Source organism: Diabrotica undecimpunctata, chromosome 3 (assembly GCF_040954645.1).
Source record: "Diabrotica undecimpunctata isolate CICGRU chromosome 3, icDiaUnde3, whole genome shotgun sequence".
NCBI lineage: Eukaryota > Metazoa > Arthropoda > Insecta > Coleoptera > Chrysomelidae > Diabrotica > Diabrotica undecimpunctata.
The window spans coordinates 27,976,549-28,048,637 of NC_092805.1; positions in this window are offsets into that span (position 1 = coordinate 27,976,549).

Genomic DNA, 72,089 nt, shown 5'->3' on the forward strand with positions numbered 1-72,089 from the left:
CATTTCGTACAAAACATTGAATTAAATGTAAATAGAATAAAAGCAATATACTTTATGATGATTTAATTATAAGAAATATGTAAGAAAATTGTATAGGGATCTTTAAAAATTAAGATAATGTATATATTAACTATAATTTGTATCAAGCGCTACGCGCGTGTACCTTTTCGCTGCGAACCAATGTTGCAGCCCAGAGGACGCTACTAAAATATCGATATCTTCTCCAAAAATATACCTACAAATATTTTCTTAAGCTCAAAATATTTATTTTAAGTTCTTCTATCGTTACTGTTAATTTAAGTATACATGTTTATTGCACAAATTTTTTTAAAACCACATGACAAAACAATTCAAACGTGTTTCAGTAGGTGTGGTTTTTTAGAAAACGATAGTAAAGGAGAAAAAATTGTGAAAAGTCTGGAGCTACAAGACCTGGAAGATGATGTTCCATTGTCAACCTTTTGTGAAAGTCATGAAGTTAAATATTTTTTGAACTACCTACAGATTGATGCAGCCCTGTTGAAGGAAAATCCTAAAGTAAACTTAGCTAGTGTTAGTAATTTTAAATAAAATCAAGACGTGATCAATGTTTCCGACAATGAGAGTAGCGAACTAGAACTTACTTTTTATATATAAAGGTGATTTAACAGTAAAACAAACAATATCTAATGTAATTCTATATGTGTGTTATTTGTGTATGTATATGCTTCTGCAAATATACTCAGTGACATTAGAAGTGTTACACCCAGAAGGAGTAATTTCTTGAACTTAATTTTTTGGCAACAGAATGACTATATTTAAAACATGCTATGATAACAATACCAACGGTTTATCTCTTCTACTTTTTGTAAAAATAAAGTTTTATCTTCTAAATTTTTTTGTGAGAGACCGACCTGTGAAAACCGGTTCGTATAGAAATTTTTAGTTATTGTTCCCCGTCGTGTCGCGAAATTGGCCGTCGTGTTAATTGTACGGCAAAGACGGCTATGCGTGTCTGTCGTGTGTGGACAAACTAAGGCAGAGGAATACGAAGAAGACCAACTGGTCAACCAAGGCGTACCACAGAGCGTCAAGATAGGCGCTTTAGATTACTGGCTCTGCGAGACCGTTTTGCTACTGCGCGTCAAATTGCTGACCAATGGTTTGGAGTAGTAGGTAGACCTGTTAGTATGCGTACACTATACCGTCGTATTCGAGCCTTTGGACTGGTTTCATTCCTCCCATGACTAGTGCTTCCTTAGACTGCGGACCACGGTCATCAACGTTCGAATTAATGCAGAGAACGGCAGCATTGGGAAGCAGAATGGCGTAATGTAGCATTCAGCGATGAATCACGATTCTGTTTAGGAATGCATAATGGTCGTAGGATGGTAAGACGCCGCCGTGGAGAACGACGAGATATCGGGTTTGCTGGTGAGAGGCATGTATACAGGACAGTTGGAGTAATGGTTTGGGGGGCTATTGCCCATGGTAACCGATCACCATTTGTGTTTATTCGAGGCAATATCACAGCTGCGCGTTATGTTGAAGACATCTTACAAACCAGTTTACTGCCTAATCTGGACGGCCGTCGAGACGTCCTTTTTTAGCAACACAGCATGCGTCCCCATATTGCTCATCAAACTATGAAGTTTTTCCAAGAAGCTGGCGTTAATGTGTTGCCACGGCCATCTCATGTTCCGGAGTTAAATCCTATCGAACATGTATGGGATATGATGTGAAGGAGACTGTCCACTTTGCACCATCCTGCACTCTGGCACAGTTAATACATGAAGTTTAAGTTGCTTGGAACGAGGAGCCACAAGCAGACATTGAACATCTCATTTTTTCCATGCCTAGACGTATACAGGAGTGTATTCAGCTACGGGGTCGCCAAACACATTATAAATTTTTTTTTGATTACTTGTTAATAAAAATTCTTGACAACGTTATCGTTTCATTCTTCATGTAAATCTACCATGTTGCCAAAAAATTAAGTTCAAGAAATTATTCCTTCTGGGTGTAACACTTCTAATGTCACTGAGTATATGTACGAAAATGTATAATTAAAGATCAAGCAAATCGAAGATTTTACGAAGACTAATGACAATAATTAATTCTAAGGAAGAAATAGAGATTACAATGGGATAAGATGACGAAAAATTCAATAAAATGAAAAAGTACTTTACAATAGTAACTTTAGTTTACAACTTAAAATAAGAATATTAAGCTTACATTTGTTATCCGTAATATACTAAAGGCATGAACTTAAAAGAAATGACTAAGTGATCGACTTAAAGCATTTAAAATGTGGACCTAGAAAAAATATTAGGAATAAGTTGTGTATGTGATAAGTATGTATTGGTATAAATTATATGTAATACAGGTTAGAATTGGCAAAAAGCACATTTCTTGGCTGAATAATCAAAAAGTAGGTTATAAATGTAGTTCCGGTAAACTGTTCAGAGTTGCAGTCCTAAAGTCAAAATTACTGCCAACCCCATTAAAGGAGGTGGTACCTAAGGAATAAAATTAAGGCCTGTGATGCTCTATGGGACAAATTCAATTGACAAGTAAATCAGTTGATATTAATGTAAAGGAAACCTGATATAGTAAAAAAATAAAGGCAATCAGGCTAAGTTAAATATGTTATCATCATTACTCAGCCTTTTGCTTCTACGGCTGGACATATGCCTCCCTAATTTTTGTCTATTGTGCTCTGTCTTGAGCACTTTTCGTCCAATTTCTTCACATATTTTGGAGATCATTAGTCCAACGAGTAGGAGGTACTTTCTCTACTTCTTTTGTCTAACCTTTGCCTCCACTCAAGCAATCTCTTCGTCCACCTTTCAGCACTGATTCGGACGATTTGTCCTGTTTCATTTCAGTGTGGCAATTCGGGAAATTACATTGGTAACTCCTGTTCTTCGTCTTAAATCTTCATTTTTAACTCGGTCAAGAAGCGATATACTCAGCATTGACCTTTTTATTTTTCTGTTAGCTATTTGCAGCGTTTTAGAAGTTGTAGCTGTCTGATTGTCAAAGTTTTGGCACCATAGGTTAGCACAGGCAACACACATTGGTCAAATATTTTACGTTTTAAAGACATTGGTATATCGCTTTTAAAGATGTCTTTGAGTTTTTCATAGATAGCCCATGCTAGGTTTATTCTTCTTCGTAGTTCGCATGTTTGGTTGTCTCTTGTGATCTTTATTTCATGTTCAAGGTATATGTATTTTCCACCAGCTCTACTTCGTTGTCTCTTCGTTGCCAGACAACGAAGTAGAGCATACTGTACCAAAAAAAAATGAACAGAACGAACAAGAAAGACCCTTTTTCTTCGTTCTATCTTCGCTGTATGTGGCATTGATGGGGATCTGGTAAAATTATAAGTCAGAAGATAGAGAATAATGGCTGCCCTTACTATAAAAAAACCTGCGCCTACTATAGGATGTAATCTCGCAGATTATTAGTAGTAACAGCTGTTCTTCTTTTACAAAAATATAATTGTAAGTACACGCAAAAATGGTAATAGATGTTTTCAATATAATAAAACGAAGTAAAAAAAATCTAAACCTTTTTTCGTAACTAAACCCAATATATAAATAGAATTTAATCAACAAATTGCCGGAGTATCACCAAAAAAACGCTCCTTGCAGCTTCTATCACTTCCTTGGCCTCCATCTTATAATTAACTATATAATTTATTTTTTCAGAGGCACCCTCGCAACTTCCCGCGGGTTTGAATCTAATTGGTCAATTACTTTACCGCTCACTAGAGTTGAGCGAATCGTTCCTTTTAGGGAATTGTTTCTTTTGATGAATCATTTTCTGGTATAATATCCGATCGTTTAGCTGCAATTTCAAGCTATTATTTTTAGTTTAATTTATTATGATTCTTTGTGTTAAATCTAAAGTAGTGGTTTGATTTATATTTTATATGCATAATTTTTTAGTAAATTATCTATTCGATTTAAGTTGATATATATTGGTTTCTGCAATTTGGTTAATAGATAATTTTCTACTGATATAAAAGTATACAAAATTATATATTTTTGATAAATTGATGAAGGGATTTATTATATACCATATAGTGTTGCTTTAAAGTTTAAGTTTGCAAACTTTGTTACTTTATGTTCCTTAAGGAAATAATATTTGTCATATAATTCAACCTATTATTAACGTTTGATCTAACGTGGTAGAAGTAGAAGAAGAAGTAAATTAAACTTTAGGCGAACCACATATCTAAACAAATTAATTAATTTTCTTTCAATAGAGAATTCCATTGATACTAAAAGTTACCAATGGTGATGTAATTCGGCGCTAGAGTAAACAAAAGAATTACTTAGCATAATTAAATCGAGAAAATACGATACTTGGGTCATGTGTTGAGAAGTGAAAGATTTGAATCACTTCAAATCATATTAAAAGGTAAAGTGCAGGTAAAAGATCAGTTGGAAGACGCCAGAACTCGTGGCTAAAAGACCTGAGGACGTGGTTTGTTGGCTTATCCACAGAAATCTTTCGTTCAGCAGTTTCCAAAGCTGCAATTTCCATTTGAATCGCCAACTTTCGAAAAGAGACTTTTGAACTTTGACAGTTGGTAGAGCTGATATCTCGTTAAAGCTTAATACATCAAAACGGCTGTCTTTTTGTCAATATGTTTAGCTAAATCATCATGGATGGATATTGCGTACAACATGTGTAATAGTTTTATTAAAATTGGTGGTCTCTTCAGGTACCGTTCCACGTGATTCACCCATTTTTTACAGTCGCCCTAATCGTTTTGCCGAGAGAACTATTTGCGCTGTGGCACATAAATTTATGTCCACTGGTTCGGTAAACAATTAACCAACATCCTTATGTCGATGAAACGCAAGATATGCCAAAAGGGTTGGGGGCTGTCTGTGACAGTGTGCAGCAAAATCCGAGGCAGTTAATGCCACGTCGCTTACAAGATCTCTTCTTCTTCTTCTTCTTGTAGTGCCTATCCGTTTCGGATGTTGGCGATCATCATGGTAATCTCAATTTTGCAAACTGCGACTCTGAAAAGATTTGTGGTTGTTATGTTAAACCACATACGTAGATTTTTCAGCCAGGATATTCTTCACCCTTTTGATCCTCGTTTTCCTTCTACTTTTCCTTGAAGAATTGATAATTACAGCAACCCATATATTTTGCTGTTTCTCATAACGTGACTGAGGTATTCAATTTTGGTGAGTTTTCAACGTGAGTTCGCTGAAAATGATCTGGAGAAGTTAGACTCTGACCACAGTTTTTATCGAAAAATCATTTTCAGCGGTAAGGGACATTTTTGGATACATAGGTAAACATCAACAAGCAGAGTTATCGAATTTAGAACAAGTCCTGTCCAGATAGCTCCGGGGGCGTCCAATTCATCACGAAAAAGCCGCTGTTTGGTGTTGATTTTGAAATGACGACACCATAAGTCCATATTTCTTTGAGAATGGTATTGGCAAGTCCATCACCGTCCACGTTTAATGATGTATATCGATAACTTTTTTGGCGTAATAAAGGATATGGATACCAACGACTTGCGGCTTTAACAGCACGGCGGTAGATGCCATACTCTTTTTTGTAGGATTTTAAAATTTTTTGGGGATTCTTAGGAAAAATAGATATTTTTGATGCGCGCCCCCCACTAAATCCGCGGCTGATATTTGAGCGATGATGTATTTCATACATAGTAGCATCAATAGTCTTTTCAAATTAATAAAGAAATTTAATGATAATTCACACACACTTTGTTGCATTTAAAAAAGACAGAAAGCGCTTTAAAGACTTTTTATTATTTTTTTCCATGATATTTTCCTTATCTCCACTCAGAAGTCATGAGGTTTTAATAAAAGTTATGTCCTAAAAAGAACCTTTTTATGGGAGGCGCAGGACTATTTTATTGGTGTGTACCCGCCTTATGTCACTTGTTATTTATGACATTAAAAACATGCAGTTTCTTCCTATATTTTAAATTTTCTGAGATTTCCTGAGGTCGAGCAAAATCACACAGTTGGAAGTATCCAGTAACCATATCTGCCAATATACTTTAGAACAAACTAAAGTTTGCTGTCAATGGTAATTAAATTTTTTCTTCATATCTATTTGTGATATAGAACCTCCTTTATCCTAAGAACCTATAAAAGCTTTATTCCTTGTTACCAGTTTTTTAACTACTTCTTAATTTCAGTATTTTGGCCATCTTTTACTCTCCAGTCATCAGAGACGAAAATGCCACTAAACATCTAAAAATAATACAAACCAGCTGAATTTTGCTGAGAATATTAATTCTAGGTTTTTCAAAAAGATGCAAAAAGTTTTACCATTCCTACCGCCAGGCTTCGCCCCAAAAGGGAAATGGAAAAATTGATTTATTAAGTATGTTTACGCCGTAGCAAAAACTGTTTCAAATAAAAATATGTAGCTAAGATAATTCTGAACAAAAATTTTTATAAGCAGTTTTTCTAGAGAATAAACAGTTCTTTCAGAAATTCCGCTTAAAGCTACCAATTACGCGATTTTGAATGCCAATTATGCGCGTGAAATCAATTTTAAATAAAATTTGTATTAACTCGATGGTATATATATATATATATATATATATATATATATATATATATATATATATATATATATATATATATATATAGCCATTCGAGCTGATTCCACTCAAACTAAAAAGTCCAACTAATGTCTCCAAAAACTTCCCACTTTCAGTGGTTTTACCTGCTTTGGTAAAAACAACATTAAAGAAGCAGTAACAGAAGCTCTAGGAAAACGCAAAGTCATACTGAACAAAAGAAACAACAACAATACACCATGGTTCAGAAAAAAAAATAAAAGAGAAATGTAAAGAGAAACGAGAGGCCTACACGAAGTACAAAATAACAAATACTCCAGAATCTCGAGACATCTATAGAAGAATACGAAATATAACAAAGAAGTTGGTAGTAAGAACAAAAAATTAACACTAGGAACAGTTTAAAAAAAAGGATGAAAAGCGACTTTTACGTTACACAAAAACAAATTGTCAGATTCATAAGAAACCAACAGAAAGAAATGGCAGAATTAGAGGAAAACAATAACATACCAGCAAACGAATGGAAAAAGTATCTGACAGAACTGTTTAAATCAAACATAAAGACACGAAATAAAAATTAGTTTTTAACACGCATTTAAAAAAACGAAAATTTACGCATATAAACTCGTACCACTAAAGTTAAACAAAAAGTTCTTACGAGGGAACCGGAAGATGTAGAAAAATTCTCATCCGAAATTTAAAGATTACAAAGTGGATTTATGATTTTCATCATAAATTAAAGATTATTTAAACCGACTTTTAAGGTTACTACTGAGGTAACGTTTCGTTTAACCGATACTCTCCGAACTGAGTCATCTCTATACCGAACTCCTGCATATACTGCATGCTCGAATAGTCGTAATATTTAGCGAGCAATTGAAAATCAGACAAGAAAATCGATATTTTCAATTAGAGGTTTCCATCGCCTAGTATAGAAAATTAACAAATTTTATACGTTGGCACTATTTTACGGAACTCGGAAAATTAGCCAGACTGGCGATTTATCTTGAAAATTATTAATATTTTAAATTTACAAGAAAGTTCTGGAGAATTACGAATAATTTGTACTCTGTGAAATTGGAACATTTTCAGTGGTAGAACAGAGTTCAGTATCGTAGAATTTAATTGATATTAAATGAAAATGAAATATGGACATTTCTTAATATTTTATTAGTTTATTACAGTAAAATGTATTTAAACAAACGAATAAGCCATACAATTGAAAATTGGAAACTTTTCGAGGATAATTTAATATAAAACCAATATCGAAATTTAATAAAACGACGAAATCACGGAATTTGTAAAAATTACCTTAATTAAATTACTAAATTAAATTAAAAGTTAATGTAATATAATTATTTTTAAATAGCATGTACTTGTGCGTCTAAATTGTATTTTAGTGACTACCTTAAAAATTTTTAAGCTATTTATGCTAAATATTTATTTTTGTTTTCATGAGAAAATCAATTAACACGTTAATCGCCACGACACCCGACATTTGGGTTTCAGATCCTGTGGTCGTACACGCCCCGACACCCATAGGGCAACCTTCACTACTAGCGTTAACATAAAAGCCTGTAACCCAGCCGCCGTGCTTCGAAACACATTTATCTATATGAAAGTTTTTACAGATGGGCCTGACAGGTAATACTAGTGATTGAGCTCGGCACTTTTTATATCACTTATATCATTAAAGATTTTTCAAAAAAATTATAAGGATTTATGAAAAAACATATTTATTTTAATTAAATAATACAAACAGTTTTTATTAATTATACAGAATAATCGTGAACTTAAAAAAAATATGACAAACAATAAAACTTATTACAAGCATCACATGAAAATTTTGATTTTGGTCCCTCTTCTGAGCGGTTTTTCGGCCTTCTTCAGCGCTTCTTTTCGCATGACATACTACATATTTTCGACGATCTTTTGAAGCAACTTTATGTAAAATATGCTTTATGTTGTCATTTTCCGGCACCTTCGCGACATCCACTTAATGAATTTGTAACATATTTAGAGCAATGCTCTGTCTAAAATCCGTAATTGATATTTTGGCCTTTGTCACCATTTTATATATTATTAAAGCGTTTACTACTGCTGAGCCAAGTAATATTTCAAATGCAAGTTTTCTATACCACTTGATCCCTTTACGCAAAGGGGAAGAATATGATTTCAACAGATCGGATAGATCTATGAATGTTAGTGGTTGTGTCAGTATGAATAGTGCTGAGACAAAGAATATCACATTTATCCTGCCATTTTAAAACAACTAACACTGTAATACTTTCTGTTGCGTAAATTTTTCCTTTATTTAATTTTTCGGTCTCTACATCCTTTGGATTGTTTTTTCTACTTTTCCTTAAAATACCGACAAGATGCGTTTTGCGCTTTTGTAGTTCATCTAATGTGACACTAGTATAGTAATTATCTATATATAAAATGCATCCGTGATCTAAAAGTGGCAACATAAGTGATAAAACACTCGAAACTGTAGCAGGTTTATCTGAATTCTTATTTTGTCCACATATTTTGATATCGTATATATAGCCGTCGTTACAACAGAGTTTATACAGTTTTATTCCGTATTTGAACCTCTTATTTTTGATATATTGTCTGAATGACAATCTCCCTCTGAAGGGTACCAGTGTTTTATCTATGCAGACAGATTTCTCCGGAATATAGACATCTTTGAATTCATTGGTCAAGTTTTCTAATAAAGGGCTTAGTTTTCCCAAACGGTTATTTGTATCAACCGTTTCATTATCGTTGAAATGTAGCATTCTGAGAATTAATTCGAATCGGTTTCTTGACATTTTACACGATACATGATTGCTATATAATTGATTCTTAGATCAGTAATCCGTCATTTTTGGAAACCTTACTAGACCCATATACATTAAAATTCCAAAGAATGTGGTAATTTTGTCCCTGTGTAAATATTTCCATCTGTGTAATCGCGAGAAAACTGCCATAGGTTTGTTTTTGGTTTGTTGAGCATATCTCTTGGTCTCTACTACAATTAAATCCAGAAGTTTATCACTGAGATATATCTTGAAAAAATCATATAATGCCTTTGTAATAAAACTCTCAGCTATCTGTGTTGTAATACCGACATGATCTACATCAAAATTGAATTTTTTTAAATGGAAACCATTCGGAGGAAACCAGTGTAGTTCATCTTGTAAAAGCTCTTCATCATTTTCATTTTAAATTTGCATGGGAAAATTGCTATATTTAGTTTTTTTTTCTCGGATTTATTTCTTCTAAAAAATCATCAGAATCACTACTTGAAGATATATTGGAGTGTAATACATTAGACCTTGCAGTGTTTATAGCTGTTTCGCAGTTAGTAGTGGAAACTGAAGGTATTGAGGTGTTAGGCGGAAGCTCATCAACAGAAATCTTTGCTTATATAGGGAACCTGAAAGTGATTATGTTTTAGTTCAAAAAATCATGAAGGTTGAACTATAGTTGTAGAAACATTGAAACGTTCTATTTAGATTTAAAAATGGTTAACTAGAACTGAACTACATACAAATATTTAATCCTTAAGCCGTAAACAACACAACAAAAAGGAAAATAAGTTAATAAGATTTTTGGTGATATGTTTCACATAATAATTACCTTTTTAATTTTTTCTTCTTTGCTTCTAAATTCAATGCACTTTCATCAGACTCAATATCTGATGATGAATTACTGGGCAAGTAATCATCTGAAGTATTATCTATGAAGTCTAAAGTCTCTTGTTTTTCGTCTAATAATAACTCATTCCACAATTTCAAAAGTCTCTCTTGCTCCTTTTCGTAACTTTTTTCCATTTTATTACGACAAAAAACACAATACAATTTTCTATAATTCACAATCAACCCTATTACGCGCCGTAATTTCAACAAATGGATTGTAGACTAAACAAAACAACTGCAATTTTAGAACACACAGACTTATTAGAACTCGAAAAAAATGACAACCGATATTCGGGTTTCGCGGCGCTCGGTCGTCAGAGGATCTGAAACCCATAAGTGGGGTGTTATTTTCAAAATACATTTTTAGAGAACTTTTTTAACCTAGCGCTTTATAACAGCCAGTATATCATATCCGAGGTAAAAACCAAATGATTTACTAGAAAAACTAAGTTGGGCCTGGGGGTGGGACATTTTTCGCTTCATTTGGGCGATTAACGTGTTAAGAGATCATACACTGATTTGTTCTTCTTCTTCTTCTGTTTTTTATATAGGCATGACTCTGTCTCTTTTTTAATGTGCCTCCAGTTAGTTGTCGTTCCATTATTTTCGTGGTCTTTCTACTGATCGTCTTCCTATTAAGGAACCGTCTTTACTACGCTATTTGTTGTCATTCGGCTTACATGATCGTTCCATTCTACTCTTCTACTGCCTACCCAGTTCTTGATGCTCTCCACCTTGCATCTACGTCGTATATCTGTACTTCTAGCTCTGTCCCATCTTCCTCTGTCTTACCATTAATTTTTCTAAGTGTTTTTATCTCTGCTGTTTCTATCATACTTTTTGTCCTCTCTGTGTCAGGTTTTGTTTCTGCCGCGTATGTCATTAATGGTCTGATGACTGTTTTGTAAATTCTGCCTTTCTTTTCTTTCCCGATATTTTTATTTCTCCATATTGTTTCATTTAGGAAGCCTGCGGCTCTGTTTGCTTTGTTCACTTGATCTTCCACTTTAGTTTCGAACTTTCCGTAGCTAGATAATATGATGCCTAGATATTTAAACTCCATCACTTGTTTTATTATCTGACCTTCGAGCTCCAATATACATCTTAGTAAATTTGCTGTTTCCTAAGAAAGATATGTGGACCTATTAATGCCCTAAGAAAGATATTTGGACCTATTAACGGAAAAGGAATATGGAGATCCAGGTATAACCATGAACTGTACCAACTGTTCAAAGAGACACCGATCTCAGAATTCGTTAAACTTTAGAGACTTCGCTGGGCTGATCATGTAGTAAGAATGGAGACAGATAGAATGCCGAAAAGAGCCCTAGATTGACAGCGGACGCGCAAAATTTGCTACACGTGAGAACCTGGAGAAGATCGGAGCGGGACTGACAAGGTTGGAGGCATAGTTTGGAGGAGGCCAAGGCCCGATTTGGGCTGTAGCGCCATTGGAGAGAGAGAGAGAGAGAAGTTTGCTGTTGTCATCATGCATTTTGCCTTTTTTGGGGAAATTAGCATGTTAAATTTTCTGGCGGTTATATTATATTGGTGCAGCATACGTTGTAAATCATCTTCACTTTGAGAGAGTAGTATTGCATCGTCTGCACAGCAGATTATTTTAAGTTATTCTTCTCCCATTTGGAATTCAACTGATTTGTTGAATAAATCAATTAAACATGATATATTTACTGCACCCGCAATGTGTAGCAATGTGTAGTTTGTACAATTTGGATAATAACTCTTTGGATAATCCCATGTAGCTGGTACATTCGAAAATATGTGATTTAATTCTCCCACTAAAGTATTGCTACACTCACAAAATGGACTTTGAAATAATCCTATTTTATATAGGATGGGATGGGGAGCCACCATGATAAATTTTAATTTTAGTAATAGTGGATTCATATAATTTGGAAGAAGTAAAGGTTAGCTGAGGAATGCTATTGGGCAGAGTTGGATGAATTGAATAATAGTGACTATTATAAGCATTAGTAATACTTTTATTAAGTTTTTCATTTAGTCCTGGTATATTTCTTTATTAGTGACAAGAAATCATTATTACTTTTAATTGTTGCTTCTATTCTAGTGTCACAAGCACTTTTAGCTGCCATATCTACTTCTTCATTGCCAGTAATACCTGCCCTAATGTCCCTTAACCCAAACAAATTTGATATTTTTTTGTTTCTGCATTAAAGACCATAGTTTGAATTAAATTTTTAGGATTATATCGTTTGTAAAGTGTTCAATAAATTAGAGATCAAATGGGTGCTTGCAAAACCGATTTGGAGTCAGAAGGCGCTGTTAGCGCCTTCCCTTAAGACGGATTTTACAATAACAATATTTACGCATTGATGATTAGAATAGATAGGAAATATAATATGCGGTTTATATAACATAGCGTCAAGCCCGTACTGATAGAATGGGTATTTGTTACATTGTTTGATGTATTTATTATATAAATTGGTATCACAATAAAGGCCAATGGGAGAGAAATCTTTATTTTCCGATAAGGATTTGTTAGGTTCACGAGATTAATTGCTGCTATTTTGTTTAACAAAAATGCATTATTATGTTCTGTATTTTGCTAAATATTGTTTACGTAAAGATAAAGGAGGCTGTTGTGCTTTGGCTAAAATTGCATGATTTGGTGATGATTTCATTGCCCCTAAATATATTTTGATAGATTGAAGTTGTATTCTGTCTAGCTTACATAAGTTAGTGTTTGAGGATGAATCGTACATTGTACTTTAGACCATGTTTGTCTAAAACAATACCCAAATATTTGTAATTGTCAACAATAGGTATAGTATATCCACCATTGCTGATCTTATTAGGTAAGATTAACCTGTGTGTAGTGAAACACAGGATAGCTGATTTTTCTGGTGCTACACTAGTAGATGTATAGCGTTCCTTCTGGACCGGAAGTGACGTCACACGTCTATAGTCAAGCGTACGTATCCTCATGTATCAAAGCCACGCTCCCTCGTGACGTAGGAACGTGCCTCGTGTCTCGAGGCCACGCCCCTCGACCAATAGTGACGTAGGAACGTGCCTCGTGTCTCTAGGCCTAATCCTATGTCAACCAACTAAGGTTTATTAGAGTGTATAATATATCGTAATTCTGTCAAGCATTTTTTTGTATGACTTATCGGTTACATAAAAACAAATATCATCAGCGTATTGAATAACATTAACAGTGTTCGTTAACATTAACATCAAACAATTCATGCAAGTTTGCCGTATAGATATTAAAAAGAACAGGACTCAAAACTGAGCCCTGTGGTAGACCATCATTGACAATATGAGCACCATATAATGCATTTTTATGATCTCATATATACACTTTTAATAGATATTAAAAAGAACAGGACTCAAAACTGAGCCCTGTGGTAGACCATTATTGACAATGAGAGCACCATATAATGCATTTTTATGATCTCATATATATATATATATATATATATATATATATATATATATATATATATATATATATATATATATACACACTTTTCTGTTCACGAATAGATTAACAATGTTGGCCGATACTTTCTCGTTAATTCCAATATTCACTATGCTTTCTTGGAGAATATTCAGATTTATGGAATTATAACCGCCTTTTAAATTAATAAAGAGACAAAAAAAGTACAAAAATTTCTTCAATGAGTTTTTTTTTGTTTAACATAGGCTTTTTATTCTGAACGGATTTGTTTTTAATCTTTTTAATAGTGTCCCAAATATCTTTTATTGGCGTGTTTTTATTTAATTTATTTAAAAATGTAATTCAACTATGCTTTTGCCTTTGTTTGAAGATACGTTTAGTTTTAGCGGCTATGTTTTGGTACATAAGAAAATTTTCGTAATTAGCTTGATTTTTGTATTTGTGTAAGGCATTCTTTCTTGCACTAACCAGTTTTAAACATTCCTCATCCCACCAAATAGGTTTAGGGGTCAATGGTTTATAGGGAGTTTTAATTGGCATTGGCTGGATATAGGTGTATAGATGGATTTCCTTTTCTCTCGAGTTGACTGAATTGCAAACCAATTTTTAACATATAAGGGAGCAGTGAAATGTGAGAAGGAAATAATTTATCGATATTTTTGATAAAAGTGATGAATAAGCCTTAACCAGAAATAAAAATCTCAACCATTGCCGCATATGTACTTTTTATGTCGGTAGTGGCCAAACAAAAGGACACTTAAAAAATCATTCTAGACTTCTAGCCTATAGACTATACTTCTAGCTTATACTAACGAAAAACAATGTAATATTACAAACCACCATTCATCAAAACTTAAGGTACTTATAATTTTGATATACAGTGAATCTTTTTCATGATGGACACCATTGTCCGTTGTGTAGAGTTATTGCTTAATCAATTTCAATAAAAAAGAGGTTTTGATTTGCTTGATTTTTAATTAAAAATTTTCGTACATATTTGCATAAGCATAAACACAAATAAAACAAATACTTCTTAAAAAAAATCATCAATTTTGGTTTGTTTTTGGTTTTGAACAATATTTTTTACATTTTCTGGCTCAAGATTTAAAATTATATCAGATATTTTTTGACTTACTTCTGGGTCAGCTTTTTATATATATATATATATATATATATATATATATATATATATATATATATATATATACATATATATATATATATATATATATATATATATATATATATATATATATATATATATATTGTTATGATGTGGTTTTTTGTTTGAATGATGAGCAATGAGTATTTTTAATAATATAATATATAGGGTTTTTATCGCGGTTCTCAAAGAATTAGCTTGTAAGTACTTTTTAAATTATCTTTATTATAACTATTATGAAACACACATATATATCTAACCTAGTCAATGTAAATTTAAAATAAACTATCTTTAAACTGATATTCTTATAAAACTAATTAAATTCTATAGACAATCTAAAATTTAAACAAACTATCTTCAAAATTGAAATTGTTATGACACTAACTAAATTATATTAACAAAATTTTGTACCTTTCTTTCACTGAATGCCTAAATGAACTGTTTTCCACTAAGTATATAGATTCTAATCACCACTGAATGTCTTCGTACTTCAGTTATCCTTGTTTTTTGTGAAATTACTTTTTGCAATTATCAGCTTCTACCAATTTAAGATATAGTTTTCTTCATCAGCATTTATACACCACCAACCAAACCAGCAAACAGCATTTATATTTATTCTTCTTTTCAATATACCAATATCCAATTATTATAAGTTGATTTATACTAATCTCCAACCATAATATAATTTAATTTCTTCCAATATACCTTTTTTTATCTTCAATAATTATTTGTGTATAATTATAAATGTGCATTAAATTATATGCATAATTTTTAATCTTCATTTAACTCACTATATTAAACTATTGGACTATTTGTACTTGATTCACTGACTCTAACTAACTTTCATAATAAACTGCTTGACTTCTAACTAAAAACTTCTAAAACTGCCAAAAACTGCCATCTTGAATCCAAATCACGGGTATTTATATGTTTTTGGATTTCTAGAACCATCTCGTAAGATATCATGTTCTATTCAGTTCTATTTAATACATGTCTGAATTTTCTGGAACAAACCATTTCGCAAACATGGCCATCTCCAGTGATCCAGAGAATTCCATTCTTTTCTATTAATAATTTTGTTGACATTTAGGCTTTTCAGATCAGAATAAACATTCAAATTAGTAACTAACACTCTAATTTAATAAAATACACATTTCAAACAATATATTATATAACCCCACTTTATATTTCCTTATGATTAATTTCTATCTGTCAAATTACTCCGAGAGTATTTTTGGTTGCCTATGCACATGGCTCACTTATATATATTTACAATATTAAAATACAACTTTTTACAATTATTATATGCTAATTTCTTAAAATGCCCTCACATAAATATATTTTTATAAAATTCTCTAGTATATAACTTATTTAAAACAACCAAATATCTAATATTATGTAGTATATAACTTATAAATTATTTTCTATAAACCCTAATTGTCACAATACCCCAAAATAATATTTAAAATAAATAATTTACTTGATTATTTTTTTAAATATTAATTTTCTCATACCTTATTAAATTTAATAAATTAATAATTCAATTTTTTTTTTATTTATTTAAAATGTGTTAAATACATCCCTGTTCGCTGTCTATGTCAAAGCAGAGAACAACGGATCACAGTTCGGCCATTCTATGGTCAAACTGTCATGTCAAATGGAGCAATGAATGCGATATCAGAGAATAAAATATAACCTTAATTAAAATATAATCGATATTGTGTTATGTTTATTTATAGACAAAATCTAGGAATTATTTCCATTCAAAATAACTTTCATCAATATAGATTGGTAAGTTTTACACTTTTTATAAAGACATTTACAATCAATCAACTCTGTATCTAACCCCAAATTATGATTTTTAGGGTACAAATTAATTTCCATATATACAAAATTCAACAAGTATGATGTCAAATTTATTCACAACAAAGAAATCTACCATCTATCTATGAAATGGATCTATCAGTAAGTTTTTTTTTTTAATTCTTTTCTTTGTTTAGTTGACATATTGGGCATTGGTTAGTAATTTCTTTTGCTATACTTATGTCATTCTTTGCAAAATAATTGTTCCTAAATAGCATCCATAGCTTTCTTGAACCAATATGCATATAATTGTTATGTAAATTTTTCAATATTTTCCTTGCTAAAGTTCTAGTTATTACATATACTTCTATGCCATTTATTATTTTATAATATACCCCATCTTTCCTAAGGACTTTTTGTTTTTCACTCAAATTGATCTGATCTCTTATAATTTCTTCTTTAGAATATAATCCTGTACTTTCTACTAATTGATTTAATCCAATTTTTATTGTGCGCTGCCCTTTTTGTGGTGTATTTTCTAACCTTGATAAAGCATCTGCCACTATATTGGATTTTCCAGAAATGTATTTGATTTCAAAGCAGTATTCACTAAGTATTAGACTCCACCGATGTATTCTACTGTTTCCATATTTGTTATTTAATATAGACGTTAAAGCTTGGTGATCTGTTTCTATAGTAAATTCATTACCCAACAAATAAAATCTTAATTTTGTGACACAGTGTATTATACTTGCTAGTTCTAATTCTGAAACTGAGTAACCCTTTTCATGTGGCTTTGTAATTCTTGAAATGAATTGTATTGGGTATTCGACGCCATCATGTATTTGTAATAATACCCCTGATAATCTCTCTATTGATGCATCTGTTCTTAATATGAATGGCTGTGTGTAGTCAGGATAGTATATTTTCAAATTTGACAGAAAAATGTTTTTAATTTCTTGAAATGCTAGTTCTCTTCTCTGATCCCATCTCCATTTTACACCTTTTCTCAGTAGTTTAAGTAATGGAATTTCTTTTATACTTAGATCTGGTATCATCCTTATATAATAATTAATTATTCCAATAAATCCTCTTAAAGTTCTTAAATTGTGTGGTGTTTTATATTCCTGAATGACTTGTGTCCGTTCTGGATCCATTTCGATTCCCTTAGTGTTAAGTTTATAACCTAGATATATGACTTCTTTTTGAAAAAATGTACATTTTTCTTGATTTATTTTTAGTCCAACTTTGTCTAATCTATTTATTATAATTTTTAGGTGTTTCTCATGATCTTCAGCCGTTTTAGAAAAAATTAATATATCATCAATGTAGTGAATTACAAAATGTTCATATTGATCCAAAATATCATGAAGACATCTACATAGAGCACTGCAAGATGATTGAAGTCCAAATGGTACTACTTTGAATTGATATACTACTCCATCTATCTGAAATCCTGTATACTGTCTACTTTTTCTTTCTAAAGGTATTAACCAAAAACTATGCTGTAAATCGATTTTAGTGAAAAATGACATTCCTGTAATTCTTCCTAATATTCCATCTATACTCATTGGTGCTTCAAATTGCTTTTCAGTAATTTTGTTAATATTCCTTGCATCCAAACATAACCTGATTTCACCTGATCTTTTTCGTACTACTACTATGGGGTTAATAAAACGTGTGTCTGCTTTCTCAATGATTCCATCTTCTAACATATTATTAATTGTTTTGTTTACTTCTTCTCTGTATTTATATGGTATTGGGTATGATTTTGTTTTAAAATCTTTTTCTTCTTTAACTTTTATACTATGGATATAATTTTGTGCAATTCTATTTTCTTTATTGACAAGTCCCTTGTGTTGCTGCAATATGGAAATGACTATTGATTTATATTCTTCAGGGCAATTTAAAACTTTCATCATATCTTCTTCTTTACAAATAACATTATTCTTCATTATGTACTCATTATTCCTTGCTTCCAATTTTACGCACTCCGCCTCGTAGGCATCCATCTGCTTAAAATTTCCATTCCTTAAATATTCACTACAATAATTATTCTTTACATTCTTTTGGGACATTTCCCTATCATCAAAATACATTTCTTCTTCATAAACATCATTATTTTCTTTTAATAATATCCTATCAACTCTTATTCCTTCTTCTACCTCATTTTTCTGCATAAATTTAATTATTTGCCCTTCCAAAGTTACCATTTTTTCTTCAAAATCTATCTTTACTTTCTTCTTTTCCAATTCATCATTTCCCATTAATATATCAACACATAAATCCTTGACAATAAATCCTTGCATATTAATTTCTTTATTAAGAATATTAATTTTAAAATTGGCTAGTTTATCAATTTCACCCAACTTCTTATTATTTGCACCAATAATTTTAATTTTTGGAATCTTTATTATATCTGATAGTTTTAATGTATTAAAAATAAAATTCTCCGAGACTAAAGTACTTTCTGAACCAGTATCTATCATAATCTTAATCATTTTATTTTTGGCCAAAGCATTTATATAAATTAAATTAATAGATTCAATAATTTTCTCTTCATCTAAAGAAATAAATTCAGAAGGTTTTTCATAATAGCAATGGCCTAACTTGTAATTCAGAAAGTTTACTGCACAAAATTTTGATTATTAGAATTGTCAGATTGTATCTGACCACTTGGATCTGATGTACTATGTCTTTCCCTACTATGACTTCTACTTACATTTTCTTGCCTTGTACGATTTCGTTCCCTGTCTTCGCAGCTCCTATTCCTTCGAACACAATTTACCTGTCTGTTATAGTTAGGTCGCTCTGTATTTCTTCCATTGTTAAAATCTTGTCTATTATTATTAGTACTGTTATTAAAATGTTGTCTATTATAATTAGTATTATTATTAAAATTTTGTCTATTATAACTAGTATTATTATTAAAGTTCTGTCTATTTGGATTACTGTTAGTATTATTAAAATTTTGTAAATTATCACCATACCTAGTGTTATTGTTATATGATTGTCTATATTGTTGAAAGTTATTATTGTTTTTTCTGTTGTTATTATTACTTGTCATATTGCCTCTTTGTATTCTTTGAATAAAATTAATAAAACTATCTATTGTTTGAATATTTTGTACAGTTACGGTTTGCACAACATCAGCATCAAAATGTCTAGATACATTTAAGACTGTTTCATCCTCTCTAAGTGGTGGTTCTAAATATTTTGCAACTGTTATCAATTTCAATGCATAATCTACCATATTTGATTTTAAATTGTGATTATACTTTCCAAAATATAGAATTTCTCTAAACTTGGCTTGCTCTAATTCACCCCAATAATAATTTAAAAATTTATTTTCAAATGTTTGAAAATTATCTAAATCATTCTCAATACTAGCAAACCAAGTTGCTGCATTGTCATTTAATGTCACTCTAATATAATCTTTAATATCATTAATATTATTCACAAATCTTAATTTATGTTTTAAACTATTTATGTATACTCTAGGATGCAAATTTTTTATATTACCAGAGAATTTAATCCCAGTCTCATTTGTTAAATTTAAGTAAGGTCTCCCTATGTCTCTCATTTGTGAAATATCATCTATTCTCTGTTCCACATTTCTTATTTGATTACTATTTATTTGGATATTTTGTTGTATATCGTCTAATTTTTCTTCTGTGTTTCTCCTGTCTTCGTTAATTTTTTCTTCTAAGTTACATTTCTGTAACTCTATTTTCTGTTCTATATCTATTTTATTATCTTGAATAATCCTCTTTACTTCTGTCCTCTCATTGTCTATTCTTTTCTTGTAGTCATTCCGTATACTTTTTATTTCATTTGCAACTTTTTTCTCTGCAGCTTCAAGTTTTTTATCCATTTGTTTTTCCATTTGTTTTACAATTTTATTATTATTATCTTCTATTTTCTTTTCTAATTTTCTATAATTCTCTTCCAATTTCTGTTCTATTTTTTTTATGTCTTCTTTGACTTCTTTTGAATTCTCTTCCATTTTTTTCGTATTCTCTTCTATTGTCTTGTTCATCTGCATCATTAATGACATCAAAGCTGCCATATTGACATTTTCCTCTCTTTCTGGATTCATTTCTGCAGTATCTTGTGGAACTTGAACTAAACTCTCCTCTTGTATAGGTTGTGTTTCTACTTCCACATCTTCTTCATTCTTTTTGCTTCTTGTACCTTTCTTTCCTTGAGACATTTTGAGACTTTACTTGTTCAAATATAATTAAAAATAAAATCTATAATTTTTTTTTTACTGATAATTAATTTAATTATATGAGAGCACTTATCTTCCCAAACTAATTCTTTTAAATAGAGAGCCACCGCGTTGGGTGCCAAATTGTTATGATGTGGTTTTTTGTTTGAATGATGAGCAATGAGTATTTTTAATAATATAATATATAGGGTTTTTATCGCGGTTCTCAAAGAATTAGCTTGTAAGTACTTTTTAAATTATCTTTATTATAACTATTATGAAACACACATATATATCTAACCTAGTCAATGTAAATTTAAAATAAACTATCTTTAAACTGATATTCTTATAAAACTAATTAAATTCTATAGACAATCTAAAATTTAAACAAACTATCTTCAAAATTGAAATTGTTATGACACTAACTAAATTATATTAACAAAATTTTGTACCTTTCTTTCACTGAATGCCTAAATGAACTGTTTTCCACTAAGTATATAGATTCTAATCACCACTGAATGTCTTCGTACTTCAGTTATCCTTGTTTTTTGTGAAATTACTTTTTGCAATTATCAGCTTCTACCAATTTAAGATATAGTTTTCTTCATCAGCATTTATACACCACCAACCAAACCAGCAAACAGCATTTATATTTATTCTTCTTCTCAATATACCAATATCCAATTATTATAAGTTGATTTATACTAATCTCCAACCATAATATAATTTAATTTCTTCCAATATACCTTTTTTTATCTTCAATAATTATTTGTGTATAATTATAAATGTGCATTAAATTATATGCATAATTTTTAATCTTCATTTAACTCACTATATTAAACTATTGGACTATTTGTACTTGATTCACTGACTCTAACTAACTTTCATAATAAACTGCTTGACTTCTAACTAAAAACTTCTAAAACTGCCAAAAACTGCCATCTTGAATCCAAATCACGGGTATTTATATGTTTTTGGATTTCTAGAACCATCTCGTAAGATATCATGTTCTATTCAGTTCTATTTAATACATGTCTGAATTTTCTGGAACAAACCATTTCGCAAACATGGCCATCTCCAGTGATCCAGAGAATTCCATTCTTTTCTATTAATAATTTTGTTGACATTTAGGCTTTTCAGATCAGAATAAACATTCAAATTAGTAACTAACACTCTAATTTAATAAAATACACATTTCAAACAATATATTATATAACCCCACTTTATATTTCCTTATGATTAATTTCTATCTGTCAAATTACTCCGAGAGTATTTTTGGTTGCCTATGCACATGGCTCACTTATATATATTTACAATATTAAAATACAACTTTTTACAATTATTATATGCTAATTTCTTAAAATGCCCTCACATAAATATATTTTTATAAAATTCTCTAGTATATAACTTATTTAAAACAACCAAATATCTAATATTATGTAGTATATAACTTATAAATTATTTTCTATAAACCCTAATTGTCACAATATATATATATATATAAAATAAATCTCTTAATTGTAGGTAAGCATCACTTAAATTACTTACAGTTGTAGTAAGTTCTAGTTGATCGTCACTCTCATTGTCGGAAACCTTGGACACCTGTGATCACTAACACAATTAGCTAAGCTTACTTCAGGATTTTTCGTCAATAGAGCTGCATCAATCTCTAGTTAGTTCAAAAAATTTTCAACTCCATGACTTGTAGCTCCAGATTCCAGAAAGAATTCTTGTAGATCCGGATTTTCCACAATTTCTTCTCCATGACTGTCGTTTAAAAAAAAACAGATATCTAGTGAAACACTTTTCAATTGTTACGGTTAAAACGTCTCTCCATGCTTCTACAATCACAATTAAGGCGTTAGCAATCATTACGGACTTCTCCAGTTCAACAGTTGATAAAAACATTCTGTTGATGATAACATTCTTGTCATTAAAAAATTTTTATACAGAGATTTAAAGTTTTTAATTATTCCTAAACTGGCTTGGTCACCTAGAAAGAATCGACCCAGATGATCGAGCTGTAAATGTAGTCCAGAGATGGAAGCCCCAAGGAAACAGAACAAGAGGAAGGCCCTGTAAAAGATGGATAGACGACTTAGAGAGGGATCTTAAAACCATGAACATCAGGCAGTGGTGAAGTAAAGTATCCGACAGGACAGAATGGAAGAACATTGTTTAGAAGGCCAAGACTCACAAAGGGTTGTAGCGCCATTAGAAGAAGAAGAAGAACATGAATTATTCCTTGGTTTAATGGTTGACAATGTGCTGTAGTATTAGGTGGCAAAAATATTATTGAAATCTAGAAATCTAGAAATAAAAAAATTTTTTTTTTCGTTGCATTTTTCTGTTAAATTTGTGCAGCCAATCTATCATAATATATCTGGTCATCCAGGCCTTCTTGTTCTAGTAACAGTCGACTTGGAGTTTATTAACATAAAAATTGTTAAAACAACGAGGGATTTTTACTTTTTTCAATCACCAAAAGTTTTCCTTTTTCACCATTTAAATTTGCACTCAACGGTCAGCCTTTCCTTAGCATATTTACTCCAATGCACTATTCATAACGAAATGTAAAAGTTTTACTTGGTAAGGCTCGATATTACAGACCAGTCTATTTAGCGTTATACATATTTTCAGCTAAATAGCCACTTAATAAATTTGGCAGTTTTCTTTGTCACTTTGAAACGCCGTTAAGGTTAACATTTGCATCTTCTCCAGAAAAGACTCTAAATGTAATATTATGTCTTGCAAATCTTGTCAAGTCTTAAAAGCCCAACTCAATCTGAGTTCTTTCACTGTATCATCAGCATAGCGAAGGTTACTAATAGTCTGTCCGTTGATTTTGATTCCATCTTCAGTGTCACTTAAGGCTCTATCGAAAATCGTTTCAGAGTAAAGATTAAAATGGAGGGGTGACAGAACACAACCCCGTTGTACACCTTTTTCGATTAAGAAATATGATGTAGATTCCAGTCCTACTCTTACAGATGCCACTTGATTCATATAAAGGTTCTTTATGATTTTAAGGTCATTCTCATCTATCAAACGTTCCTGGAGAAATATTACTAATTCTGAATGATTAACACAATCGATCGCTTGTGATCAAATTTGTTCTGAGAGGGGACACGGAGCTGTGAAGAGAATTATATAATTCATACAAATTGTTCTTGGTACAATCGTTATATCAAAGTTGCATTAGGAAGGACACTGAATATTATTTGATTTGTTTATGTAGAATAATAAGCTGTATTTTAGATTGTAATTGTATTATATTATCTATGCATTATTGAAGGTTCACGTACGTAGAACGAATTTTGTTTGATAAACATTGTATGCTAATAATTTTGGAGGTATTTTAGTCAGTTTATTTTATTACATTATTTTCATAACATATTATGTTGTTTTATTCCGTTATTCTTTGGACCTAACCCATCAGCTGTAAAGTATAGATATTGAAGCACGAGTAAAACCTGAGATAACAAAATTCAAAGGTGTGATATAAATCATAAATCAAAAATTTTAATAATGTTTTATATATATTTTTTGTAAAGTTTTAAAATTAAAATTCTAGATATCACATTAATACATATTTGGATTTCCGGGGCCTAATTTTAATCTTTTAATCGCCTTTACTTGCCTGTCTGTGGTTGGCAGGTAAAATTACAAAAATTTCTTAGCAAAACTAAAGGCAAATTTTGTCCAGAGTCGTTGTAAAGAGGGTCCGTTGTTCGGAGGTGTCTTCCTATTTACCCACATGCGAAATGTTTGGTGACCGTAAAACTGTCCGTTCAGCAGACGTTTCCGTTGTGAAGTGGTGTCCTTTAAAAATGAAGTTTTACTTTAGTTTATACAATACTAAAAGTGGTTCTTAATAGGGCTAAAATATACAATATAATTTTGGATGCAAACAAGAAATGTCATAATATAAAAACAAAAACTAGAAAGAAAAGGAAACGATTCATATTAAATTATAGATTACAAAGTTGTAAGAGCTGTATAATAATATTAAAAGATATATATTATGTAAGTTCAAACGTGATACGGTTACAGTATATCAATTTCATATTCTCACAGCAAAAATAAGTAAACATATTAACCTTTCTTCTTTTTATAAGACAAATCCATTAAAGAGCTAACTATGTTAAGATTGTTATGTAATTCTTTGTATCCTTGAAAGTTGGCAAACATTTCCCCCCTAGCTTCAATAAACATATCCTTGGAGAGGCTGTCCCGATGGAGTTCCAGAAAGTTTTGTCCTTACATCTCAACAAGTTTATGTAATTATAAAGTGAAAGGAAGAGGAAAACGGATAATTATGTAACGAATATGTTAACAATTATCGGACTCTGGGGTTTGTGTTTAATTTATAATGGAAAACGAAGGTCGAGGGTTAATAAAGACTTTAAAGGATACTGTGATATTAATTATTGCTTTTACCGATTTTTATATTTTTATACATGCTAACGGTTTAATATTACATATTACCTTACCTTCGTAAAACCGGGAACTCTAGCTGACATTGAATACCGTGCCATGTATTTTTAATGAAGTCTAGTACAGTTAGTTAACTAAAAATATTTTTCCGTCGACCATCCATTTATGATTAATTTTAACACCCTCAAAATCATTGATTAATGACCCCTATTAATGAATGATTTTCTATTGATGAACGATTTTATTATAGGCAACACAACATACATTGCTTGTATAAATTAATTTAACCACATTTAACGCTCTGTGATTGGCAGTGACCTGTAGTGTAGGCAACCAAACATATAGGTACATCTTGATATTCCATCGAGTTAGAATCTATGGAGAAGCTATGAGCATATTAACGTATGTACTAAAAACGGCGTAGGTAGGCGTGGCTAACTGTGATATCAATATGGCGGTGGGATCATGGCCGGACTCAATAATATTAAAATTTCTATAAAAATATGACTAGTTATTCAGAAGATTTAATCATAATCTAAAAAAGTGCAATACATTTTTAATAAACTATGATTTATTTATCCCGCGGTAAACACTAAAAACACGACATATTATACATAAAGATAAATTAATACAGTCAAATACTATTAATTTATTCTCTGAAGTACGGGCCATTACTTTGTTTACATATTTGTATACTAACCTGTAGAACGTTATTCCTGAAGATTTTTTATTAACATTGCTTCTGCTACTGCAATTACGTTTAGAACAAGAAACCATTATTATGCACTATCACAATATATTATTACTGTTTCTATAAAAGTATTATAAAACTAAAAATATTCGAAAAACAACAAACGTAAATAAACATATACGATCTGTCAAAAGTGTCAAAACAATATGGCCGAAGTGAGGTCGTTTTTAGTCACGTGATGCCCTCTCCATAGATTCTAACTCGATGTTATATTCCCACTAAAAAATTATTTAAAATGACATAGTCGCTGTAAGTACTGTCTGTCATTGTATGTCATTATTTATCGTTAAGTAAATAAAAATTTAAACGAAGATATTTTTATTTCTGAAAAGTTCGGTCGACGGAAAAGTTTTGTAACGAACTCGTGAATTAAAATGGCGATTAACAATTTCGAACATTAACGCGCTCGCTTCGCTCACGCGTTAAAATATCTCAATTGTTAATCGCCCTTATTAATACACTTGTTGGTTAAATAACTATTATTTAGATATCTAAATAAATGTAGCACGTACACTTGCATTCAAATAATTCTTTATTCATCTCCTACTTCCTTTGTTGGTTATTTCGAATATGGTTGAATAAACTAGGATTAATCAGGCTCTATTAGCAGACCACTGATATTAAAATTTACATCTCATTAGATCATAATACTAATAACGTAATAACATTATATTATGTCAATGTTCTTGGGCATTAAGTAAAGATATCTCAATAAGATAATCTACTATCTGCCAAAGTTAATCAGTATTTCTATTTTGGAGTTTATATTCAATTTTTATATAACAAGAGAAGAGTATGAAACAGAAAAACTTTTAATAAATTTAGAATTGAAGCAAAGCTTCTATACTGGCGTTGTGTTAATTTTTCTTTATAGTAAAATGCTGAGGCGAGTGTCACGGAACTAGCATTACGGGAAGACGTCACAGGTAGAGTCACGAAATATCAGTTTTCATATTGATTCAGTACTCTCCATCAATTCGTTTCTAGTCATCATACATTTAGATGTAGTATTATTGGAACTGTTTAATAAGATATATCTTCCCAAGAAATCGAATGCTAAGACGTGTAGTGAATATCGCCTTATAATTTTAATGAGTCACACCCTTAAAGTATTCTTGCGTATTATCCATTCCAGAATACGAGCAAAATTAGAACACAGCATAAGTAAAACACAGTTCGGTTTTAGATGCGGTTTTGGAACTCGAGAGCCGCTCTTTGCAATAAAAGTCTTGATTCAAAAATGTCTGGACAACAGAAATATGTTTATGCCTATTTTATCGACAATGAGAAAGCATTCGATACTATCAAACATGACAAACTCATAGAACTATTACATCTTACAGGACTTGACGCTAAGGACATCCAGATTATAAAAAATCTATATTGGAATCAAACAGCCCACATGAAGAATGCACATATGGTGAGTGAAAATGTAACCATTTCGAGAGGGGTTAAACAGGGATGTATTCTTTCGCCACTGTTGAGGGGTTAAACAGGGATGTATTCTTTCGCCACTGTTTTTCAACCTGTACACGGAACAAATATTTCTAGAGCCACTGGAAGAGTACATCGAGGGCATCAAGATTAATGGCGTACCAATAAGTAATTTTCGATATGCAGATGATACTGTTATACTAGCCGATAACATCGAAGATTTACAGATGATGCTAAATACAGTAAATACAACCGGCAACCAATTTGGACTCAAGATCAATAGAAAGAAAACTAAATTTATGGTGATCAGTAAAAAGAACATTCAACATATTGCCCTGAATATTGAAGCCGAACGTATTGAAAGAGTACACCGATTTAAATATCTGGGATATACAGTAAATGATAAGTGGGACCCAGACGTAGAGATTAAGATCCGAATTGAAATAGCAAGATCCAAATTTATCAAAATGATAAAGCTCTTAAGCAACCGCCACCTAAGCGTTAACCTCTGATGGCGCGCCACGAAATGCTACGTACTCTCTACTCTACTTTACGGAGTTGAAGGGTGGACGTTAACAGCAGCAACTATAAAGAAGTTAGCAGCTCTAGAAATGTGGCTGTATCGACGCATACTGAGAATACCTTGGACTAAAGAGGTAGACTAAAGAGGTGGAATTGTTAACAACTGTTAAAAGGAGGAAAGCTTCATACCTGGGCCATGTGTTCCGTAATGATGAGTACAATCTGCTACAGCTTATCGTGAAAGGCAAGATTAAAGGTAGAAAAGGTTTGGGCAGAAAGAAGAAATTCTGGCTGAAAAACTTAAGAGAATCGTTTCGAATACCAGGAGCTGCGAACATAATACATGCGGCACAAAACAGAGAAACCTATCGTTTGATGGTCGCCAACCTTCGATAGAAGACGGCACATAAAGAAGAAGATACATTTAGTCTAAGCAGGTTTAAATTAAAATATAAAATATGAAAAATAACTAACAAAATACAGACAATCAATGAAACGTTAGGAATTAAAAGAATATTATCTATCGATATTATCTATATCGAAGAAGTAAAACAAAAAAAAAATAACGATTCGTAACGATTCTCGAACGTTAAGATTTAAAAGCCATCACGTAATAAATGTCATCTACTTAATAATAATATTGAATCATCTGTTTAATAATGGCAGATTTCATAATCAATTTAAAGGTACCATTAAATTAAAAGTCCGTTCTTCCCTATATTCTCTCCTTCGTAAGAATGTAGTAACGTCATGTAATTTGTTTGACTATTTCTGTCCAATTATCTCTATCCTGTGCGTGTTGCTTTGCTTCGGAGAATAACTAACAGTCATGTCCTTTATTTGGTCCGACCATCGTACTGGAGATCTTCCTCTGGATCTTTTACCCGCTACTTTACTTTCAACTATCATTCGCTCCATGCCTTCTCTTCTTCTAGTTATATGTCCAAAATATCTCAGTATATTTTGGTTGATAAATGTGATAAGTCTGGTCTTTATGCTAAGTTCTGTTAGAATGGAATTATTTGTGTGATGGGTGGTCCATGGTATGCCAAACGGTCCAAATGCCATTATACGCTTTAAATTGGCTTTTTTTTTATTGTCCAAGTTTATGAAGCATAGGTTTCGATAGGAAGTATTAACGCTCGAACAATGCGTAATTTTGTGTTTCTTGTGATGTCAGTGTTCTTCCAGTGTTTCTCTAAGTATATGTCACATTTTATTCCATTTTACGGTAACGAAGTCCTACGGAGTTTACGGAATAGTCAACAAAGTATAAATATATTTTTATGTTAAAGTTTCGAGATTTTTCGATAATTTGACGAATATTAAGAATACGTTCTCTTGTTCCTCTACCTAGGACGAATCCGCATTGTTCTTGGGTAATTTGCGGTAAGAGAATTGATTTTAGTCTTTCGTTAATGATGGTTAGACCCAGTTTGCTCGCGTGTGATATCAATGCTACTGTACGGTAATTACTGCAATCTGTCGGTGAACCTTTTATATATATGGGTATAAAAGTGAGTTTATCCCAGTCATTTGGCCACTTTCCGGTATTCCAGATCCCATTGCAAAGTCTAATCATTACTTCCGTCCCTAATTTTCCCATTTCTTTGAGTGTTTCAGCTGTTATTCCATCTTTTTTTTCTGCTTTTCTGAATTTTAGCTTTTTAATTTCCGCCTCAATTTCTAACTTCAATATTTTAGGTTTTTTTTTTTCATAATTTCTTTTTTCTGTATTATTGTCTGGGTTGTTGTTAGAGATTATTTCGCAATATTGTTTTCACACCTCTGCGATACCGTCTGGGTTTGTTATGGTATTTCCACTATTATATTTGATGATCTGTGTCTGCGGTATTCTCTCACTAGATACTTGACTTTTGAGAAAAGTTATCTAGATTCTTAGCGGTCAGCATGTTCCTCTAGTTGTACACATGTTTTTAATATAATTATTTTTATCCCTTCTGTACAAGTGTTTTATAGTTCTATTTATGGTGCATATTTCTATTTCTTTTTGTTTTGAATTTCATGTACCGTTTCTAAGTTTTCGTCTTTCTTCTGCAAGGTCTCTTCAGTCATCCAATGTTTTTCCTAGGTGTTTTATTTTTGAGATTAGTATTGTTCATGGCTTCAGTGATCCATTTCTTTGTATATTTCCACGTTTTGTTAGGGTCTCTAGTAGTCACTGGTAGGCCAGCTGCTGCTAATGCTTCTCTAAATGCTTCCGGATGTTTTGGAATCAATTTTTGTCTTTTATTTGTGATTGTTTTACTGTGTAACTAATGCGAAATTCTGCTTGTAATATTTTGTGGTTGAAATCACAGTCTGCAGCTATTTTTGTCTTCAGGTTGATTATTAAGCTCCTCTATCGTTTAGTGACAAGAATATAATCTATTTGGTTATTGTATCGTACTCCCGGTATCGTAATTTTTTTATATATATTGTTATGATTGTTTATTTTGACTTTAATCTTAGTTTATTGAGCCAATAAAAAAATATAACTTATCTGTTATCAAAAGTAAAATAATCCTTATATTACCTGTGTTCGATGGATTCAAAGATTTTCTAGTTGTCTTTTATCGGGATGGAGAAGAAGGATAAGAATAAAAAATATATTATATTACAAAAATTTACGTTTCTTTATTTTATATGAACGAATAAAACAATTATCAAATTCTGTCGTTATCTTATCAATCAGCATACAGGAAAATAAATCAAATTTTTATAATAATAAGATTTTAAAACTATATACATTTATATTAAGTTAAAACCAGTTTTACTTAAATTTTTCTTTACTTGAAACAAGAAACAACAAAACTTTAAACTTTTGATTAGCCTAACAAAACCTCAGTTCTTCAATTTGAATGCTAATGACCATGATGTCAAACCGATCCTTCACAGATATAAAATTCAATTGTACAAAACACTTATTTTCTTATTGAATTGTATGTTGGAACATACCCAGAAAAATCCAGTCTCCTCAACGATGTGATCTCTCCTTTTTGGCACCTAGGCTCCTTCCTAACGTCTCTGCAAACCTGCTGCACTAACCAAAAACACCTGATGCACTTCTCCAAAAACTCAACTACTTATTAATGACACAAGGACCTCCTTTTGTCAACTTGATGCCGTAACTACTTTCACAAATCTTCACAAAATGCCAACGGTAGATACAAGGACCTCTTTCAATCTACTTGCTATCTCCTTCTGCAAAACTATTCAATTCTTTTCACAATGCCGGTATCCAACTCACGAACCACACCATATCTTGAGAGAAACGACTGTTTCCTTCGATGACCAAATTATAACTGACTTCTCCGGTTCTCATGATCGGCTCACAAATTCCCATTTAAAAACGACCGTCCAATCAAAAGCTCAAATTGTGTTTACCATGATTTTGGAAAAGCCTAATTTCGGTTTCAGAGAAAAAATAAATAGCTTACTTTAAAATTGGTTTTGTCAATACACAATTTATACATATTTCAAAAGATTAGAATATGGTCATTTAATACTCGATTATACAAACAATGAAAAGATTAACTTACAGGTAAAATGTCTTCTAATTCTAAACAAAGGTTTTTTGATAATTTTGTTTGAAACGGAAAAAGGTCGTTTGCCAAACAAATTTCTATTTTTATCTACACTAAATCTTATCTTAAATTACTATATACACTTTGTTTATATTGATATCTTAAAATTTTATTTGGATGGATTTTTTTATTTATTTTTCTTTGGTTGGGAAAGAAAAAACATAACAATATATATATATATATATATATATATATATATATATATATATATATATATATATATATACATATATTTTACCGAGCATACCCTAAAAACCCTATAAAGTCCTTTTTCTAGTATACTTAATGATTTTGAACTTCCGAAGACCTATGTTAAGTCCTACATTATTTGATATCGATTTCATAACTACAGTCAAAGCCTGTTGCATGATATCTGTGTATCATGTATTACTTTTTCTTGTTATATGACCGTTCCGTGTGCACTCATCAATGTATTTTTCAGTAAATGGCTAAATTAAACAATGACATGAAGCCATACATTTTGAATAACTTATGTGTCCTTATCATCACTGATATTTTGTATATTTGCTTATAAAATAGAAAGACGTCTTTTGTACTCTAAATTGACAGTAAAAAGTATAAATTACTTTACTTGTATTCACAATATAACTTACTCGATTTGCCGTTTCTCACTTTATTTGTCCTCTATTTCGTTTTCTTGCTCTGTCAAACTTCAATTATTGTTCTGCTGATTTTCCTTAATAATACACTTTTGTCATCTTCAGTTCTTCTACTAATTTTTTTATGTATTCAAGACACTTCCAAATAACCTACACTAAAAACTGATAATATCCCTCATTGGCCTAATAAACCCGCCCCCGTAGGCTTTGGGAATACTTTTGGTGCGTGAACAGTCCCTTAATTATCGGGAGAAAGGACGACAGTGCGGCCAGAGCAGTATTTTAATAGGGCTTTGAATAAATATAAAGGAATTCAGTTATTTGTCCTTCGCTCTTATATTCTCCGAGAACCTGTAACTCATGTTTGAGTGCGGTTCCTATATGAGAATTCAGGCAATCGACCGCTGTTACCGAGGAAGCCGAGGAGCAGAATGCGGAATTTTTGGAGTTATCAGAGCGATTCTGATCGCCGTGTTTTGGAATTTCGCTTATTTGTTTAGAGAGCAGGGGATGTTAAGTGGTCATGTTTTAAAAGCAACGTTAAAACCAAACTGTTTCAAAGCAATTTTCTTTAATAGACGTACGTCAGACTTTCTTTAACATATATTGCTACTGTTATACACACGCTAACCAAACTTGTAGTCTCACTACACGAATTTTTGTTTTTTGAATAAAGTAAGGTTAGATCATGCCATTTAAAGTCAACTTATTTTAATTATTCTTATATTACAGTAAGATTCTGTTAATGTAGACAATCAGCCACCTTCCTTTATGGGCCAAGAAAAGCAAAAATGCACCCAATACTCTATTAAAAAGATTGACAGAAAGACATATACATGATGTCCCAACAAAAAAAATATGTCCCATATTATATCCAATAATAATATAAAATAAAATATAATAATAATGTCCCAATCAAAAATTAGACGAAATAAGAACGTTTTGATAAAAATCCAAAAACTGGTCGATGTTTATATGTTAAAGCGTGTCAAAGGATACCAATTTTAATGTTGGTTTTAACATATATATATTTAGGGATTCTACAGTATTCACTGCCTTCCCTCGCTCAACCGTTTCCATCTCTCTCTGTTGTTCCATTCTCCATCGTTCAGTCCTCTCTTACTCATGGCGTCGTCTACTTCGTTCCTCCAGGATTTTCGGGGTCGTCCTCTTTTCCTCCTTCCTATGGGGCTCCATTCGGTTATTTTCTTTATCCATCTGCTGTCGCTAGTTCTTCTTACATGTCCATACCACTTTAGTCTTTTTTGTTCTATATATGTTAGTATGTCTGTTTCTATTGATGTTCTTTGCTTTATTTCGTCATTACTTCTCCTATCCATTCTTGTTACTCTGCAGCATCTTCGCAGGCATTCCATCTCTGTTGCTACTGTCTTACTGCTGGTTTTCTTGTTTATGATCCAATTTTCAGCCCCATATGTCATAATACTTCGCACTAATGGTTTTAACAGATACCGACAAATCACTTTTTTAATTTAGAAAATCAAGTAAATTTATGATTACAAAGTAGAAAGAGAACAACATTGGAATGAGTGTCAAAATAAAGTTATTAACCACAGCAATAAGATCGTGTTCACCCACTGCCATAGTAGTTTATATTAAATATGAAATAATTGAAATATTTGCCACTTACTTTCGTAATAATGATAGTGCCAATCCGTGGTAAGTTATGAATCAAAATCATAAAAAAAATGTTATATGCCAATACGTTTATATAAATATATATATATATATATATATATATATATATATATATATATATATATATATATATATATATATATATATATACATATATAATCAAAAAAATGATAACGGGTACTAGTAATATTCAGTGAACAGGAGATAATGCTGGGAGATATCCTTTTATCCCTGAGGAAGCAAGATAAAACTCGGGTGCTTCGTTAGATGTGCTTAATAGTCTAAGCTTTCGTCAATGATTATTGACATCATCAGAGTAAAGTACAAACAAACAAGAGAAACAAACAATTAACAGGTAGTCTCTAAGTATAAAAATAATAAAACACTTACCCAAATTATAGCAAAAAACTCAGTGACTTGGGTGAAAAACAAAGTGTTATCTGTGTATATACTTAACATATTTTTAGATACATGATGAGAAGTATCCATAGTTCACAATGTATTTTTATTAAATAAAGATCGATCTATTTACATAAAAACCTAACCACAAATAAATTAGAATCTTACACGTTGTTTAAAACAACCTAAAAGTAATTAAGAATTTACGGCGGTGTCACTAATTTTTGTTAAAATAGCGGGATAATTTGAAATGTAAATATGACAAATATTATCTAAAATGTTAACAACAAATACTTAAGTAACATTAGAATAACAGAATAACAAAAACACAATACAAGTAAATAAAATAATTAAAATTGGACAATTAAAATAGTTGAAAAATCTAACCTGTATCACCCATATATCCAGGTGACAATTTTTTAATTCCTAAAATATTTTGTTTAAGCAGGAGGGTATAGATGGAACTTAAATTATCCACATCCTTCTTATGATTGATGGCATTATTCGCATTATAAATGTAACACATCTCAAGGATTTTTCGTTGAAAATCTCTATTAGATGCATCCAAGATGAATGTGTCATTATAGCTCCGAGAGAAGAGTCTCCGGCTAGAGAAGTCGTATACAGTCAATCCAATATGTCTACCCAACTAATCCTTTATTCATCAAGATAAAAGAAGAAATCCATACCGCTCAACTGAATGGAAAGAGTATTATATTATTCTGGATACCATCCCATATAGGAATTCAAGGAAATGAAGAGGCAGACAATGCTGCAAAAGAAGCTGCAAGTAGTGATAGTGCGGAGTGTACCAAAACATTTACGAGTGTGGACGTGAAAGCGGCAGTTAAATTTAAAGTGCGATATATATGTGAGAAGAAAAGTGGAAAGTGTCATCGGCCAAACTACGCGATGTTAAAAAATCGATAAAACCCTGACCCACATTATAACGATAATATTTTGCCTACCATAGGGTAAGAAAATAGGGTACTTATAAAATTGGGGAAAAAAACTAATGGGGGTCAAGATAGGGCAAGCAAAATAAACGCTACTATGCGAACGGGCACTCAGGGGTTAGTTGGAGAGCTGGGGTCGTGGATAAGTGAACGACAAGGGTTCGGATTTAGGCAGCTAAAAAAAATGGAATAAAGGGGTTACTTACATAAATCTCCTGGACAACTGGGCAAATAAAACAACAAGGAAGGGCTTCTAGCAATTTAGAAACAAGGGCGTCGCTTTGAAGGATCCTAAACTTGCTGGAGGAAAGAAGAAAAGAGCTCTTCCTTCCTAAAAAGTAAACACACAAAAAAAGGTTAGGAGATTTTTCTAAATTAAAATAAAGAAAATGGTTGGGGCAATAAATTAAACATTTATTTGTGTCTCTAACAAACAGTTACAAAAATAAAGATTGTACCAAAAATTATTAAAAGTTGCAAAATACAAAATTACAAAAAAACTTACATGTGTTGCCTGTTAACAAAGGAGATTGCTACAAAATTCTTCGAAATGTTTCCTAGATTATCTTATTAATATGGCTAAATTAAAATTGAAGGATATCCTTGTTCATGAAAATATATAGGATTTAACTTTTTCTATAAAACATCTTTCTATACAAGCAAATTAAAAATTGTCACAACAAAAACAAATTAGAGTTAGCTGTCAGATGTCACATTTAATTTTGATGACAAAATAAACAAAAGATTGACAGCAACCACACTTCGTTTACAAAATAATTCCAATTATTGCCAATTCTTAAATTTAAATGAAAGCAATTATTACTTTTAGCAAAAAAATGTCTGTCTTTACTTTAAAATTAATATATTAAATGTTACCTTGATTTCACTGTTTAGCACTTAACTTTCAAAAAAAACTTGTTAACATCTATGGAACATCTATCTGGACATATTCTCCAACAGGGACAAAACAACCATTTCTATGCTCAGGAACGAACAATCAAAATATGTAGAATTAGGTTCGGTGGAGGAAGCAAACTGACGACGGGGACATCCTATATAATAATTTTCCAAATTTCCATCAGTGCCGGTGTATTGCACAAATCTTATGGTGATTACTCTGTTTTAAACTGCCATATTGCAAAGAGTACTATCACCTTAACCGGTCTTAGGACATAACACAAAAAAATTGAATCGACTCGCGATTCCTAATTACCGAAACATCTTTCTATTCTGACATCTCTTGCTTCACCAACTCCCTTAACTCAACTGTCCCCTCGCCGGCCGGTCTTTCCAAACTAGACACAAAATACCTCCCTTCACGCTTCTCACATAAATTCTTTACGACTTCAAATTGTGAAAATTAACCTTGAATCTCTTCCGGAGTTAATGCGTCTCAGAGAGGAAAAGCACAATACTTGCAATATTTTTTCTAAGAACCTCTTCTCAACTGGGATATTTGGGGCCTTAATGTAAACAAATCGTTGTTCGACGACAAAATGATGTTGAAATATTATAGTTAGTAATAACATGAACGAAATGGGGAATTTTAAATGTAAAATAAAAAAAGTGCTAACACCTCTTTAATACGAGATAAACAAAATAGGCCTTTTATCGATTATTTTAACGTCGTTGCAAACAGACAAAACAGGGGCGTCTTTAGAAATTTTTAACATATCAATATTTCGTAGTTAAAAAAAAATTAAAACGCTACAACATTACCAACAAGTCGGAGAGACCAGGTAATATTAACGCGACTCCGACTGGGTCATACGCGATTAAAAAATAGCTACGTGTTCTTCAACAAACAAGAACCAAGATGTGACAACTGTGATGAAAAATTAACAAACAAATGTATATTAGAGAAATGTCCAGCAATAACGCCAAAGCGCATGTTGTACATTATACCAAACAAACTTAGCGATATTTCAGGTCTACAGTACAATATTTCAAACATAAAAATTTCAATTTCAATTTCAAACATAAGAATTATTGTTCGCTATCATTGTTTCGCTAATAGCCAATTTGGCTAATGGGATTTTGTTAATAAAAAAAACCATAAATAAACATACATATTTACTTTTTAGTAATATACTCTTGTTATATAATATAAATATTAACATCAAAATCCCAATTTTCCAGGTTTAAACATGAAAAATAAAAAAGTGTTATGCGCTTTACGCAAACTTTGATAGATATATTGAAAATCTCAAATGTTTGCAATAAATATTTATTAAACATTAGTGATGAAAAATATTTTTGTTTTTTATGCCGCGCCACGTTGACCAATGTTAAACAAATTTATATATTGCATTTACACGAAAAAGTAATATTTCACTATTTTTGACTTTGAAATGTTTTATAAGCAAGACTATCAGCTTACTGCTGCTCTTTACAAAAAAAAAACGAGAAAAACAACAAAAAACTTTTAACCAACGTTCCGGGAATTCGCTGATCCCGTTTGTTTTCCAACCATAGTCTGTAATACACCCCAAGATTTTCAGTTATGTGTGGATTCGGGTAGCATATAAATAATTCAAAATCTGTTTTCCAGATATCACTCCGCTGGGAAGGGCCAGCTCTGGGGCGTTCCTGAATTTTTGTATATTATGCTTTCCCGTTTCCCGCTGAGATCAGGATCGAATTAAGCTTTAAACAGAAAATGGGGCTCTCTAATACTAGTGTTTCGCATTTTATATTTGACCTTATTTATCATTCTCTTTATTTCAGTAGAATCATAAATAGATTTGAACAAAATTTAAATTACCATCTTTGCGGTCTTATCTGTAATTTACAGTTTCGGTCGTTCTAAATTCTATTTTAATAAAAATTTCGTCTTAAGATTTGTTTCTGATTAACTAGTATACATTTTGATTTAAATAAACTACGACGATAATGTAGTCACAGCTAGATACGTATGCAAATGCATCCCCTTTTAAAAAGGAAACTGCTATGACAAAGAAGAATAAAGAACCTTTTCACACAGCGACCTTAAACATCTCTTATGTCTACCGTGCATCCATATTTGTGGATTTCAATTATATTGTACGTATACCTCAAACGAAGAAGTGCTGCATAGAATAGGCAAGGAAAGAGAACTTTTTAACACAGTAAAAGTTAGAAAAACATCATACCTAGGCCACATAATGAGAAATAATAAGTACCAATATGCCCAACTTATAGTGAAAGGAAAAATCGAGGGAAAGAGAGGCCTAGGAAGGAAAAGATTATCGTGGCTCAGAAACATCCGACAATGGACAGGGCTAAATTTTGAACAGCTGATAAGAACAGCTGAAGATAGAGAAGATTTTAAAATTGTAGTAGCCAACCTCCATTGAGGAGAGGGCACTTTAAGAAGAAGAAGAATTATATTGTAGGGCCGTGTATCCAGCATCTTTCGAATTAAGACCTTCCTTTAGCCGCTTCTTCCTTGACATTTTGACGACACGGGTCTCCTCCATTCTGCTAATGTGGTTATTCCATTCTGTTTTTCTTTTTTTTGTCCATTCATTTATACACTGTACGTTACATTTTCTTCTCTCTTCACTTTTTTTCGATATCTCAGCATATTTCCTGTAATTATTCTCAGTACTCTCATCTCTGCCGTTTCCAGTAGCTTTTGCGTTGTGACTGTGTCGAGTCTTGTTTCTGAGGCATATGTCATTATTGGTCTTACACTGGCTTTATAAATTCTTCACTTCATCTCAGTGTTAATGTGTCTGTTTCGCCATACAGTGTTATTTAGCCATCCTGCCAGTCTATTTGCTTTTTGTACTTGATGTCTCACTTCTATGTCCAGGTCTCCATATCTAGAGAGTGCAATTTCCAGGTGTTTTATTTCCATTACTTGTTTAATAATGATGCCATAAATTTCTATTTTACATCTGGTGGGTTCTTTGCCGACTACTAGTGTTTTAGTTTTCTGAGATGAGATTGTCATATTAAATTCTTTTGCTCTTATGTTATTCATCTTGGGCTATTAATATTGCATCGTCGGCGTAACAAAGTATTTTTATTTCTTTGTTTTTCATTCGGTATCCTCTTCCTTTGTTAATGCTTTTGATGACTTCATCCATGATCAAATTAAAAAGCATGGGGCTCAATGAATCCCCTTGTCTTATTCCGCTGTCTATTTCTATAGGTTTTGTAAGTTGTCCATCTACTTTGCCTTCCATTTTGTAGTTTTGGTAGATGTTTTTGATAGTTTTTATAATATTTAGGAGAACTTCTTTATTATACAGAAGATGAATTGCATCCTTAAGTCTTCTCTATCATCTCTGTCAAAGGCTCTTTTTAGCTGAAACAGAGACAAAAATGCTGGTCTATTATACTCTAGTGATTTCTTAGTAATTTTCTTTATAACGAATATTGCATCTGTACATGATATTCCACTACGAAAACCCTGTTGTTTATTTGCTAAACTTATTCTAAATATCAGCTTACTGGTACCTATTGGAGCTATTGTAAGATGTTAGGAATAACCTTTTATTCAGACAGTAAATCTACATTGCATTTATTTTAAATTAAACTACTAAATTGCCTTACAAGTGTCTCGAATTATTCATCTTTTATAGGGAGCAAAGTATGCGTAGCGACGTCTATATAAAGCAACGAGAAGTTACAAGACTTCCTTCGATAGCGAATTATGTGAACTCTAAATCCAAGCTTACTGAATGCTATTGGACGATGTTATTAATAACCTTTCGATTACATTTCGAGTAGACGATTGCATTTCTTTTTAATTTTAGCTCAACCATTATTAGTTATGACGGATTTGGCTTCAGGTGGTTTTGATTATGATAAATTTATAGTAAACTTTCAGCTTTTAGTGACTTACTCAATTTGACTATTTCTTCAATGGCCAAAACGATATCACAATAAAAATATAACGCCGTAAGATGCTATTGTGGTTTGCTTCCTCAACTTAAATAAAGAAACCTGTACAGGCAAGCACAATATAAATTGTACCGGGCATACAAAAACTGTTATATTCCCGGTGTTAACGTATGGCTCCCAAACCTAGGCAATGACAAAGTATAGTTAGAAATTGCTAGGATATTTTGAGCATATAGTATTTGGTAAAATACGATGTTTTGAGCATATAATACTTGGTAAAATATACGGTGCGGTAAATAAAAATTGTATATGGCGTAAACGATATAACTTTAAACTGTACAGATTTTATAAGGTCCACATAAAGTAAAACTGTTAAAGATAAACAGCGTACGATGGGTTAGCTACATGTAAATAACCCTTAATACCCCACCAGAAAATTTATGCTACAAAATCAAAAGTAGAACTAGAGGAATACCTAGACTAAGATATCTCGACAAAGGGAAGTGGATCTCAGAACAGTTGACATTAGAGAATGAAGAAGAAAGCATTTGATATGGAGGAATAAAAAAACGTCCTGAAGCAGGTCAAGGCTCACTAAGGGCTAGAGAGTCATGATGATGATGATAACAAGCATAAAAATATAAAAAAAGACTAAATATACGACGCTGAAAATGCCATCGTGGACTAAATGACGTCATTCGAATACCTAGGGAGCAAGATATTGATGACAGATTTTTTTAAGATAAAAGTAATATCGGACGATTTTAAATATCTAATATTTACGATTAAAATCTTAGTATAAACAATAAAATCTATAAAACGATGTTGCGAACACTAATGATATATTGGTCAAAAATAAGAGCCGAAACATCATCAAGAAGAAAAGTGTTAAGAGTTTTTACATATTTTAGTAAATGACACGTATATAATATTAACTGATCTTATAAAAACTCTTAATAATTAAATATTAATTAAATTATTATTTTAAAATGGTCACAGTCGTAGCAGGACATTGTGGAGCTGGTTCAAACAGTAAATCCTTGTGTTTATATTATAAAAATTTATGCAATAAAGCAGGTAATAAGGCCATTGAAGTTTAAGCTGTTGATGGAACTGCATTAAAAGCTGCAAATGTAGCAGTTATGGTTTTGGAGAATGATCTGTTAACAAACTGTGATTTTGGTTCCAACCTTAACGCTTCTCGCTGTGGTTACATAAAAAAGTCAAAAACTCTGGTACCCTTGCCCACTACATATGCATCAAACAATCAGATTCATAGGTTTGATCCCGCTATCTTTGCTAGTAGGTCAAGGGGGTTTAGACTCTGCTAGACAAGCCAGTTTAAAAATTGTATAACTAAGTGATCTCATTAGTAAAACAGCTTTAAAGCAATTCATCAAATATAATAATATTTAGTACGGTTTTGAAGCCCATGAAGAACTATTCATTCATTTAATTATTGGATACATTTGGGGCTATTTGTATTGAAAGTGGTGAGAATGTTGCCTCAGCTTATAGGTCATGTGGACTTCTTTTGTAAAAGCCAGGTAGAGTAGGCCAAGGATCCCTAGTTAAATGCGGAACGTGGGCAGACAGTTCAGACCACAGCAAAAAAAACCAGCTTTGGTAGTTTGTACGTCGTGCATGGAGAGCATTTCAACTGTAGATCTTCATAAATCTATGACTGACAAATTTATGAACTCCAAGTTTTTAAAGAAAGTTAAGAATAAAATAGGCAGGGCGTTGGTTTTACACAGGCATAATGTGACAGGGGATGTGATAATATTATCGGTCATAGTACTAAGACTTTGGTTGTGGGGTATATGGGAACAGACGATGAAAAGTGAAAGAGTTGTTCTTCACCAAGCCAACGACATATAAAAATGAATAAAAAAACCAAAAGACAATACAATTAGCATCTCATCACAAAACGACAAATATTATGACCAACATAGTGCGCAACTATATTCCATTCTGAAAAAGACCTATTGGACCACCTCCAAAACGATGTAGGGACAGTTCGCAAGTTATTTTAAGAAAATGCCATCAAGACATTGGAACTAATAAGGAAACTTTTACGCGATAATTATTATTATATAAATATAACACTTACCTTTAAACTGTTGCTATTATATCAATATATAATTATAAATCAGGATTTTACATTCCTAAATATTTTCATTTTACCATATTTTGTGTATTTATGGTTTATAAGTAGTAGGACAAATAGAACACCTGGGTGTGTAATATACTACTAACCAAATTGAGCATATTTTAATAGGCAAAAGGACCAAAACAAGCGTAAACTTTAAAAAACCAGAGAAAAGTATATTACTGATTAGATCATCTACTAGTGCAGATAAAATGCATAATGCAACATTTAGAGAAATAAGAAGGAAAAACAGGAACAAAAAATAGAAAAATAAGACAGATAAAAATTGAGACAACAAGGTATAAAATAGAATTCTAAGACAGATATAATACGAACAGTCACAAATACAGGTACTATAGGTACCGAAGATCATTAGGAAGGAACTAAAACAGAAGTAACTGACGCAGCAAGAAAGATCATGTTATATATCACATTAAAACAATATTCTGTTGAAAATTATTAATGCCAGAATTCACTCTAAACTGGAGCTGGATATTAGTGACACACAATATGGATTCCGCAATGGCATGGGTACCAGAGAGGCACTATTCTTCTGCAACGTGCTGACGCAGAGATGTTTGGATATTAACCGTCCTCTTTACGTCTGTTTTATAGACTACAATAAAGCGTTTGATTAAAACATGACCGACTCATGGAAATTCTAAAAAATAAAAATAGCAATAATACGAATTAAAAAAGAGACATCTGAAGAAATGGAAATAAAGAGAGGAGTCGAGCAAGGCTGCATACTATCACCTCTATTATATAACCCCTTATTCTGAAGAGGTATTTCGAGAAACTCTGGAAGATGAAACAGTCGACATAAGAGTAAATGGAGTCTTAGTTAATAACATCAGATATGCAGATGATACAGTTATATAGTTTACAAGACCTGGAAAGACTTATAAGTAAAAAAGTAATGTGTAATAGGGAGTACGGATTCTCGCTCAATATCAACAAGACGAAGTTTATGAAAATTTGTAAAAACAACCATAATACTAACGAAATCTTGATAGTAGAGGGCCAGCAGATCGAAAGAGTAAAAAAGTACACTTACCTAGGAATACTAATAACAGAAAATAATGACTACACTGCAGAAATCAAAGTAAGGATCGAAAAAGCACGTTCTAATTTTATGGTAATGAAAAAGGTCCTATGTGCCAAAGATTTAACATTAGCTCTTAAAGTACGCCTAACAAAATGTTACGTATACAGTGTACTATACTATGGAGTGAAATCATGGACGTAAAATCTAGACACAATGAGACGACGTGACGCCTCTGAAATGTGGACCTATAGAAGAATTATGAGAGTTTCCTGGGTAGAGTTACGAACAATGAAGTACTGAGAAGAATTAGTAAAGAGAAGGAAATTAAAGAAAGAAAGCTACAGTATCTCGGACATGTCATGCGGGGCGAGAAATATGGCATCCTGCGACTCATAATGCAAGAAAGGATACATGGCAGAAGAAGCATCGGAAGAAGACGAATTTCATGGCTTAAAAACCTGAGAGAATGCTTTGCATGCAGCTCAAAACAATTATTTAGAGCTACTGCCTCAAAAATTAAAATAGCAATGATGATTGCCAACCTCCGTAGCGGAGATGGCACCTGAAGAAGAAGATTAATGTAAACAGCCGCGCCCGAAGAAATGATCAATAGGGATTGTACAATACTGAAACGTTTTCATTTTAAGAGCTTATTGTATATATATATATATATATATATATATATATATATATATATATATATATATATATATACCAACCCGTACCTTAATTTATCCAATGCTAGATAATTTGATTAGCATTTGGATTTCTACTTCTATTATCTCAAAAGAACGATTTTTTCCTATTTTAACACATATAATAACATCGCGGATTTCACTTATGTGTCCTTTGTCATCGTCCATTATCTTTTTCGCCTTCGAAGAAACCTATTATTACACAAATTCTCACATAAAACAAAATCCATTACCAAATATAATAGAAGACAAATGCCGAGTAGTTAAACAAGATGGCTCATCTTCAAAATAAAGAGAAGTAACAATAAAAAATATATTGTCAAAGAGATAAAACGGTAATGGTTCATGCTTTTAGCACTCTTGTTTGTTTATAGGTAATAGTATTACAGTTTTAACTCTTACTTGCTTAGATGTTTGACATTTAAACAGACTCTACTCATTTATTTTGATAATGATTGCAATAATACTTTTGTCTTATTTTATATCTTGTTATATGTTATATAGCCCATAGACAAAATATTGCTTATTTTATTTTGCGTCTGTTTTTTCAATATTTTTTTACTTCTGAAAAGTTTTGTACTTGTTATTGCTAAATAGGTTGACGTATATCGTCAAGTAACTTGCATATTAACCCTTAACTGGTCCGGTACTGTAGCAGTAGCGTAACTGGTCCGGCGTAGTCTGCGAAACTACTGTTTTCAAGAAAGTAAAACAACACTCAAAAATAATTTTTTTATTAAGAAAAAATGTTACAAACATACCCTGATATATTTATATAAAAGTGAATGTATTAGATTTGGGCATTATTTGGGTTAAGACAAAAATATTTAAATAAAACTGACATCCATACAAATATTTGTGAAAAAGTACATAGTTTTGTAAAGTAAATAAAAAAATATATAATAAACACTAAAAAAATGTATTCCTAGGATAATAAATGTTCAAACTGCACACTTAACAAAAAACTAGGTACAATAAAAATCGATCAAAAATGTTTGTTTCCAGTATCAGTCAAACTTTACCAATTTTATATGCAATTTTTACATAGTAGTTTTGTACATCTCAAACAAACAGGCTTTTTGCAACGCAAGCACAGGTATTTTGTCATCCTGCGATTTCTACTCGGACACAAACTGCAAATCTTACGTTTTTCTAAAATAAGAACATCAGTCTGATTGTCCTCTTGTTCTTCTTGAACTCCAAGTATCTGGCTAGTTGTAAGACGTAATTGACGTGGAATGTTCGTCATTGTCGTTCGTCTTTTCATATGATCTTGTACTAACTGCATAGCCAACTCCAAAGCAAAAACACTTTTTTCTTTTATTACTCGATTGTTTTTGTAACACTGATGTAAAATATATGAATTTTCTATAGAAATGTACAATATGCGGAAAAAAATTGTTAAGCGCCATCTTCGGGTTCAACGGCTTGAGGTGCTTTTGGATCATTTCTCATATAGGAAGACTACACCTCCCTTATTCTCATTATAATTAGAAATAATTTCTGGTTTTTCAGTAGAGGGATCACTATAACGTCTACTATGCATTGAAGATATACGTAGTGCATATTTTCGTGACTGCAGTTGAAAATGGCAGTGTAAACAAGAAGTCCCAAAAATGTTCTTAATTCAATAACATCCATTTCTCTAAGATGATGGATAGAACTAGCAGAATATTTCTCACGCATTGATCGTAATTTTGTATTTGTATCCTGCTCAATATGTTGTAGAATATTATTACTAAACAACATATTCCAAACAGACAAGGGTGTCGCAGCCTCGCCGAGCATTTTTGCCTTTGTTTTTCAAATTGGCACTTTTATGACAATGTTGTGTTTACGTGTTCTAGATGAGGAGATAACTTCTGACATACACCACCTGTGTCGATTTTTACCATAAACATAGGTTTTGTCACTATCCCTTACTGCTAATTCATTACAATCTGCAGGCTCGTCAGAATCAGAAAATTCCGAAATTGTATCGTGTTCAGATTCAATGTTATGGTCTTCCGAAATGTCGTCTACATCATTGTCACTATCACATTCCTTATTGTATCTATTTAAAAGAGTTGTCTCATAATCGTCATCGCCGAAACGCACTCGTTTTGATGGCCCGGCCATAATTTCTAAAAATGCACGACACACAAAAAAGTCACAGCAACAGTCCGGCGTCGTCTGGGGAACTACTCTCGACCTAATTGTTGCGGTAACTTTTTAAGAACTTAGAGAAACTTGTCGCAAATACACCCACTTGTCAAGCTCCAATAGTTTAAGGATTAGATAGAAGAACTTGCCTGTAGGCAGTGCCAATTTCCAATAAAATATAATTAAAAATATGGAATCGTCTGTCAGATGACGCCGGCCCAGTTAACGGTTAAAGAGCTACAGCAGTTTTGTAGAGAAAATAATGAAATAATCTAATGTTGATTATAACATTGAAAAAATTATAAAATCAAAAAGAGAAACAATAACGACAATGGAACACTTTTTTACCGCAATATTGTAACAATTTAGTTAGTAGTATTTCCTCCTCTAGCACTTGTCATAGCCTGCATCCTTTTAGGCATGATTTGTTGATGGTCTCGGATGATTTCTTGCGGAAGTAGATTCCATTCGTCATGTACAGTAATTATTAATTCTACAAGTGAGTTTTCAGCTAGATTTTTTGCTCGTATACGTCGTTTTAGGATTTTTCGTACATGTTTTATGTGATTTAAACCAGAACTTATCGGTGGCCAGTCTAGAGCCATAATCCCAACAGCCCTAATAATTAAGATATTGTATGACTATTACTGCGGCATGTGCAAGGGCATTATGATGCATACGCACAAAGTTATCATACACAATGAAGCCAGTTTTCCAATTGTATTCTCCAGTTTCATGTTATCGCTCTACTGTATAAGTGCTGGACTCAGCTTGCGTAAAGGAGGGTCTCTGAATTAAGTAGGGGTTGTAGTACTCTGCACGTACCAGACTGGGCGGGGGAGTCGTCAACCCCGACACGGCGCGTCCCAACGGCTGATAGGTAAGTTCGTGTAGATATGCAGGACAGGTACGAATAAGGCTTAGCCAAATAAGTACCCGTGGATCAACTGAGGACATGACAAAGGTCAACAGCCGTGTCATTAGTGGCCCTTGGCTGAGGAATACAATTCCTGACAGGTGCTGTACCACAAAGTCGCAGGCGGCAATCAAGTTGATTTAACCGGCTGTAATACTGCGAACACTTACCATTGAAATATCTACAGAATACAATAAACCTCTTGTCTTTACTTTCATAGATTTTCATAAAGCGTTCGACACGATCGAAATAAACATCCTTAGAGAAGCAATGAATGACAGCAGGATTGACCATAGGTATAGTCAACTTATTTACAATATTTACAAAAATGCCACTATGACTGTTAAGATACACAATAAAAGCCGACAAATAAAAATACAACGTGGGATAAGGCAAGGAGATACATTATCATCGAAATTATTCATAACGGCATTAGAGTATGCTTTTAAGATGGTCAATTGGGATCACAGAGGAGTAACAATAGACGGTGAAAAACTTAAACACCTCCGTTACACAGATGACATTGTCCTTATTACATATAATTTAGGAGTAGCCACAGATATGTTAAATAAATTGGACTTTGCATGTTCGAAGGTGCGCCTCAGAATAAACTTGACCAAAACTAAGTTTATGACAAATATGGTCCCTAATAACCATTTAACTATTTAAAACAAAGTGGTAGAACTAATGGAGAAATATACGTATTTGGATCATGAAATAAGAATCAGCAGGGATAACCAAACATGCGAAATCCAAAGACGAATTACTTTAGCGTGGGTAGCCTTTGGAAAACTGCGAGACAAACTTAGGGCCAATATACCAATTAGCCTCAAAAGAAAAGTATTTGAGCAATGCGTATTACCGGTCAGGATCTATGGTGCAGAAACTATGACTCTAACTAAGACTACGACTTCGAAATTGATAGTGGCACATAGACGAATGGAACAGTCTATGCTGGGAGTGACGTTGCTGATCTTGTGGAATGTATAGCGGAACTAAATTGAAATTGGGTAAGCCATGTAGCGAGAATGCATGACTCACGATGGACGAGCAAAAATTACACATTGGAGGCCAAGAGCAAACAAACATAGTAGAGGAAGACCACCTACACGTTGGGCTGACGAGATCAGGCGTATCACCAAAAATTGGCAACAAAGAGCACAAAATCGCAAAGAATGGAGAAGTTTAAGGGAGGCCTATGACCAGTACTGGACGTGATAAATGACAGTAGTTCATTGGACATTAAGCTTTTTTCGTTACTAATCCTATTGTAAATCATGAGGAAAAATCAGAAAACAACTTATGAGACTACCCTGACGTGATAAGTACTTGGTCTTACATTTATTTTACTCTCAATATTAACATCAAACTCTAATTCAAGGGTTAAAATTAGAAAGGGCCAATGTGACAAAAGCAAAGTTTTAAGATGATCTATGAAAATACTATAAAGATACAAATACATTACTTCAAAAACCAAACCTTATTTGGTACATACCAGTATTTATCCTAAGACACCTTATTGCAAAAGTAAATTCCTCTAATAAAAAAAATATTTTACAAAAGCAAATTGGGAAAAGTGGTTTAACTTTTATAAGATAAATTTTAAGAAGTTTTTTTGTTTTTTTTTTAAGCACTTTCTTCTATCTTTCTTCAGCACTTTCTTCATCTAATGCAGTTGTTTGTAAAAAAGTTGATGTCATGTAGTGTGTAAATATGGAATTATGCTTCGATGGGACGTCTTTTTATTTTCTGATACCCTAGTTTCTGGTATCAGTTCGACTATATAAGCTTGTCTAAGTTTAGCTAAAGTTTTCTCTTTCTTTAAGACGTTAACCTGTACCGATTCTTGAAGATCAAACAACGAAATTTTTACCTTAACAAGTACAGGATTCGCTGCTACTATTATTATTTAAATTTTTAATGTTAATGTGCTCATCTGCTGCTCGTTTAGGGTTCCAAAATCCATAACTTTTCATCTCATCATTAAAAGGTGAAAAATATCTTGCAGACTCAACTACTGCATGGAGGTCTAAAGACACTTTAGTTACCACCTTGCGTTTTTAGATCAATGCGAAGTCTCAGTTACTTGGCATAAAGCCGTGATCGTTAACAAAAACCTTTTACTCAATATTATGAAAAACACTGTAAGCTACCAAAAACATCAATATAAATAGTAAATTTCTGCTTCTACTACTTATTCTGTTTCCGCAATTATAACATTATATTTCTATATTGTTAAATGCTTCTTGAGAATGACAAAACGATTTACAAACTGGCGAAGGCCTGAAGTAATTTTGTTGGTTGCACGAGAAGCTATTCCCTCATGCCACATGCACATATAGCCTTATTCGTATCAAGAACATGAACTTCTAAGATATAGCAAATTAACTGTGAGAGATAGAATATATCGCCGTAAATCAATGATAGAACAAACATGACATTCTAAAAAACCATAGATAAACTACACTTTGTGCTTCAGAATCTAAGGTATCCTTCTTTAACAATACTCCAGTCCTTTCGGCCTTACGGTCATGAAGCTCTAATGGAGTTGTGGCAGATGCACTTAACTCATCTTTGGCCTTAATTTAACAATAAATTTTGTCACAGGTACTGCACGTATCAACTTGTGGTCTCTGGAAAAACAGGCTTGGAAAACTCTTGATGTACACAGACCTCTAAAACGTATAGACGACTGTTGAATCTAGGTGCATTTGTAAAAATGATCTAAACAATCTGTGAATGTTCAAAAACCATGGCTGATGTATATGTTTTAGGATTTAGCTCTTGACTAATGACCAACATCCCTTGGGATCATGTTTATCTGGTTTTTTACTATTTAACGATCAGATTCAGAAAACTTTGAAGCAGTATGTCTGGTACATTTATCGGTATAACACATTTCTAACAATTTTTTCTTCCCGATAATCACGCGCAAACTTTTATCAATAACAGCAAAAGTATCTTGAAAGATTTCCTTACATACCCGGAAAAATTTACCGTTACCTTTGAAAAGTGAATAGCACATTGTTGCTTGACGTCGGCTGTCTTGCTCACCCTCGTACATGCTTTCCCCATATCGTCTGCTTTGAACACCGCAAATACTTAAAGGCCCTATTATAAAAGTGCCTTGTATTTTGGTATCTTCTTGGTAGAACTTTTCAAAAAGCGAACGTGTCCGTTCATACGTAACATCTTTACAGTTTAACTTGCATTTGCATGCGATCTGTAGAAAATTCACAAGATTATAACGAAAAATCATTAGGTTTATATTGTAATCTTGTTCGTTGAAGGATTTTTTGGAGCTACTTTAGTAAGTTTTTATGTTTTGTGTGACGCTCCCACTGATTTTAAGCGTTTCTCTTCATTGCCAAATAAACACTGCCTTAAGACGTTCGTTTTGTCTGATTTTCTTTCATTCTAATACACTTTAATCAAATATTATCACTCATAACAAAAGTACACAGGTGACGTATGCTGGTATCTAGAAGTGGCGACATCTGAACCGTTGGACTTAAGACCATTCCAGAGAAAATGGTGTCATGCATATAGCCACCGACATCTATAAGAAGCTCCTAAAACTCTAATTCTTATGCTGGCAGTTAGTTTCTTTCTCAGAACATCAAGCAAAAACTTTTGAACATTTCTAGGTCAATAACTCAATTTTGAATATAAATGTCACTTTGTTCCTTTTTAATTTCCACTCTTCAATTAAAATCAAAAATTATGTTTTAAATTAATACATAAAACTTCTTAGGGACCACACTTTGAATTATTTTTAAAAGAAACCTTTAGTTGCTGTAAATTTACCAATCTAGTTGCAGATTCTAATTTCTTTTTAAACAGTATTGATTAAATTTGTCATTTTTAGTTAGGACTTTGTGTCCCAGTCCGTTCCTGTTCTAAAGTTGCATAATAAATGAGTGCTTTGGTGCAAACACTCCTTTCAATTAAATTTTGAACGAGAAGAAAAATTGGCAATGAAAACAAAGGCGCGCGTAAATAGTGATAACCCTTGTGGGAGGGTTAATTTTGGTTTATTATTTTAAATTTAAAAGTGACCCAAACCTCAGGAATTCTGAAATTTTTATTTGCTGGAAAATAAGCTTTTGTTTGTGTTGTACGATTCGGTTTGTCAGAATGAATACTCGGTTTCGTTGAGTTGGTTATCGACTTCTAACTTCTAATGGCTTGTGTATAATTGTTTGATTAAAACAGAATTAAGCTGTCGTTTAAAATTCGGATGAATGTTGCTGTTAGTTTTTAATTAATTTTTTTGTTTGCTTTTGTTTGTTGGAAAAAAATAACGATTTATATTCCGTTTTACCGTCAAAGTTCTGTAAAATATTTAGACACATATAATGGCTTTCAAATAAACGGGCCACAGTAACATATTCAAAAAAAAAAGTTTTTATATACACATTTTTTTATAAAAGGTATATTAATATAAAAGAACCTTTCGAGCTACATCACAGAACGTTTTCAAAATAACTATTCCATCATCAGTGCTATCCTAAAATAAGTATTGCCACTTTAATTAAAGCAAACGTGAAAGTTAAAATTTTGACCAAGGTTATAACAAAAATGAGGTTTAATACGTACTGAATTTTACATGATTGAGGCCACTAAATATATGAGTTAAAACACTTTAAATATAGTTAGAATAACTTTAAATTGCATCTTTGAATTACATGGTAATGTAGGAACTCACTGGGGTTGATAGTCCTTAGACGAACTGTCTGTGAGGACTTGTTGATAGCATGTGGTTAACCCTTATCCGGGCAAGGTGGGTCCAACGGGTCCGAGACGCCAATTCTCTTGAAAAAAATTTATTGAATTTTGCGCATCACTGAATTTGTTTAGAAGTATGGTTTCTTTAATATAGTCATGAGATATGCAAAATGTTCATTATAATTTTTGAAATTATTGCGTCGAAAAAATTTTTGTCACGTAAAGGGGCAACATGGGCCCGTCCGACCCTATTTGTATTTATACCTAAAGTCTAAATATTTGTTACAGAAGTAACAAATAATTTGACAGTCAGGTAATGTTTTTGTGGATGATCTACACGACTTTTATGATTTCGAAAATCCAATAATAAAGTCTAAACGTGCAACAAACAATGTAAACATCTCTTTGATGTGAACGTCAAAGAGATGCTTACAGTAGGTATTATATCTATTCTAAATAAATTTTAAAAACTGATAATCATTGCTGAAATGCAAAAATATTATTAGGTAGCCACCTATACATATTTTGAAATAAATAATTCATCTGCTATCAGTCGTTTGATATCAATGTTAGTGTCGACAATTAAGCTCCTTAAATTATATTGAATTACAGTAAAAGTAGATAGTGCAAATAAAATGTCCCGAAAACCATTATCAGCTGTAGAACTGCAAGATATTGCTAATAATTTTTGGGTTTCTCATGATGAAGAATCTCCTGAAGTAGGTGGCATTGAAAGTGACTCTGAAATTAAAGATCATCTTTTCGAACTAAGTGAAGACGATGATCAGCAAGTAGTATTGCGTGATAATGAAGAAGAATGTGTAGCTACAAGTTTCCAGATTGCAGAGTAAGTTATTTTCCAAACTAAGGATGGAATTAACTGGAAGAGTCAAGCAAAACCGACAGGACGAATGCGATCCTGCGACATAATAAAAAGCAAAGTGCACAAAGTAATGTTAGCCCCTGGTCAAAGTGTATATGATCCTATTGATTTCTTTTGTTTGTTTGTGGACGAAAAAATTGTAAACGAAACAGTGAAGTGTACAAATAAAAAAGCCAAAAAAGTCCTAGGGATAGAAAACTGGAAATATTGCGATTCTAAAGAACTATATGCCTTTATTGGACTACTACTAACTGCAGTGCCAACATTCATAATGTAGATATACTTTGGAGTAAGTTTTATGGACCTACTATATTTAAAGCTACCATGGGGTAAAAACGATGCAAAAATTTGCTAAGATGTGTTCGATTTGGCGATAAGGACACGAGGTCTGAACCAAGAAGCAACGATTAATTAGCAGCAATACGCGATGTGTGGAATCAACTCAACCAAAAATTTCAGATATACCATTTACCAGGAAAAAACATAACGGTAGATGAGCAACTTGTTCCGTATCGAGGTAGGTGTCCTTTCAAGCAGTACATGCCTTCAAAGCCAGATAAGTATGGCATGAAGATATGGTAGGCCTGTGAGTCGGAAATATATTACCCTTTAGGTGGAATATCATATACAGGATTAAACGAAAATACAGTAGCCAAAGGTCTGGCATTTCAAGTTGTAAAGCATTTCGTTGAGCCTTATTTTAATTCCAAGTGGAATGTGAATTGCGATAACTATTTCACTGATCTTGCTCTTGCACATGAATAACTGGAAAATTCACTAACTCTTGTGGGCACAGCGAAAAAAAAGAGATTTGTTCCTCGGGAACTTCTACCATACAAGAACCGTTTAGAGAAATTTTCAATTTTCGTATTCACTCCAAAAGCATCTCTCTAAGTACAAAATGTGGTATCGATACGCTAGATCAAATATTTTATAAATATATGTGCAAAAGACGAACTAACCGTCGGCCTTTTGCATTTTTTATGAATATTTTAGACGTGATTGGGGTAGCCTCCTTTATTACTTAAACAAATTTACATCCAAAATGGAACGAAAACAAAAATAAAAAGCGAATAATATTGTTTCTTACAACGACAGCAGAACAACTAGTGTTGCCTCAAATTTTGAAAAGAAAATCACGGGGACTGGAGCTATGTGTCTAAATATGACTGTAGCCAACATTATGTATAACTGAATATGTTAAAATTTGAATAATTTTAACAGTATCAACCATCTATATTGGAGTTTAAAGTATAAATTACCCTGGAAGTTTTTTGGGAAAAATGTAAAATAGGTATTATTGTGGCTGGATTAAAGATTAATAAAAGTTAAGATTGTAGGTGGATAACCATCTATATACCTATGTGGAAGATGTTGGATTCTTTATTATTACAGATTGAGATGTTAATTGATGTATGTAAGGATGTATTAGATATAGAAAGTGAACAGAATAATTGGCGTAACATACTGCTGGTATAATTATGAAAGAATATTTGAGTTAAGATAAATGCTGCTGACTAGTTGTATTACTTGGATGTGAATATGAATTATGATTTTGTTGTAGATGAATTTTGGAAAAATTAATATCAACTAAAGGTCAGAGTAGAATTATTGAGTTGTGTACTGTATTGTTTGAGGTTGCAGTTATGGGACTATAGTATAATGTGACCTATGGTGATACTATGAAATATGGTAAAACCAACGCAATTAAAGAATAAAACATGGCCCTATTTAGCTAATACTATGAGCTATGGTTATAGGATGAGAGGTTTTTAGCGAATTTAAGTAAAAATAGATACCTACATGTCATTTGGTACATGAGAAATATAAGGTGATTAAGTTCTAGGTTTATGAATGTAGGATGTATGGAGAGAGTTGATTTAATATTAATTGATGGGTGATGGGTGATTCTATTTGGCTAAAATGACAAATTGTAATGTTATATTGTTATTGTGAGAAGGAAAATAACTGAAAAATGGACTGAGATGTTTAGAGGTTCGAAACCATAACCTCAGAAAAGCATGTGTAGGTAAGGAAAAAGGAAGTATACTATAAAAGAAAATAGGGAGGGGATGATTTACGTTAGAGCAATAATATTGAAAGTGGTGTGGACGTTACTGTAGTATTGTATATCTTCTTCTTCTTCTTAGTCGTTAACCTGATGCAGGTATCGTGATATCATGAAGCTATTAACTAAATTTTCCAATGTTCCTCCACGTTTTTCTATCTTCTGCCATTCTAGCACATTCTGACAATGGAGCGCCAATGGTAGCAACAATATGGTCCGTGTATCGTGTCGGAGATCTACCTCTATTTCTTTTGCCTTCTACTTTTCCCTGGATGGTAAGTTTTTCAAGACCATTTCTTCGAAGGACATGTCCAAAATAGCTTATACAGCTTATACATTTTGTTCTGATATTTGTGTTCTTAGTCTTTTCTTTATGTTTAGCTGGTCCAGTATGGATTCATTTGTTCTTCGGGCCACCCATGGTATTCTCAGCATTCGTCTCCAGCAGTACATCTCAAATACATCTATGTTCTTTTTGTCTTTCTCAGTAAGGGTCCAGCATTCCGATGCATAAGTAAAAACTGGAAAAACTAGACTTCTTACTAGTCTCATTTTTGTATCGGTAGTTATTTCATGGCTTTTCCAAATTTTTGTTAATTTTGCCATAGCGCTTTTTGCGATTGCTGACCGCCGGTTTATTTCTTCAGTACAGCCTCCTTTGTTGGTTATTAATGAGCCCAGATACACAAATTTATCTACAACAGCGATATTGTTTATCATGACCAGATGATTTTGATTGTTGTTAGCTCTGTCAATTATCATGATTCTCGTTTTATCTCTGTTTATTTTAAGACCCATCGTTAAGCTTACATCTTCTATCCGTTGTAGCAGGTGAATCAATTCAGCTTCAGAACTAGCGAGGATAGTAGTATCATCTGCATATCTCAAGTTGCAAATCTTCTTCCCGCCAATGGTGATGCCACCGTTCCAGCCCTCAGTAGCTTTCCGCATTATCCATTCACCATAGATGTTAAATAGAATTGGGCTTAGTATGCAGCCTTGTCTCACGCCCTTTGTGACCCTGAAACTATCGGTTAGTTCCCCATTTATTCTAACTCTGGCATAATTGTTATTGTACAGGCTTTTGATTAGCAGTATCAGATGATTGGGGACTCCCATTTCAGACAAAACCTGCCACATTTTACTCCAGTTGACCAAATCGAAAGCTTTACTATAATCTATGAAGCACAAATATGTTGTGATGTTAAATTCTCTGGATTTTTCTACAATCTGCCGTACGTTTAAAATTTGTTCTCTAGTACCACGTCCCGGAACGAAACCTGCTTGTTCCTCCGCAATGTTAGGTAGTAAAAAGGGCTTTATCCTCTCGAGAAGTATGTGTAAGAGTATCTTACTGCAATGCGAAATTAGAGCAATTGTTCGATAGTTACTACATAAATCTTTCGCTCCCTTTTTATGTATGGGAATATATAGTGATTGTGTCCAGTCCTCAGGCCATTGTATATTGTATATAATTTTTATATATTCTCCTGTGCGACTTGGTTTTAGATGAACCATGGAGTTAGAACTTTAACCTTATTGTGCGGTTATGAATAGTGTGTAAAGGGGAATAGAATTATTTTATAATATGGACTTTCATATTCAATAATCTTACTTGGAATTAGCGCACTTCTACTTGAGGCGCCAAACGTTCGCTTAAAGAATCGCTGTGTTGGCTGGAGGAAAACAAGCATTTTCTCCTGACTTCTTTGTAGTTTTATCGAATAAAATCCTGGAATCTATACTGCACAACTAGATATACATGACAACTCCATTTAGTCCTACCTTACTATTAGTATGGAAATACGAAACATACTGGGGTTTGAAGTGGTAAGCCGTTTCAATCACTTAGGTTCTGTTATCACAAAAAATGGTGGATGCGAAGAAAAGATACGTCGACGCCTTACAATGGCCAGATCAGCAACGTTCAAACTTGCTAAAATCTGGAAAGATACGGATATAACCAGGAACATGAAACTGCGCCTAGTACGGACGTTTATCTTTCCTATCGCTACCTATGCGTCAGAAATTTGGACCATTAAAAAGTCCGACTTACGACGTATAATGGCATTTGAAATGTGGGTATATCGTAGAATGATGCGCATACTCCAGACAGCACATTGCACAAAGTCTCAATATTGACAGAACTCGACATCAATACTAGGTTTACCACAATCATCAACCAAAATTTATTGAGGTACTTTGGACACATTACCAGACGAATGGAAGGTATGGAGAGGTTGGTATTTGAAGGCAAGGTAGATGGTAAAAGAACTCGAGGAAGATCGCCACTACGATGGTCAAACCAAATAAAGTGCGCTACCGGTTACTCTCTGTCTGAGGCAGCACACCGCGCCCAGCAGAGAGAAGAATGGATAGCAACCATTCGTCACATACCATAACGTTACCACATCCTTATACGAAGCATAAAGGATAGAGGAGGAGGGACTATTAGTACTGTGAGTAATCTACCGTTCTTTTTCTTAGCACTGTCTTTTTATTAGACTCCACCAAAACGTATTTTGCTTTAGACAAAAGCCAGCCACATTTTTAATAAAAGTGCAAGAATTTCTCCTGACTACACAAAGCTTGATCATATTTAAAAAATAGATTATTATTAAATATAAGGCAAGATAATTACACATTACATTATACACTAATATGTTACTCTAACAATGTTTGATCTCAATTTGATGTTTATATATATTTTTTTTTAATTTCTGGTGTGAGAATGTTTACGCATCCAAAAAAAAGGAAGTCTTATTTAATGGCCGATCTCAGTGACGACTTTTATCGACGGTTCAGTATATTAATATTTGTTTTGTACTTGAACTAAAAGAAAAAAAAAACACATTGAGTGTTCTAATGCAAAAGAGGTTTATAAGATAAAACCTTCATAAATCATCTCCGTATGATGTAGTTATGTTGCACGGAAAATTGTTTTCTTTAATGTGTGAAGTTTAATATCTAAAATACTTTTTTTAATTTCAGGATACATGTAGTATCAACATCCAGTTAGTTTATCGACCACCATCTTTCAACTAAAAACAGAGCTAGTAGGTGAGTACTTGTTATAAGTGTTGACATACTTAACTACGTTTGTTTTGGTTATAAAAATGTATTTTTTAACTATAGTGGTTAATTACAAAAGATCAAAAACGTTTGAAATGCAGACGTATGAGCCTTTGTTAAAAACTCCTAGGACTGATCGTTAAACAAATAACCAAGTGTGAAAAATTAAAAATTAAAAAAAAAAATTATGTTTTTCATTTTTTTTAAAATGGAAATGGAAATGGAAATTGATCTAGACATAATAGACACAATCGAAGCCAAAAGACTTAACTGGTATGGACACCTTCAGAGAATGCCTGAAAATAGATGGCCAAAAAAAATAGAAGAATGGACTCCGCCAACTAGAAGAAAACGAGGTAGACCAAGACGATCCGAGAGACGATGTCGACGATGCAATGACCGCCAGAGATCTAACAACTGAAGATGGCTTCGACAGAAAACGCTGGAAATTAGGATGCGAGAAGCGGCGCCAGCTGTAAAAGACTCGCTTGTTATATATAAAAAAAATAAGAGAGGTATACAGTATTTCAGCAGATCACGCAGGGTAAACTAGAGACAACCAGATCTCAAGAGAACGACAAAGAATCGCGTAGTTAAGACTCCTTCGTGAATTTTTTGGCTGCAGCTGCATTAATTTATTTATGGCAGGAGCATCAAAAATAAGAACACCTGTTGTAATTGCTAACCTGCTATTAAGAGAAGATGTCTTCTTTACTGAAATTCATCGAGTGTTGATATTATCTAGTTTTTTAACCAAGTTTACAGAAACTGCTTAAGTAAAACCAGAGTTACAGTCGTTTTATTGTTTTAGTTTATTTATTTTGCATTAGGAGTGGATCCATACAACCGAGGACATTGTTACTAATTGGAATATATTATATAGGCTGAATATTACTGCTAGATATTTAACTACCAAAGTTAATAAATAAATAATATTCGACAAAATAATTGTCTATTCAGGATTAGTGTTATCCTTAGTAATTATTATGATTGATTGGCTGATTCAGTCAGGGTAGACAGACAATATAGATTCATTAGTTTTTGGATCGTTATCCATTGCTTTGTTGTTTTATTAATGTTTTTTTTTCGTTGTACTATATAGCATCCACAACATCCTAATATTTCCTAAACTATGTTATTCCCCACCCAGTCTGTCTTACGTGCAGTACTGAAAGGCGCCTGTTTGGTTCAGAGCCCCTCCCCCACGCACGCTGAGACTAAATAAATGAAGTAATAAAATTCATACAGAATTCACATTAGTATAGATTTGAACAAATCTTTGTTATTATCGTTTAGAAGGCAAAGTATATTTTTTGGAAATTTAATGCCAATTTTTGCAACATTTTACTGTAGGTCGTTAATGTGCCTGACATGTTTTTAAATTGTAAGAATATGTGAACAATAGGAACAAATGGGATTTTTTTTAACACCTGTGCGGTGTTTGTATACTGCTATCTGGTCACAAATGACCAATTATCAGTTATCAGAATTTGGGTATCATTTATTCTAACTGGGAAATTTTCTATTTTTTTATTTGTAAAGTTAATGTATGCAGATTTAGTCTCATTTAATTTAATTCGCCATTTTCTGATGCAGTTATGTATTTTATTTACTGATAGTTGCAACTTATCAGTCGCTTCTTCACTAGTGTCTCCTATCGCTAGTATGGCTGTATCATCCGCGAAGGTGGTAATAGTGTTTTGTTCTAGCTCTGGAATGTCACACGTATACAATAGGTACAGGACCGGACCTGAGAGACTCACTTGTGGCACGCCATCTTTGATCTCCCTTAAGTCAATGTACACTTCTTCTTGTTTTACTCTGAAATATCTATTTGCAATGTTTGGTTTCAAGATTTCTGAATACTGTTTAGGCATGAACGTTTTTAGTTTATAGTTGTTGTTGAAGAATATTTATTTATTTAATAGTTATTCCAATTGTTTTTCAGAAAGTTGTTTATTTGATAATGAAAAACGCAAATGTTTCCATCGCCTAAGAACACTTTGTAAAATCTCATTTTTTTCTACTTAATGTATTTAAGTTTTTTTTTTTTTGTGTAAAAAATTTTTAACCACTGTTTTTCTTTTAAACCCAAATTTTTTCTTTAACATTGACTGTTTTTGTGGATAGACTTAATTTTTAATATTTTTCTAACATTCGTTTACTTTTTAAATACCTTGAGTTTGTTCTCTCAGGATAAGCGACGAAATGGATTAGTGAACCATATTTATCTTTTTTGTTATCACGAATCCCTTGAACTGAATGTGAAAACCAATCACAAATTTTTATTATTATTAACGAATATAAAAATGAACATCAATCGTTAAGTGCTGCTGTTACATCCGTTGTCGCTTTTCCGAAATTTACCACGTTATTATACTATTTTATAAAATCAATGTATTAAACTGCTATACATAAAATGTTGTCATCAGATATTTATGGCTTAAAAAATTCTGTAAAATATGTTTTATAAATGGTTTGAGTGTAAAAATATTTTGAAAGCCACGGCAATATTTTTTAACCCGCAATCAGTATCAGCGTAAGATTTTATATCACATATTCTTTTTTTATTAGTTTTCTTTTCCGCCTCGTATCTTGGTATTTGGTCAACCATGCTCCGCCGATACGTTTTGTTTAGCTGCCCCCGCCATTAGTTTACATGAGCATCAATGAGAATATTTTTAGTTGTATAAAAAATTTACCAAATCATGTGTCGTCAGAGAGGTTAATCAAAATATCAAACGTTTTATTTATTTTTAATATCCATCAATTCTCAATCAATGTGTCAATGTCAACGATAAGGGAAAAGTAAAAATATATCTGTATTTATTTTAGCAAAAAACTGCTTAAATAAAAAAGGAAATATCACAAAGAATAAAATAACTCTAAAGTCAAATAATAATATTATTTAAAATACGAAAAAATCTTCTGATATCACATTATTTTTCTTAATATGTAAATTGTTTTATGTTCGACCTTCGGTATCCTCTTATAGTCGGTTCGCTATTCCCGGTCCGAACTTTCTAGTGAATTTAGTAATTATTTTTTTGCGAAGTTAGTTACTTTTTGACAGACTAGAAGTGGCTGGAAATTACTATACAACTATGCACACGTACTTATAGCGCATATATTAAATAAAATAGAATTGTAGGAATTAAAGACAATCATTATTTATTTATTTGCACTATATAATAAATCGTTATGTTAAATTATAACAACTGAAATATATTTTTTAAATATATACCATCCAAAATTTTATGGGTTTAGTATACACTTCCTCTATTTATAATAATTCTTCTTTTTCAATGAAAGAAGTCTGTAATAGAAGTTTATTTAAGCTTTTAATACTGTGAGCTAGGAACTTTTGTGTTGTAGGTTTTCAGCTATGAATATGTCAAAAGATGCCCGAGCTTAGCGAATGGACCTTATTAATCACAAAACGGGTTATTTTGAATTTTGTGGACTTGACCACAAAACTAACAGTTATATCACAGAATAATAAGCAATTAGAATGCCCACGCTGCTTGAAAAGATAAGTATGCGTATCTCGTTCGCGCAGACGGAATCAGCCATGTTTTAGTCGGAACCAGTGCTGTTCAGTGAAAGTTTTTCTGTTGTGCACAGAAAAATCAACCCGGTTTAATTCATTTATGACTACCATAGACATAATATGCACTATTTTATTCGTACTTTTAGTTGAAGATTAGATTAAATTATTTCAAATTTACATACTTAATTATTAATCTCTAAAAATTTAAATTACAGTTCTGTCCTAGCTTCTCACAAATTTTTCAATTCAAGTCTGTTTCCGTTTAAAATATGGCGATTGCGTGCTGACACACTTCAAAGTCAGGCATCTGAGAGTAGGCATTCTGATGTGATACCACGGGACCATAATGGTACTTCATAATCTTATCCATCTTGATGTTATGGCCGATGACAGGCATTCAAACGTTATAAATTTTCTTTTATACTGTCAAAGTTTTTGTTCAACTGGTAAGTTGTTTGCTAATATATTGATTTATTAAGCATTTGTTTTATTCCCCAAAGACTTATGTTAAAATTAAATAACTTATTTAACCCTTAACCACTGATATGCGGTATACCATACCGCGCCGAAAATATATTCTGTTGTAAAACGTGTTTCATAAAAGATTCCCAGAAAACCATAATATGTGTACCTTCAAGTGATGTGTTACCTGCTCCCAACTGCTACAGTTTTAGTATGGGTTTAGTCTTTGTGCTACGTTGACGTAAAGTTTTTTTGCGGTATCACGTACCGCATGTCAATGTTTACGTTTCTATAGTTAAAAGCCGTCCAGTGTATTCTTTCGCTATTAGTATGGCAGCAAGTTCATCAAGCTGTCCTAAATTTACTCGCAAATCTGTAAAACCTTCAGATTATGATTTTCAGGCAGTTCTAGCTCATTGTCCTTACAAAGTACCTAGCGATTTAAAATATTTTAGTGATAGTGATATTGACGATGCAAGCAAAGAAGTAGGCATTGGAAGTCAATACGACACCGGAAGTGAGCAATCGGAAGGTTCCAAAGACGAATATGATTCAAATGCTACTGATAAGTGATATTTGTACGGCAAAAATCGTTTTAAGTGGTGTACTACAGAATCCTCAAAAAATGTAAAAACTCCGTTACGCAATCTTGTAACAACACTACCAGCTCTTCGGTCCAAAGATGTAAGAAACGAGACTTCATCATTTTTATTTTTATTTTATTATTTCTGAGGATATAATACAAGGAATACTTAAATGGACAAATAATAAATTACGTGCAATTCGTGAAAATTATAGAAAAATGAATATCTTCTTCTTTATGTGCCGTCTTCTACCGAAGGTTGGCGACCATCAAACGATAGGTTTCTCTGTTTTATGCCGCATATATTGTGTTCGCAGCTTCTGGTATTTGAAATCATTCTCTCAAGTTTCTCAGCCAGGATTTCTTCTTTCTGCCCAAACCTCTTCTACCTTCAATCTTGCCTTCCATGATAAGCTGTAGCAGACTGTACTTATCATTACGGAACACATGGGCCAGGTATGGCGCTTTCCTCCTTTTAACAGTTGTTAACAATTCCACTTCTTTACCCATTCGTCTTAATACCTCTGTGTTGGTCACTCTGTCTGTCCAAGGTATTCTCAGTATGCGTCGATACAGCCACATTTCTAGAGCCGCTAACTTCTTTAAAGCTGCTGCTGCTGTCGTCCACCCTTCAACTTCGTAAAGTAGCGTAGAGAGTACGTATCTGAAGTACCTAAAGCTTGCTTAAGAGCTTTCTCATTTTGATGAATTTGGATCTTGCTATTTTTATTCGGATCTTAATCTCTACCTCTGGGTCTCTCACTCTGGGTGTACTCTTTCAATACGTTTGGCTTCAATATTCAGGTCGATATTTTGAATGTTCTTTTTACTGATCACTATTAATTTAGTTTTCTTTCTATTGATCTTTAGTCCAAATTGGTTGCTAGTTGTATTTACTCTATTTAGCATCATCTGCAAATCTTCGACGTTATCGGCTAGTATAACAGTATCATCTGCATATCGAAAATAACTTATTGGTACGCTATTAATCTTGATGCCCTCGTTGTACTCTTCCAGTGCCTCTAGAAATATTTGTTCCGTGTACAAGTTGAAAAGCAGTGCAGAAAGAATACAGCCCTCCCTGAAAAATAAATATACCAGAACTAAATAAAATTGATGAACTAGCACTGAAAGCCTTTTTGGGATTGCTTTTATACGCATTAACTTTCAAATCCAATGACGAAGATATAAACACTATATTTGCTATAGATGGATTTATTCAGATGTGTTATGTCAAAATAAAGATTTGGAATATTTCTAAAATGTTTACGATTTGATAACTCTTTGGATAGATAGAAAAGAAGAAAGATAGATCAACAGTAGCCATTAGTAACATATTTAACATATTTATATCAAATTGTCAAAAACTGTATTCCGTAGGCACATGTGTTTGTATTGATGAAATTTTGGTCAGTTTTAGGGAAAGGAGTAGATTCAAAATGTATATGCCTAATAAGCCTGTGAAATATGACATTAAAATAATGTGCCTGACGGATACACGAACGAATACCTTATACAATGCCTATATATCTGGAGGAAACGACACTGACGGAACAGGGTTATCTGAAGAAGAAAAGAAGATAAATAAACCAACTCAATATGTTATTCGGCTTACTAAACTTGCCTATATATCTGGAGGAAACGACACTGACGGAACAGGGATATCTGAAGAAGAAAAGAAGATAAATAAACCAACTCAATATGTTATTCGGCTTACTAAACTTGCCTATATATCTGGAGGAAACGACACTGACGGAACAGGGATATCTGAAGAAGAAAAGAAGATAAATAAACCAACTCAAAATGTTATTCGGCTTGCTAAACTTATTTATGGAACCAACCGTAATATTACAGCCTATAATTGGTTTAGTTCTATAGATTAGTACAGCAGTTAGAAGATAAGAAGTTAACCTACCTGGGAACCCTCCGGAATTCCAAACACCGATGAAGGGAAGTAAATTCCACTTCTTACGGATTGACGAAAAGTTTAACCCCAATTTATTTAGTAATAAAAAAGAAGATTTATTCATCGTTAATAGATGCCTGAAAAAATGTAACAAGTATATAAAAAATCAAATTAAAATGTGATATTTTACTGGCTTTATAAATAAACTATAGAGAAATAATATAATTATAAATTTTGCTTATATTTTGAATTTCTGATCTTTTGTTTAAATTATTATCACTTCTGCTAACACAAACCATTTCTAAAAAGATCCTTTTGAATTTATTACTTTCATTACACAAAATTTTAATGTTATCAAAATCCATAATATGGTCTTTATTGATTACATTCTCTGCTAAAGCACAAGATGGTTTTTTAATTCTACAATCACTTTTGTGGGAAATAATGCAATTTGACAGATTTCTTCCGGTCTCAACAACATACTTAGCTTCACACTAAGTACAACTAATGCTGTATACTACATTTGTTTTATCTAATTGGTCTATAGGATACTTAGTTTTGGAATATAAAGATGAAATGGTTTTGATGTTCCTTGTTGCTATTTTTATATTGTCAATAACCTTGAGTATTTGTATTAATTTAGGTGTTAATGATGGTATAAAAGGTAGTGAATAATAATAGATGTTCTGATTGTTGGATACAATGTTCTGAGATTTAGCAAAAAATGGTGTTAAGTTATTTATATTAACAATATTAGAAAAAAGCATCGTATGTTGCATATCTGGAGGATATATATATATATATATATATATATATATATATATATATATATATATATATATATATGTATATATATATATATATATATATATATATATATATGTGTATATATATATATATATATATATATATATATATACATGTCCAAAAGTTTGGAATACGTACAAATAGTATATCCACGTCTATGGTGGTTTTAAAACTGTTGTTGATATTCATTCTAGAGCGTTTTTAAATGAACATGATAAAAAATTTGAATCGTTTTTATATGATTTTGGTCACATTTAACTGATTAGCGCATTTACACATTATTTCAGTCTTTGTTTAAATTTTAATTGAGCCGTTTAAAAATGTCTAGAAATGTGTTATCTTATTTTGACAGATCTAAAGTAATTGCTTTGTTACAACAGGGCTGTAGTCAAAGTTGTATCGCGAATATTGTTTATGTTACTCAGAATGCTGTATGGAAAATATAAAAAAATTCCAAGACACAAATGACGTCAAGGATCGTCCCAAAAGTGGTAGAAGTCGATGTACAACAGCAGCACAAGACTGACAAATAACATTGATAGCTCATAGAAATCGTCTGGAATCTACAAGTGGTATAACCAGAGAAATTTCTAGGCTTCAAGGACTGGATATTACACGGCAAATAATAACACGCAGACTAAATGCGGTAAATTTGTATCGTAGAAGACCGCTACGTGTTCCTATTCCGAGGGGCAGTAGGGGATGAATTTGTGTTTATGCATGACAACGTACCTCCCCATCGAACAGCAGCAGTAAAAACTTTTCTGGAAGAAGAAGGAATATCTACCTTACAGTTGCCCTCGAATTCCCCCGACATAAACCTTATTGAACATGCTTGGGACATTCTCAACACACGCATCAAGAAGCGAAACAATCCCTGTATTACACTCGGAGAACTAAAAGATGCTGCTCGTGAAGAATGGGAGAAAATTCCGCAAGCCCAACTCGACCAGTTAATCGGCAGCATGATAAATCGCTTACAGGCATGCATACAGGCCAATGGAGGAAATAATAATTATTAGTTTTATTAAAAATTATTTTCTTTTTTTTTCACTCCAAGAAAATAATTTAATTTAATATTGTTGAGAATTGAAACATAATGATGTTTAACTATTCAGAAGAGTTTATAAGAGATATTCAGAAGAGATATATAAAAATCAATAAAAAGACGAAATATTCCAATATTCCAAACTTTTGGACATATGTGTATGTATGTATGTATATACGTATTATTTTCTTGGTACATATTCTATTTAAAAAACATACAAATAAGTTTTATTAAAACATTTTATCTAATTTCTAATCTATTTGTATTCCTTCATTACCAATGGCTCTAAAACATTTGGAGAGTAGCTAATATGAATACTTTGCCGTGTTTAGGGTCGACATGATGACCCTGCGAAACGATAACCACGAATGTTTTTGGGTTGTTCAGATTTAATGAATGAGTTAATGAGCAAGGATTTCCACTTTTTAGGTCTCGTAATATAGCGGTATAACAACTTTTTTGCTGTTCGTTCTCCCATTTTTCTGGATTAGTCAGGGATGGACTACCGTGACCTTTTTGTGATGATTTTGTGATAGTTATAATAAACAGGCGGTGAATTTACTTCCTCTACGTTAAATGTCCTTCTACAGTAATGACAACAAACTATACGATTTTTCTGTCTGAAAATTTGTGTATAATTTTATTTTCTTCATTTTATATGCTGTTGCTCTGGTGCAAGCGCTATGCGTTTTTTGTAGTTAATAATGGGAATTATCTACAATACTTATAAAACTAAAACAACTATTTGACGTTTTGGCATCAAGAAAAAATTTAATGAGCTACTATATATATTATAAAGAAAAAAATATTGTTTTAATGTTATTCATTTGCCAAAAATGTTCCTTTTTAAAACTATTTTTTTAAATCTAGGTCATCTAATCATAAGAAATTAACTTCTTCTTTTTCTTTCCATTTATAAGTAATTCTGCTTGTTCATATTTTTGTACCAAACAATGTAAATAAACGACAGAATAAAATAAGGTTATATTTTAATACCAAACCCTGATGCCAGCGCCACCTACATGCACGTGATCTATTAATTTAAAAATTGAATCATTGTTTATCATTGTTGAATTCTGTCTTTTTCACTTTCCTCTTTCCACATAAAGATTTCTCAATTCCGTATAGTTCCCTTACACTTCTTAATTTCTTCATTGAATTGAAAATTGAGGTATTGTGGCTCAGAAATTATTTTCTTGTCGTCTCTTTTTGTTATTTATTACTTTTAATTAAAACTAACTACAATTTTAATAAAAATTGCGTTTATTTTGGTGGTTTTATTAACGACACTACATAATATAATATATTGTGTTTTGCTTAAATCGTTCTGAAAAGTTCTTTGTTAGTGTTCTTATCTAGTCATTGGTATTTTCATCGAAAACTATCTGCATGAGAACAAAACAAAATAAAAAACCAAACATGTTGTTTTAAAATATATTAATTCTTTAAATTTCTTATTTTGTTTCCATGTACCCCTTATATACTACAATGTACTATATTTTTTACAGTCTTTTGTGATACATTATAATAAAGAACAGAAGAATTTTTTAGTCCACACCTGTTTTCGTCGCTCTTATAGCATTAATGTTATACATGATTCATGTTCGTCCAAAAATGGGGAAACACACTTTTCCTTAATGGTATAATTATGTGTTATAAACCACAAGAAAACGGTTTCATACATCTTCTCATTTTTGATATAACTTTCGATGGCACGGTATAATGTTTTTGTGATCGTAAAAGAGGACCATTTCTATTTTATTGTGGTATTTTGCGGGTAGAACAACATAATATTCTCATTTTTTTCTTTAAATTGTTTTAATAATGTAACATCAATTGTTATATATTTAAGCAAAAGTTATATAGTAAAATAAAATGGTTTTCAGGACATAGAAGTTTATAAATAAACTAGGCTGTATGTGTTTTGGCTTGGGTAAATCGTATGTGATCATATTTTTTGTTTTAATCGCTTTCAAATATTATTAGAAATGATAATTTTGCTATGGGGACATTCCAAATGGTGGCCTGAATTTTTATATTAAAATGGCCCATTTTTTCTGAATTTCTCTGTTATATCTCAGCAGCTATTTATTTTAGAAAAAATTTAAAAGTAAAGCCATAAAAGTTTTAAAATAAATTTCGTACAAGACAAAATGCATTTTAAATTAAAAAAAATATTTAATTTAACAATGCTTGTAAGATTTTTTAAAATGATTTTTGGAACAAAGTTTTGAAAATTTTTATAGATTTTTGAGAAAGATTTTTTTGAAACATAAACTGCAACCTGTCAGTTTGTTTGTGTTTTAGTATATTTTTTACTATAACACAATCAACACATAGAATTTATTTGATCTGCACGTCTAAGGGAAGACATTTTGCTCAACCATAGATAAGTACGGTAGATGGAGTAGATCGACAAAAGATGTTAAAGCAACTATCTATGTTAGGGATACCCAATAAGTTGGTTAAACTTATACGAATGACTCTGGAGGGTTCCAAAGCTATGGTGAGAATAGATGGAGATATGACGCAGGCCTTTGATATTGAAAATGGAGTTAGACAAGGGGATGCCTTATCAACAACACTTTTTAATCTAACTTTAGAAGCTGTTGTTAGAAAACTGGATATAAACGGCTGTATTAATACAAGATCTATGCAAACATGCGCATATGCGGATGATGTTGCCATAATAAGCCGCAAGAAAAGGGTATTAAGCGAAAAAGTTATAGAACTGAAACGAGAAGCTGCTATGTTTGGTCTATATATAAATGAAAGCAAAACAAAATATATGGAGTGCACAAAATCGAATGAACATGAGAATCTGAAGGTAGACAACCATACCTACAAATATGCCTCTACTTTTCCCTACCTAGGCTCAATAATAAATGACAACAACAACATCAGTCAAAAAATACAAGCACGGATTCTTAGCGGTAATAAGTGCTTTTATGCATACAAAGACTTAATGAAAAGTAAGTTACTGAATCGTGAGTCTAAGCTGAGAATCTACAAAACAGTAATTAGACCAGTGGTCACATATGGATGTAAAACGTGGACCCTCTCAACCACTGATGAAAATCAACTGAGAATATTCGAGCGCAAAATACTAAGGAAGATATTTGGACCAACCCAATGCAGCGATAGTTCGTGGAGAATTAAAATGAACCACGAGCTGGATGAACTAATGCAGAGCGCAGATATTGTCAGATTTGTAAAGTCACAAAGACTAAACTGGCTTGGTCACCCAGAAAGAATGCCAGATAATCGAGCTGTAAAAGTGGTCCAGAGATGGAAGCCCCAAGGAAACAGAACAAGAGGAAGGCCCCGTAAAAGATGGATAGACGACGTAGAGAGGGATCTTAAAACCATGAACATCAGGCAGTGGCGAAGGAAAGTATCCGACAGGGCAGAATGGAAGAACATTGTTAAGCAGGCCAAGACTCACAAAGGGTTGTACCGCCATTAGAAGAAGAAGAAGAAGAAGATAGATAAATACGGCGGAAGCATAGAAATATAACACAAATAGACTCACTGTTGCAATTCAGGCCTGTTCCCCCCGTGCTGCAAAGAAAACTAACGCAAAGCAGTCCCTGTGTCTCTTTTTAATGGACCGAGTTTATCGACCAGGTCACCTTGCCGTTAGTAATTTAGGTTAGGTAGGATCGACGAGTCTAATCGTTATGCTCAGCAAAATGGCAAAAAGTCGGATTTGTCACTGAATTAGCTAAAAGCATTTATTGGTATGTTAAAATTATCATGGGCTTCAACCACTTACCAAGTTTACGTTTGTATTGGTCGACGGATCCAAATTTTCATTCAGTTAGATTCTCTAGTAACATGTTCGGGAAAAGGTTTTTAAAAATTCTACGATATTTGCATACTAGTAGTAATTAGGAAATGCCGAAAAGGAAGGACCTTTATTTTGACAAGCTGTATAAGGTAAACCTTTGATTTTCTATTTTAAGGAAAGATTTCAGAAAGCATATACAGTTTAAGTAGAAATTTAGCTATAGATTAAAGCATGATGACCACAACAAGAAATAGAAATAACAGATAGGAAAATGAGAACGGCCATAAAAGCAATAAAAAATAAGAAAGCACCGGGACCTGGAGGCATTTCACCTGAGCTTATAAAATCATCATCATCATCAATGGCACTACAACTCTTCTTGAGTCTTTGCCGCGTTTACTATTGCCTTGTTTGTCGGTCCTGTGCCAGTAGTTCCCATTGTCGCACTCCCATTTTCTCTAGATCTTTTTTGACTGCATCTTTCCACCTATTTCTTTTTTATTTTTCTTTTTTATTATTTTTTTTTTATAAAATACGGATCAAAAAAATTACACCGGATGATACAATGGATATTTCAGAAAGCCATAAATGGAGAACAGCTCCCAAAGGAATGGACAGAGGCATATATGACATCTATATTTAAGAAAGGAGATAGAAAACGATGCGAAAACTACAAAGGAATAAGCGTAATATCATCAATAGAAAGATTATATGGGAAGATACTGCGAGAAAAGATAGAGCAAGCGATAAAAGGCAAAATCGGGGAAAATCAGGCAGGATTCACAGCAGGAAGATTATGCATAGACCACATATACACACTGGAACAACTGTTGGAAAAGAATAAAGCAAACTATAGAGATATAAATTTGGCATTTGTGGACCTGAGAAAGGCGTATAACTCTGTACCAAGGTCAGAACTATGGAAGGCAATGTACAAATTAGAAACACAGACGGAATTCATAGAACCTACAAAAGCGCTGTATTAAGAAAATAAAGAGTCCATTAAAATGGGAACAAGAATCATAGGAGACTTCACCGCAACAAAAGGGCTATTGCAGGGTTGTTCCACATCTCCAACCCTATTCAAAATATACTTAGAGGAAGCCTTGACTACGTGGAAAAGAAAATGCGAAGGCATTGGAGTACCGGTACGGAACGACTACCTATATACGTTAAGCTTTGCAGACGATCAAGTAGTGATTGCACAAGTCCAAGACGACGTCAGCTACATGATGAAGAAACTACAAGAAGAATATATTAAGGCTGGCCCAGATATTAACCTCGCGAAAACAGAGTACTTATCTGCAAGTGAAGAAGACATAGAAGATCTACAGATTGATGACAACATAACAATCAAAGGAAAGGATAAATTCAAATACTTATGGTTTATAATCACGAAAAAGGCAACAAAAGAGGAAAAAATTACACAAAGATTAAAACAAACAAGAGCAGCAATCCGACAACTTAACTCAGTATGGTGGGATAGACACCTAAATATGAAGACAAAAACACAGATTTATAAAACATTAGTGCGAAGTATTATGACATATGGGGCTGAAAATTAGATCATAAACAAGAAAAATAGCAGTAACATAGTAGCAACAGAGATGGAATGCCTGCGAAGATGTTGCAGAGTAACAAGAATGGATAGGAGAAGTAATGGCGAAATAAAGCAAATAACATCAATAGAAACAGGCATACTAACATACATTGAACAAAAAAGACTAAAGTGGTATGGACATGTAAGAAGAACTAGTGACAGCAGATGGATAAAGAGAAGGGAAGGCAGTGAATACTGTAGAATCCCTAAATATATATACATATTAAAGCATGGTTACTTTCAAAAGCAGAACCGGTCTAAAGCAATACATGCCAATGAGGCTAATAAAAAGAGGCATCAAGGTATGCACTCTAGCATGCTATAAACTGGTAATTTGTTAAATTTTTATGTATATAAAGGTAAAAAGCAGTGGAGAGGGTCCTCTTGGCGAACGAACTGTTTTCTAATTAACTCAGCCTTTTTTAGGAAAGTTATACTGTGTCGACTTTGATAATTTCTTACGAGCTTTAAAATGCTCTTCAAGCTTCTGGTTCTAAAATTTTTTGGTTGTAGGACTATAAAATTTAATAGAAAAAATTTCCCGAAAACGAACTGGCACTC